This window comes from Hevea brasiliensis, chromosome 11, assembly GCF_030052815.1.
Source record: "Hevea brasiliensis isolate MT/VB/25A 57/8 chromosome 11, ASM3005281v1, whole genome shotgun sequence".
Lineage (NCBI taxonomy): Eukaryota > Viridiplantae > Streptophyta > Magnoliopsida > Malpighiales > Euphorbiaceae > Hevea > Hevea brasiliensis.
In genome coordinates this window covers 12,111,662-12,183,750 of record NC_079503.1, presented here as the reverse complement: position 1 = coordinate 12,183,750, position 72,089 = coordinate 12,111,662, and the positions used below count along the sequence as shown (strand labels likewise).

The window sequence follows — 72,089 nt, the reverse complement described above, 5'->3', positions numbered from 1 at the left end:
AGCATGTTGAATTAAGTTAAAAATTTCATGAAATTAAAAAGAATATCATGACTAAGTAGAACTCTAATTTCGGCAGCCATGGGGATAGTGACAAATTGATGGTTTTAATTGTGTTAAATTTGTTAGTGATAGTATGTGATGAGTTTGCATGTGGTAGAAATTAAATTGCATGGAGTTTGTATGGGTTGAGAATTTGGAAGTTAGGGCTTTGACCTAATTTAGGGATTTTGTGTTGTGGCTTGAAATTGATGTTGTTGAGGTTGATTGTTGACTATTTGAAGTGCAATGAATATGATTGAAGTTTGGGAGTTGGTTGGAATTAATATTGAGAGTGTTGAATTTTTTTGCAGGATTCTGGACCTATGAGTCTAGCAAGGTTATGTGGCCATAAGTAGAGCCATATTGCTCCAATTAGTATGAGGCCAATTGGAGATGAAAATTAGGATATAAGGCTACATTTTTTATGAAGATACCCTGCCCAAAAATTGAACTTAAAATGACCTAAAGTTAGCTTGAATCTGGGTAACCATATGCTAGACCTAGAAAAATGACCATATAAATAGTAAATGTTCAAATGACCATAACTTGCTCTAGGAAGGTTAAAATGACCTGATTCTTGAACCATTGAAAATGTTAGACATAGGAGCACATTTTTTATGAAGAAAATAGAACCTAGTTCTGACTCTAACCCAACCAAATTGCTAGAATAATTTAGGTCAATAATTCTGACCAGAACCAAAACTGCCCTAAAATTCTGGACTTTAACCTATCGTACCAGTTTTGGTAAAAATATCATAACTTGGTCCACAAAACTGCAAATATAGTGAAACCAAAGCCAAAAATTTTATAAGACCTAGAACTACAAATTTGGTGTTTTGACCAAAACCCAGAACCTAATGAAACTTGGCCAAATTGTTAGAACAATTCAGTATCCCAAATCCTAAATTTGAACTAAATAACCATTTGACTCTAGAATAGTATTTAGATCATATCTCCCACTAGGAAACTCCAAATAGGATGAGCCAAACTGTTCTGGAAACCTAAGAAATAGAACTTCAACTTTGATTTAGGAACTTTCTTCAGATTTTGAGTGTAAGAACCCTAAAAAGAGAATCAAAGACACTGATCTAAACCTGAAATCCTGAAGGCACAGGGTTCATGAGTCTAGGTCAGCTAATTGGCTATAACTCACCGTACATAACCTAAAAAATTATGATTCTTGAACTTGAGTGACCTAAGACATAGGAGAACAACTCATATGAAGGTCATTAGGCATAAATATGACTGTAACATGTCCAAATGACTAGAAAAAATTTGACTTCAGAATCTGCCTAGTTCTGGAACCATAAAGGGTTAATGAGCCAGTTTTGGTAATTTGACCATAACTTGAGTTTTAAAACTTTAAATGATATGATTCAAAAAGGAAAACAAAGATAAGACATAGATGAACAACTTCCATGAAGAAAGTGTAGCCAAATAGTGGCTATATCTTAACCAAATTGCTAGGTGAAGTTAAGATACCAAATCTAGACCTTGAGAAAGGTTCATAAAATGACTTGTCATATGATATGGAATTAACTAAAATGATTTGCTAAATATAAAAGTGACATGAATATGCATGTGGGACTTATGTTTCCCATCACAAGTAACATGAAAATGCTATGAAACATAAATAGTACATAACATGAAATAATGAAACTATAAGTACTTAATAATACTACTTTGCCCAAAGTATACCTAGACTAATGTATATAGCATGAATCGATTGGTATACCAATTAGGGACTAGAGATAGTAATACTGCCCATAGGAATAATCATTGATAAACAATATATGTCTGATATGGTTGTTCTACAGGCTTTATGCCTGCCCGTTGGCCATTGTGCCTATTATGATTTCTGGCTTTATGCTTGCCCGTTAGCCTTGTCCCTGCCATGACCGATGTATACATGATAGATATATGGATGTCTAACTAGTATACTTCGGTGTATCTAGCCTTTATAGTCTGTCATAGGTTACTTGAACATAGATATTAGTAATAAACTTTAAAATTAAATAATTACATGAAGAGATCACTGATATGAATTTAGATAAATGACAAAAAAAGATCCTGATAAATTTATTTGCTCCCAAAGTCAATAAACATGTAAATGACTAAAAATTTACAGAATTTACTTTTTCTTATGAAATTATACATAGAATAATTATCTTTAATTATTTAGTTTATTTTCTTTTATTTTATGCACTACTAAGCGTTATGCTTAACGCGTTGGTTTTTCCATCACGTAGATACTGGTGAGCAGGACCAGTCCAGACAGTGAGTTGAAGCAGATCTTGTAGTAGTGTGACGTGTCACCTCAACAGTCTATTTTTTTGGTAGGGCCCATGTGTATCTAGATTTTATATTTTATTCATTGTACATAAGTAAATGATGTAATTCATTTTGTGATTGTAAATGAATTGTAAATTATTGTATGAATTTAATATGAATGAAATGAAAAATATTTACTAGAAATTTATATGAGCCATGATGATATGATATGATATGGAAAAGAATGAGATGGATAGTATGACATATGATATGAGATTTTTAACAGGTAAGTAATAGAATCCATCAAACGCTAATAAAAAAGAGGAGACTCTGTTTTGGTCTCCACAAAAATAAATTGTGATAAAAGAAAAAATTTCACTCATAGACAAATACAAATAAATGGAATTTAAATTAATATGGTATAAGACAAGACAAGATAGGGTGCTCTAGCACCGAATGTGGCATGCCTTGCTCGGCTACACTGTCGACGGGTAAGGGGTGTCACACATTCCTTGCTACAGCAGCAATGCTACCCAAATTCTTTCTTCGATTCACAGCGGCATCAAAATTAATTTTGATGGTGTGAGAAACTGGGGAGTTTAAACAACATGCCTGTGAGGGTGAGCAACCAAACTAGGGTAGCCATCCAAAGGGATAGAAGCAAATTCTTCAGCTGCTTTAATGGCCTTGGCAATCATCTCTTGGAAAAACCATTGCTCAATATCAAAAGTAAAAGGCATTCCTACCTTTTCAGATATAACAGAGCAGAAAAACTAGTAATTGAGATAAAGACTTATAATCATCATGTTGGGATAAAGCAACTAGTAGTTTTGCTAGATAATCAGCCAAATTAGAACTAGTGAGAAGTAGGGATCTCACTCTGAATGGTGAATAAGCCAAATTTCCACAGCTTTAGGACAATGAAAGAAGAGATGTTGAAGAGATTCAACTGCTCCACAAAACTTACATTCCAGAAGAATAGAAGGAACTCTGTGATTAAGAAGTTCACCACAAGGCAAATGCTCTTTAGCCAACTTCCATAGAAAGATAAATAATTTACTAGGCACATCAATATTCCATAATGATTTTCAAAACTTGGAATTCATTATCAAAGAAGTAGGCTCTGGACCTACAGGAACAATGGAAGAAGATAGAGAATGACTGTCTCTTGCCACTTGATAACCCGATTTGACCGAATATGCACTAGATTTGGTATAATGCCAAATAAGTTGATCTTCCTTTTTAAATAAGTAAAGAGGAATAGATAGAATATTAGCTACTTCCTCATCATGGAAATTTTCATGTAAGACTTGAATGTTCCATTCACCACTAAAAAGATGCATAAGTTGTGAAACCCAATGAATAGAAGGATTGTGAGAAGTTTTCACCTTAGACAAGGAATGAAAAGATTTTGGAATCCATTTGTCCACTTTACAAAGAATTGAAGTCCCATCACTTATGTTCTAACGAGTGCCTTTTTCCAAAATAGGTTACCCCCCCATAATACTTTGCCAACCAACCGAGGCATTAGATGTAAGAGTAGCATTCATACTAGAAGAATGATGAAAGTACTTGCTTTTGATGACCCTTGTAAATGATGAATTGGGATGGGAAATAAGTTGCCACCCTTGCTTAGCCAGAAGAGCTTGATTGAAATCCTGCAAGTCTTTGAATCCCATACCACCCTTAGCTTTAGGTTCACACATAGTTTTCTAAGAAATCCAAATGCAAATTTTTTGCCTCTTATTTTTAACCCCACCAAAATCTAGCCACCATTCGATTCATTTCCTAACAAAGTGTAGTAGGGAGACGAAAACAACTCATAGCATATGTCACAAGGACTTTGCGATCGTCGGACAATTCTCACCGAAGTGAAAAAAGTGAGAAGTCACCACTTTAATTTTGAGGAAAATTAAAGAAAACCACTTGTAAGAGCAAATTAAAGACCACTTCGAAAATAGAGATTCTAGGTTCGGGGTCCATATACGGGTGGGGAAGGTGTTAAGCACCCCACCTCGTCCCTCAATGAGGGTGAGCAAATTTAACGTTGTATATTTCTTATACATTGAGATTGATAATTTAGGGGTTAGAATGATGATGTTAATCCTTTATAATGGACAAAAGGAATGCTTAATATCTCACTATTTCGGATTACCCAAGAACACGAGTACATGAGATAACCCTTCAGTGAATGGGTGTTTTGAGGATTAATATGAATACTGAAATTGTGATATTTTCGGGAGGAATTTTAGCTTACAAATATGAGTGCCTTGAGGAGGGCCCCTCATCGGGCCTTGACATAATATTTGGGTACTTTCGAAGAACTCTCCCGCAAACCCGTTGTTTAGGATTTGATGAGTTTTTATTAAAGCGTTGGGGTTAGAAGGGAAAGGAATCTCTCCCGATCTAAAATGATCCATTGGGATTTTGACCAAGAGAATTCAGGAAAGGGCTCTCTCCCGATCTCTTAATATATTTTGTTAAAGTTCGAGTTGAGAAGTCGAGTAAGAACTCTCCCTCGATCTCTTAACGTATTTTGCTAAAATTTTAAGCTGAGAACTCGGGTAAGAACTCTCCCCCGATCTTTTAATATATCTTATGAAAATTTGAGCTGAGAACTCGAGTAAGAATTCTCCTTCGATCTCTTAATATGTCTTGTGAAAATTTAAGATGAGAACTCGGGTAAGAACTCTCCCCCGATCTCTTAATATATCTTATGAAAATTTAGGCTAAGAGAATCTGGGTAAGAACTCTCTCTCGATCTCTTAACATGTTTTATTAAAGCTCACTGAGAACTCAGGTCAGATCTCTCTCCTGATCTCCCGTATTTATAAAAATGGTGTTTTATTAGAATTTTAAACTAGGGATTTGGGTAAGAGTTCTATCCCGATCCCTTTCATATTGGAAAGAATTACCGAAGGCACAGAAACCTCTGTGAAAGGCTTTTCCTGGACTATGGAATCTTACAACTAGATGGCGAACGTTGAGCCAAACTCCTTGCTGATCTTTCGCGTGATTACTTTATCCAAACTTTTTTTAGACTCATTCCCTTTTTAGGTCGCCTACCCGAGGTTCGAACTTTGTCTCGATTCTCGATCCACCGTCTCATTGTCCGGGCTCGCTCTAGGACCTGATCTCGTAACTTATTTTCTCATTTTACCCCCTTCAGCCTATTCTGACTTTTCTATAATTACTTAACTCACGCTCATTTTCCTATCATTTTCATTTTCATTAGGAGGAGATGGAAGGTCTAGATTCAAAAGGACATAATCTGATGTCTGGAAATTAAAGAGAATCAAAATTGAGGGTCGGGATTTCATCCAGAATTTCTGTCCTTTCGCCCCTTGATCCAACGTTCAAGGGGCTTGCCTTATAAAATGGATCCAAAGGTTGAGAACAAAAAGTGTTGAATCTGCCGTCTGCTTTTGATCCGAAGGCTTCAAATCCATCCTTACAATTATAATCAACGGTGTAGATCGAGATGTACTGGGCTACTTTAACCGTTTGGAATCTGGCGGTTAGGTGTGCATCCTTACAAACGAGATGTGTGGCGAGGATCAGATCATGCTTGCAATACTTTAACTAACTCGGATCTGACTGTAAAGGGAGCTAATTAAAGGTCATGATTAAAAGTTATTTAATTCCCTGAGTTTTCCGATGTATAGTTGTCCCTCACTTTTCCGATCTTTTAGGGTTATTATTCCAATCTCAATCTTTTGCATCTGGTCCCTTCTTATTTCTGGATCTCTCTTATTTTCTAACTTCTCCCCTCAATCCGACCTGTATCGGTCAAAGTAATAAATTTTTCATTTACCAATGAGTCCACTTCGAGTTCTGCATACAATAAATGCCAAGACTCTATATATATGCTGATGAATTCTTCTTTGCATACCCACAACTTTTCTCCAGTAAATCTTCAACATTTTACTTCTTAGTTCTTGGCTTTCCCAGTAAGAATTCTTCTCACGACAACCACTTTAATCTTTTTCTGAATGCTTTCTTTGTTCATCTCCTGAAAATGAGCAATTCAGGTGATCAGAGGTTCATGAGGGCTTCACCTGATGACGGTGAGGGAACTTGACTAATTGATCAATCAAGGTCGAAACTGGCTACCGCGCCGATCTAGGATCAGCCCATTGGTATGGCTTGCAGACCGATTTCTGATAAGAGGACCGCTAATGTCATTCTTAATATCGGTGATCACCTCTTGAAGTTCATTTGGCTTCTCATCATCTCAAACGTCCCGATTGCAGCTCGGTTCTGATCGATGACATTGACAATGACACCGCTTAATATTATGAGAGTCATAGTCACCCCATATGAGCTGTACATCTTTTGATTCAGCCACAAGACTAGGCTTTGACATAGGCCATCATTCTAGGCTTAGGAGTAGTCTAAGTTAGGTAGAATAGAGTGCTGATTTTAAGAGATCGCCCAAATAATATAATCTGATCTTTGAGAGATTGCCCAAATGATGTAATCTGATCATGAGAGATCGCCCAAATGATGTAATCTGATATTGAGAGATCGATCAAATGATGTAATCTGATCTTTTGGAAATGAAATAAAATTTTTCTTGAATGTTTTTGTTTCATTATTGCCTTGGTTATTATTCTGATCTCTGACAAATGTGCCCGATCTAATCTCCAGATGAATCGTCATTTGCCGATTCGTTGGTTAGGAGCCTTGTTCGATCTAATGACCTTCGTTAACCGATCTCATTTGTCCGACCTTTACTATGTTTCTGGAATCTTCTCCTAATGTGTCATTGAAGCGGCTCAGTTTAGCTAATTGATGCGTTACTTGGGACTTCGTGAGCATTTAATGCTCGGACAGATATAAATAAGGTGAAGATTAGCCATTTGTTCCCTTATGTCATTTTTAAAACTTCCCCTAGCGACTTCGATATTTCCCCTCGTTTTCTAGAGTTTTCTGGCGTCGATTTATACTCCGGTAAGGGTTTTGATCTTTTCCTGATTCGTTTCACTTTCGTTCTCTAAAAATGAGCGGTACCGATGGTCAGAGAGCTGCTAGTCCTCCCTCCGTTCATATCTCATGGACACCGGACGAAGGTGAGATGGTCATACCGAGCGAGCAACCTGAACCATCTACAACCTCTGTCTCAGCCCATGGTCGGGTGACTAAATCAAAACAAGTATCTTCTTCAAGAAAAGAGAACTTACCCGTAGATGAGTTGCTGTCGATTCTTAAGGAGACCATCTATTAGCCAAGAGTATAACCTTCAAACTGACTCCTTCGAACTTATCAGATGTCATGGCAATCTCCGAGCTGATCATTTCTTTGAAGAAACTGACTTGATCATAGTTTATGAGGAACAATTGAAAGCGGGGCTTCGGTTTCCCCTGAATAGATTTTACCGAGTCATCTTAAAGTTCTATCAGGTTAGTGCAGCCCAAGTGCATCCGAACTCCTGGCGAACTTTGGTGGCTTTCAAGGATTTATGTTAGGCCAAAAAGCTCGAGCCTACAACAAAGGTTTTTGCTGAGTTGCATAAGCTTGTTCGGTAGAAGGACAATAAATATTGGTTTTTCCAAGCCAAGCTGAACTTTAGACTTTTCACCGATCTCCCCTCTTCGTTGAAGAATTGGAAAAATCGATTATTCATATTGAGGAGTAAGAACCCAAATGGCTTTGAGGGTATCCTGCACAATTGGCAGTATCTAGTTCCTCTAATTCCAAAGAAGATTGCCCTAAATAAGGATGAGGACGCCATGGTAAAGGAATTGAAGGATCAGGCGGCCACTCACAAGTATTCGTGTTTGGATGCGGTTATGGTAGAATTGAAGTGGTGGCTAATGCAAGTGATCGCTAATGCAAGTGATCGCCCATGAGGATTATGAACTACAGCTCTCTGACCTCAGACCCGGGATCGGTATAACCTAAATCTCCAGTCTCCTAACTTTAGTGATCTCACTAACTTTTTTTCTGTGCAGGTATGGTGGGAGGCGAGAGTGCGAAGGAGAGCCACAAGGGAAAAAGGGAGGTCACCCAAATCGTAAGGACCCTCTCTCGTGGTGCTCAGGTCCTCATCCACTCCCCGGAAAAGAATCACTCGGTTTGGGGGAATCCTGGCTTAGCCAAGGTCCTGGGTGCCCCCATCTACTTGAAGGAAGACCGGAATAGACTGGTTCCGGATGCATTGACGATCTCCTGGCTCAGATGATGAGCTTGAGTTTAGAGAGCCTTGTGAATCAACATATAATTAGATAAAAGGCCTATCTCTTTAGACACGAAATTCTGAAAGCGGTCCAGGATGTAGCTTCCGCCAAAACCCAACTTTCATCTACTCAGTACTACATCGCCGAGATAAAAGGTCGGACGAAATCTTATGAGGATAGGATAGCTGAACTGGACTGGGAACTCAAAGATGCTTGGGCCTGCTGATCGGCCGATGTCACTCGCTTTACCGAGGAGATCAAGGTGAAAGAAGAAGAGGCTGTAGCGAGAGAAGCTGGTGCTTATGTGAATGCTCATGGCGATCTTCTGGCTGAGCTTATGAGGCACTATCTCGAGAAAGACTTCTCCTGGATGGTGGATCTCATCCCTAGAGGTGAAGAGGAGAGCGAGGAGGAGCCCGAGAGAGAGAAAGAGGATGATAGAACTGATAATGTACTCGGAAAGCAGGTTAGGGGAGACCCTCTTGCCTAATGACTTGTATATTTTATTTTGAAATGAATCCAAGTCTTTTCATGTTCAATTTCTTGATAAGATCGGAAAACATCCAAACCAAATTACCTGAGTACTTAACCAATTGAATGCAGTTGAACATTGAACTCGAGATCGGTTATTAATCATAAAACATTAAGCTACTCAATGAGATCGGAAAAATATTATATGTGAACATGAGATCAGACAGAGCCATGATCAAATATCGAATAAAACTTTAAAACATTTGAAGAGTGATTTGATAGAATTGTAAAGATTCGAAATGACTTGAGCTTATTAAGGTCGGAATCATTATTTAGAGATCAGATAAAACCTTAACTTTGTTTGAGGAATATTTGGGCAACTCAATCGAGATACCTGATCACAACACTATACAGATGGAATTTTGAGGTATTTGTATATAGAGTGATTGAAAAATAACAGCATGCAAGATTGGATGGTCCAGAGACCCGATATTGATTCAAACACATCGGATAAAGGCCAAGGGATCAGAAAGCAATCTAACTTGAACGCGAGATTGACTTACTCCGAAGACCGGCCATTGGTGAGTTCAGAGAAGCTACCTGCGATTGGGTCATCGGTCGAGAACGGATAGCATGACAAAGTTTCAATTTTAAAAGAACCTTATATTTGAGGGTCGAACAAAATATGGTATCTACAGCATATATTGGTATGGCCTGAGTAACTGCTTTAATGAGAATTTCTTTACCTCCTTGAGATAGCAATTTTTCCTTCCATTTTATTGTCTTATTTTATATTCTGTCTTTGATTAAAGAGAAAGTTTGTTTCTTAGAGCAAGGGATATGTGAAGGAAGACTAGGAAGACCAAGAAACTGATCATAACTTGAAGTGTTTTATATGTGAAGAATATATTTTATTTCCTGAATAACATGTGAAAGGGTATTAGGGCTGAAAGCAAGAGCAGATTTCTGAAAGTTGATAGATTGGCCACTAAGATTAATATATTGATGCAATACACTAGCAATAAGATAAGCTTCATTAGGGGAAGCTTAAAAAAAAAATATAGAATTATCAGCCAAGAGTAGATGACTGATGGGCCCCTTCTGGAGATAGAATGGCCTTGAATCCCTACTTCTTTTATCATATGAGAAAGCCCTTCAGCATAAAAAAGAAATAAATAAGGAGATAATGGATCACCCTGTTGAATACCACGTTTAATTAGAAAGATTAAGATACAGAAGTTACACACTCCATGATCTAAGAAATCCAATGAGTATGAAAACCAAATTTACAAAGCATGTGGTAGGGGTATTACCATTCAATACACTTATAAGTTTTGCTAATATTAAGCTTCATAGCAATGCCCCAATTGAAATCCTTTTTTCCTTTTAGAGAAAGTGCTTATAATTTCACGATAAATGAGTATATTATCAAAAATCAACCTTCCCCTCGTGAAAGCACTCTGTTCTTCCCTAATAAGCAAATCCACAAAAGGTTGGAGTTTATGGACAAGAATCTTGAAAATGATCTTATAGAAGACCGAACATAAACCAATGTGATGAAGATCTTTCATGGATTGAGCATCTTTGACCTTAGGGATTAGAGATAAAATAGTGTGATTGAAAGCTTGAAGAATAGAACCGGATTGGAAGAATTCTAACACAGCTGTCTGCAGATCTGTTTGAATAATTAGCCAGTAAGATTGAAAAAAAAAAAGAGCAGTAAAGTCATCTGCTCTAAGAGCCTTGGTAGGATTAATAGAGAAGACTGCTTGTTTAATCTCTTCCATGGATATTGGTCAAACTAACTGAAAATTCATTGCTTTTGAAACTCTAGGTTGAAAATTAGGCAAAACATTGTCAGTGATAAAAGGATAACAAGAAGCATAAATATGGCCAAAATAATTCAAGGCAGTGTCCTTGACTTCCGGAGCCAATGTTTCCAAATTCCACGTTCATCCTTAATTGCATGGATATGGTTCCTTCGACGTCTTTGAATTACTTAAGCATGGAAAAAGGAAGTATTTTTATCTCCAAGTTTTAGCCATTTCTGCCTAGCCTTTTGTGCCTAATAGGCTTCCTCATTTTTAATTTCAGTAGCTAATTCTTATTGCAACTGGCGAATGTCAGTTACATTGCCATATGAACTATTTTTAATGTAAGCAATATGATCTTTCAAGTGCATAATATGAGATTGTGCATTGTGTTGATGATTCTTGTGCCATTGGGAAAGCACAAACTTGCACTTCTTCAATTTAGGAAAAACTTGAAATAAGTTAGCACCTTCATGCTGAAAATTTCAAGCATTTGCTACAATCTGTTCAACTTCTTGATTTTCCACCATTCTACTATCAAAGCAAAAAGGTCTCATCGCTTTCAATTGAGGAGGGGAAGAAGTGATTAATAATGGCCTATGATCAGAGCCTTGATCATCCAAATGTGTCACAAAAACGGAATGATAAAAAAGCCATAAGGGAGAGACTAAACATCTATCAATTTGCTCTTAAATACATCCCTTCTATTATTCCAAGTAGTTTGATTACCTTTAAAAGCAATGTCTATTAAACCCTATTTGTCTATAAAATCCCCAAAGATAGACATTTTAGATTGAGAAGCACTATTAACTCCTATTTTTTCTTGATCAAATAGAATTGAATTAAATTCCCCAACAACAATGCATTCATTATGGACATGAGCCTTATAGGTGAGAAGGTATTGGAATTGAGTAGTTCTTATCTCCTCCTCACTACTAACATGGATAAAAATAGCATCCTAGATCTTATATAATGAGTTATCAGCAATGGGTAATGAATAAAAAAATTATCCATTGTAATAGTGTCTACTTGAATAAGATCATAAACCATCAAACTTAAACCACAAGCAATGCCTTATGGTTCAACTGTATGCAGACTATAAGGACCCATTCTGCTAAGTTTCTTAGAAACAAATTGAAATTTGTTCTTAGTTTCCATAATAAAAACTAATTCAGGTGCATGCTCTTGGATCATAGACTTAAGATGATTAATGGTCAATGGATTTCATAATCCTTGATAGTTCTAACATAACACTTGCATGATTAATACCAAGAACACCAAAGACAAGAACAACAACAAGAAAAAGTCATATGAAGAAACCCTAAGTGAGTGGAGCACTTCATTAAACATAAAAAGTGTATTCCAAAAATTGAGAGGAATAACACATGCCCATCATAGAACTATCACACACTAGCATAAAGCAATTAGCCATAAACCAATGAAGAAACTTCAAACCCCAATCAGTGTAAAGCCAACTCAAGTATTCAAACTGCAACTGGCAGACAAAGCCACATAAGACCCAATTGATGAAATAAGTGTTGTCCTGTTGATGAGAGGAGCTCAAAATCTAGTTGAAGAGAAAAATCAAGATCCAGTCTTCAAAGTAGTCTAGATCAAAAATACTGAAGCAATTAAAGCTCCCTCGTTGGTGAGAGAAGACCTGTCCTATTGACAAGAGGAGAAGCACACTTTAGGCTTGTTTTTAGAAGTTTATTAGAGCTAAGATTCAAGAGAGTTTGCTAGGACAAACTGCATCAATTGGCACAGTTTGTGAAAAAAGTTGTTATCATTTCCTCTATTTACATAAGTAAAAATGCTTATCATGACCACCATCTCCTCCTTTGCCACATGAGACCTTCAAATAGGAGGCAGGGTTGGAGCCAGAAATTTGATTAAGTGGGATTAAAAAATTTTGTTTAACTAATATGTACAATAATAAAATATTCATTAAGAGAAAATTCAAAATTTTCAATATGTAATAATAATTGAATAGAAAAAAAAAATTATAAATAGCTATAATATTAAATTTATAATTGTCTTTGATGAGTTTTTTTTTTATTTCTTGTTTTGTATGATTACTTCATTATCAATGTTATCAAAAACATTTTTCTCAATATATTTAATCATAGAATCCTATATAATTGATCTCTCATGCAATTTTTCAATTGAATCTTCATAATTTTCATTATATAAATTGCCTTATAGCAATTGCAGTTACAATAAGTAATATCAATGTCAATTTCACACACAAATAAATCAATGGATATACTAGATTTTCATTTGAATCAGAGGTCACCAATTCCCTTAATTTACTATGAAATTGAGTTTGTCCACTAGTTTTATCTTGACACAAAAATGAAAAGGAAAAAAGAAAAACAAAAAATCATAAAGAATGACAAAGAATAATAATAATAATAATAATATGAGGAAAAAAATTGATTTGGTGAATATGAGAAGGAATAGATATAAAAGTTAGAAAATGAAAAATTAGAGACAAAAAGAGCTGCATTTTTAGTGTTTAGTAGAAAGATTTTGACTTTTTTTTTTTTAGGTTTTATTATTTACTTTAAAAGATTAAAATAGTAAATATTCAGGGTAAACAGTCTAATAAATCTAAATTTATTAAATATAATAATATTTTTAAAAATTTTAATGGGGTTAAAAAATTATTTGTGATGTCATGTGATTTAACATATAGTATATATATACATAATTTAAAAAAAGAAAAATTGACGCAACTCACTTAAAGCTAAATCTGCCCTTGATTCAAACTATCTATTTTATGAAAAGTTCATTTTTCATAAATAACTTATCCTCGCGTGGGAAGTAAAGTACTTCCCTAAAAGAGAAGAGAGTAACTTTCTTAATTTCCCGTAAAGTTGAGATAAAATACTAACAAAATAATATAAATTTGCTAACTTTAGAAATAAACTTACCCTTAATCAAACAAAGCTTAAAATTGACAAAAAAAATGCTATAATAAAAAAATACCAACGTGCTTTTTGTCTTTTTAGCAATTTAGCCCTTAACGAAATACCGAGTAATTATGGATGAAATTCTAAATATAAAAATATGTAAATTTTATTATATATGTATATATTAAATTCATAATAAATCAAATTTAAATAAAATTTTTATAATACATAATTTAGTGATGAATAAGACTGGATGGAATGTTATATAATAAGAGATGAATACTTTTAATTTTCAAATATTGGATGCCTCACCCTCTCCTCCCCTTAATTATCTTAATTTTATGGTGCCTGTATCTTATTGGGGTAAATTGTACCAAATATCCCTCAATTAAGTTAGTTATTTTACTTAAGTCACTTAAATTTAATTTATTAAAATAAATTCATCAATTTTAATTTTATTTTAGAAAAAGTCTCTTTAACCTTCAATAGTAGGTTTTCAATTTTTTTAATAAAATCTAAATTAATATTTAATTAAAATAAATTTATAAATTATTAATTTTTATTTTTTTATAAAAACTAAAATATTTATAAAATATTATTTTAAAATTTAGTAGTTTTTTTTTGCAATATATGTTGCACGTTATTGTCTTAAATATTATATTTAATTATTTGAATAAAAATATTAATTTTATTATTATTTTAATTAACTATATAAATAAAATATTTATTAATTTAGGAATTATTATTTTTTTATTGGATCATATTTTTATGAAAATTATGCATTGTTTTATTAACATATAATATTAACTTAATTATAAACTTAAATGTAATATAATGCAAAAATATAATAATAAGTTTTAAAAATATAAATGGGTGAAGATATTTAAAAATTAAAAAAAAATAATAAATGCAAGTTAGCTTATTGAATTAAATTTGTTCAATCTTTATTATTTTACTTTTTTTTAAAAAAAAAAAAAAAACTTAATGTGCCTATATTTTTCTTCATAATCTAAAATATTAACTTGCATAATGAGGTTTTATGGTTAGATTAATGTGAAAACAAAAATTATTTATAAAATTAAAAAAAATAATTTTTAAAATATATTTTGTAGTTTAGTGTATTATCATTATAAAATTTTCATTTTCATTATATTAATATCTTAAAATTTTATACCATCAAATTGTTTAATGCAAATAATTTTGTAACCTATTTAATATATTATTTTATTATATTTAATAATTATATTTTTTTAATTATAAATTATATTATATATATTGCGAATACAGTATATATTAAAATATAAATATAAATCTTATCATGCATTTTTACTTATCTTATAATGATTATATAATTAATAATCTCAAGTAATAATTTTTTTTTCTTTTTTTTTATCTTCCTCTTGTTTTTATTATTTTAAAAATTTAAATCACGATAACTTAAAATTAATACTGAGAAGAGTATAACTTCTCACATAAATATATACTAAAAATAATTAGGTTTCTTATAACCTTATGATCAAAATTATAGACAGATAAATAGATAAATAGATTAAAAATTATATATAGATTGATAATAATTTTTATTTTTCATTTATTAATGTCTTATGTTAATTAATTATTTTTTATAAAATTTTATATTTAATTAAAGTTAAGTTTAAATGGAACTAATAATTTTAAACTTATATGAACTTTAAAATTAAAAAATTTAAATCTATAGAAATTTTAAAATTAATTTAAAATAATAAAAATATAATTATAATTAATTTCAATAATAAAAGATAATTTAGACAAAACTAATATTCTTCATCTCCCTTCATACATTTATATATAATATAGATTATTATTTATAAGAAAGAGAAAAAGAAAGAAAAGAGGAAAAGGGTAATTTAATCATATATATATATGAATTTTTTTAAAATAAAATTAAAATTAAGTGATTTTATTTTAATAAATTAAATTTAAATTATTAAAATAAAATAATCATACAAGTTGAAAGATAATTGATGCAATTTACCCCTCTTTTAGAGATTGGATGTTAGACTATTTAATGCATAAAAAAAAATTACAGTACCTAACCAAATAAGTTTAAGCTTAATTCATACAATCAAAAGAAAACTTTAGGGAATAATAAAAAACCCATAAAGAATTTGATGAAATGAATCAATTGAATGAGAGTGGCAATTTATAAAGAATCAGAATAACAATTTATAAAGAATTTTTTCCACATCTATGTGTCTATCTTTGTACGAGTGCTTGAAACCTTTGTTGGAAGCTAGTACAAGCACATCTTGCTTTTGAGTCCCCACAGCGACAAGGATAAAAATTACTCCACTTAACTCTATTATTATTCTCATTCCTGAATTAGTTTTGAATTTAATTAAAATTTATCTTAAATTATTTATATCCTTCTTAACTTCGATTACTAATACTAAACTTATTTAATTTTATATATTTTAATTAATAATATACATAATATATAAAAATATTAATAATTTATATCTTAAATCTTAATAATTTTATAAAATATTTAAATTATATTATTTAATATATGTATTTGTATTTAATTATTTATATAAATAAATACAAATAATAAATATTCAATATATAAAATTTTAATTTGATATGAATATATATTTTTTTAAATAAAATTTATTCTAAATTTAAATTTAAATCCGTCTCCAGTGGGAGGGGCAGTTGCCATCCCTGCATGGCCAGGGAAATGTTTCTGCGTGTATTCCTCACCCATTGGGGCATTGAAAATGAAAACTTGCACAGCGCAAATCCTATAAATAGAACTTTAAATAGTAAGTGGCAACTTATTCTACTTTAGGCCTTAAGCCCACCAGCCTTGAAAAATTGGAGCTTTCATTTTGGGCTTGTATCTCTTGACTTGCGCTCTGATTTTAATGATACATGTTCAATGACCACCATTTTTGGAACTCAGCTGGAATGAGTTATCGTCATATGTTAGGCATGAGAGCCTACTTTCAATTTTTAAAATTTTAATCATTAATTTTAACTGTTCAATAAATATAATTTCTAGATTATTTTCTTTAAAAGCAAATAATATTTCAAAATATTAAAATTATAATTTTTTTTTTATCATTCAATCTTTGATTATTGATTGCCTGCAATTGATAGTCTTAAAATCTCATAAGCTGTTAGATAAGTGCCACGTGGTTAGAACACAAGAATGGCTTGAATGATTTCTAGGTGATGCTAGATGACCACTATTTGATTTGAAGGGACTTTTGTGGTGAATGTAGAGTGATCTGCCGGATAAAAGATGATCAAAGAGTCAAATAAGGTTTACTTGGCGTTTCGATACCTAAGTTAGTGATTGTGCATTAGAGTGAATAAATGAGAATGAAAGAAAGTAAATGCAAGAGAGTAAATGTTGTGAATAAATGAATTTAGAATGAATCCCTAACTTTAATACCTATAAGGGGTTATATGGCATTACCTATTCGATAATGGGTTGCTAAGTGGCCTAACAATATGAGTGGACAAGTCAGAAGCATTAATGGTTGGTGCAAGTTTTGAGAAAAACTCTTGTTTACCACATCTATATTTGACTAGCTATTACTTTTATACCTTGGGAGTGTCAATGGTGGTTACTTATAAAAGGATCAGTTTCTTGCTATAGATTAGTCCATGTCAAAGACTTATCTGAGCAAGAGTTTCTCAAGCTCCTTGCTAATTAATTCACTAAGTGGGCTATCAAATGTTTCCAATTAGCTTAAGGTGACTTAATGAGTACGTAACTTTTGGTTAAGGGTTCTAGGATATTTCTGGAAGAGTTCAGAGCACCCATAAGAAGCCATGTTCACATTGATGGTCCTGATTGTGGTGTGTGTAATATTGGGCCTGAACTAAATCGAATGAATAAAACTTTAAGGTCTTATTTGGTTAGGAGTAAGTAAACTAAGAAAGTGCAATTTATTGGGAAGTGCAAAAACTCTCATTTAACTTGTATTATCAAACCAACTTCTCTAAGAAGTATGCCATTTTACTTCCTTTATGTAAGGGAATTAACTTATTTAGGAGGGTCATAGTAAATCACACTTTGTGCAATATAATTTACCAACTTATCGTTTAATTTATTACATTTTAGACATTATTGTCTTTTATTATTTATATTATGGACGTTATTGTCTTTTACTACTTTAGGCTTTAAGCCCACTAGCCTTGAACATTGGAGATTTCGTTTTGGGGCTAATATCTCTTGGCTAACGCTCTGCATGTAACGATACTACAATATAAGACATTTATAGATAGAATATATGAGATGGGTTTTATTGTATAATGAGATCCTGTTAAACAGAGTATGAGAAGGGTTGAATTGCTGCAACTTTAGTAGAGCTACTTATTTTTAGCTAGCAGATTTAGTTAGCTAACTTTGATCAGTTGAGTTTATTGTAGTAGTCCATTTTTTATTGGCTCCAGCAGGCAAAGCAATAATTTTCCGCTTATTCTATTTTTCCTTCTCTCTCTGATGTATATAAGACATGCATCTGTTGTAGCTTGATGTGATAGAATGAGAACACACTGTAACTTTCTCTTACTTTGTTACATGGTATCAGAGCTTCAGATCTAAGACAATTACCATTTTTTCTACTCAACGTTTTTCTCATTACCCAAAGTTTTCTCTGTTTATCAATGGCACCTTCTTCAACAACAAATGCAGAATCAAATCCATCAGAAAATAAACTCAAACCTTTGGAAAATACTTCATCACCATTCATTCTACACCATTTTGAGAATCATAGTTTTGTTATTGTGACTCCAGAGCCAACCTCTATAAATTTCCTTCTTGGAGAAGATCTTTTCTACTTATAGAGTCAATAAGGAATAAGCAGAGTTTCTTAGATGGTACGATATCCAAACCCTCACTAGAAGATCCACTCTATTTGCCATGGATTCGATGTAATAATTTAATAGTAGCTTGGCTTTTGAGGTCAATCTCTCTCCTATTGCTTCAACTGTTTTCTATCTAGAAGATGCAAAGCAGATTTGGGACAAATTGCACCAGAGGTTTTCTCAAGCAGATGACTCTCGTATTTGTCATCTTCAACATCTTTTGTGTACCATTACTTAAGGTACTAAATTTGTTGATGCTTATTTTACCTAATTGAATGGGATCTAGGAAGAGTTAAGGAATTTTAGGCCTTTTATTCACTGTTCATGTGGAAGTTGTAATCAAGAATGTTTTCAGAAGTTGGTTGAAATCTTACAGAAGGATTATATGTTTAAGTTTTTGAATGGCTTGAATGAGACATATCAAGGTCTCATATCACAAATTATCTTGATGAAACCATTTCCTTCATTGGATCAAGTGTATAATATGGTCCTGCGAGAAGAAACACAAAGATCTCTGATGTTGCAAACTCAACCTTTTTCTGAAGATTCTACTATGGCTGTTAAGAAAGGGAAAAATGATATTACTTGTTTTCACTGTAGTAAGCCTGGTCATATTAAAGCATAGTGCTACAGGCTTATAGGTTTTCCTGCTGACTTTTAAGTTCACAAAGTCAAAAGGAAATACTAGTAATATTCCAAAACAAGCATCTGCATTTGCCTCTGCTCAGCAAGTTACTGGTGTGCCTTCATCTTTTTCTAATGATGCAACTAAGAATGTTCCATAATTGAATCTTTTTAAGGAGCAAGTTCAAAAGCTGATGTCTCTTCTTAATGATCAGGCTATTCCTCCAACTCCTGTTTCCTTTAATCCTCAAACTTCACAAGTGAATGTTGCACGCATATTGCCTTCTATTTTTTCTTCAACCTCATTTCCTTTGTTGCATAATAATTTTCATAGTACTTCTGATCCTTTACCTTGGATAGTAGACTGTAATGCCCTCACTTATGCCTTAGTTGTAAATGGATTAATGTTTATGAAATTGAATTAATTTGAATAATTTTACTCAATTGCATTAGGAATTAATTTAATTATTCCATAATTGGTGTAAATTGCTTAATTGAAGAGTTAATTAATGTAATTGGACCAATTTTCCTTTAGTAAAGGGTGAGTGGGTTGAGCCTATTAAACTATTTTGGCCCTAGTTACATTTTCCCTTATTCTATTGTCAATAAAACCTAAATAAACTAAACGCTTCAGTCATAAACTCTATTCTTTCTACTCTAGCTGATACCTGCACTCTCAATTCCATCAAATTTCTCTTCAATCAAACAAGGGAAGAACACGCAAAACCCTTACTCTCTCCATAGTCGAATTCCTCACTTCCCCAATCATTGATTTAATCGATTCTTGGCATTGGAAACTAGAAGAAAACGTATTGAAGAGAGTAAATCTTGAAGTGCCAAACTGATTTGAGGTAAGAGGCTAATGATTTTCCTCTCTTCTTAACTCCTCTTTCAATTTCATGTTGAGAATTGAATTGGGGACTTATTTTTTTAAAGATTGGTGCAAGGGAAGCCCTAAACCCTTTTGGCCGAATTTAATTGGGATAAATTAAGAGAAGATTCAATTGATTTTCTGGTAAGTGAAACCCTCCCTTGATGAATTTAACTATGGTTGAATAGAAGTATGTGTTGATTGCACGTGATTATGCAAATAGGTTAACAAATTGGGGGGTTTTTGGTGTTGGCCGATTGACTTAAATCTTTGGAGGCAAAATTGTGGTTTTAATTTGCTGGATATCAAGTTCAATAGGTTAGTGTATTACCCTTGGGCTTTGGCCTTCGATTTGATGCATATTGTATAGGTGTTGTTATGAAAATTGATTGCTTATATGCTGTTTGATTTGAATTTGATTACAGTACTGCTAAAACAACCCATTTTAAGAGGGCATAACTCAGCCAATTTAAATGGTTCTTGTGCAAATCTTGTGCCTAAAAAGAAAAAACTTTCATGTTTTGTGGAAAAGCTAATTCTATCAAATTGAATTACATATTACTTGTGCAAAATTGCTGCTCTATTTTGTACTACTGCTGGAATTTACACTTTGTTTTGTTATAACAATTTAAACTGATCATAATTTAGGCTATAAGAATGATTTTTTATCAAATCTTATGTCTAAATTCAAGTTCTAAGAGAGCCCTACAACTTTGTAGTTTGGGTCAAAGGCTAATTCGGACTGTAGCATATTGAAAGAGAGCAAAATATTTTAGTGCTCTATATAGGTCTTGTGCAGTGCATAATAGCTTTAAAAAAATTCATAACTAGAGTTCTGTAACTCAGATTGAGGTGAAACAAGTTGGAGAATTAATTAGACTCATAATGCTATGTTTCTGTAAAGTTTAATGATAATTAGACTGCTGTAGAATTAATGGCATATTTTACACTATGACTGTTATGTTACCATTTTCTAGAAATTATGCTGCATGTTGATTATTGCATTTCATGGGCCATTATTATGTTAAATGAGTTGTAAATGATATGAACAGCCACATATGTGATATTTATTACTGGAAACACCAAATTAAGCCCATGTTAAAGATAATCAATGGTGACATGATGTGTTTAATACCCCCTTGTATGAATAGTCATTTATTTATATATGAACATACGTGGTTTAAATTACCATGACATGGATTTACTTGGCCTAGGGCCATGATGTGAATATAACTTGGCATGTAGCCATGACATGTACTTGGAAAGGAGCCATAATGGGAATCAAGGGGAGAAAATTCTTGGCCAAAAGCCATGACGTGTTACTTGTTACAACCATTATAAAAGATATGGGCATTATGGTAATAAATTATATGGAAATCAATGTGGCATGATGCTTGAGATGTTGATTTGTGTGCATGGTTGTGTTACATGATAATATCATATGTGTGTGGGAATAATATGGAGATTGGTGTGTCTAAATGTTATAAATGAGCATGAAGGTGCATACAAATGACATTGGGAATCATACACATAAATTCTTACTATAATGGTGTTCATGTATGTGACTTGCAATTACTATGTGAATTATGATTAGTATGATTCATAATATGTATATATATTATAATGATTATATCTTAATGAATGATAAATGCCTTTATGTTGGTATTTGCTCATCTTACATTCATACATTATAGCATGCCATATTATATACATTCTATGCATATTACCACACACAACACAAAGGTAAATACACCACTAAGAATTATTGCTTAGCAGGTTGTTCTTGTGAACGTCTGTAGGTCCAGATAAGGGCAAGGTAGTGCATGAGGCGTAGGCAGCATTTGGCAGGCGACTAGAAGGTGGAAGACTTAATTAAATAAATTGACTGTATAGGATTGGTTTCATACAGTATGGATGTTCTTGTATAGGACAATGCTATCATATGTAATTGATTGGAAGTTTTGAGGTTGTAAACAACTTTAATATTTTGGATTGAGTATGGTTATTGAGTATGCAGTTCATACAATGAGTTTTTGAGATCTTTAAACCGTTAACTATTTGTGAAATATCTTTGGGCATGTGTGTGGCTGCTTTGTGTTGGAAACCCCTTAGGTTTCTTTGGGTTATTGTTCTTCACAGGTCCTAGAGGGGTTATCTTTGGGGTAACCCAAGTATTTTGTCTATTTTACAGAGGAAACTCTGTCAGATTTTACTTTTGTATGTTCACTAATTTGAGCTGGATTTTTACTATCTATCATATGTTTTAATAACCTTAATGGATTTATGATAACATGAAATGTTTTAATTTAAATTCTCATAAGTTTTACTTTATACTAAGGTACACTTACCTAAATAATGATAAAGGAGTTCCAAAGTGGTCAATCCCTTGGGATATACCCTTGGGTGTGTCTCAAGAGCATGTAACTCCGGTTCTAGCTGCAGATAGGATTTGGGTGTTGCATAAACATTGGTGCTATTGATCATATAGTTTGTGATTCTTCTTTATTCACTGAGTTTGTTAATATTCATAATTCTTTTGTGTTATTGCCTAATGGCCGTAAAGTTCATGTTACAGCAGTCGGAACAGTAAAACTCAATTCTTTGCTTACTTTACATAAAGTTCTTCTTGTTCCAAGTCCTTTCACCATGGATAACGATTGATTGGCTAAGCAGAAAGATGGTTTGTTTTTCCTAGTGTAGCAATTTTTTGTTTCTCCCAGTTCTTGTTCTTTTTTTTTTTTTTTGCAATACTTTCCTTTGACACTTGGCATCATAGGTTAGGTCATCCTTCAAATAACAGACTAGAAGTGTTAGAGTCTAAACTTTTGTTTCTTACAAAAAAAGTCAGCATCCTTGTTACACTTGTCCTAAAGCCAAACAAAAAAGAATGGCTTTTCCTTAACATATATCTGATACAATTTTTCCTTTTGATCTTGCTCATATGGATGTATAGGGGCCTTATTCCCAGCTAGATATAAATAAAAACCATTATTTTCTTATAGTTGTTAATGATTTCACCAAGTGTATGTGGACCTTTCTTATGAAATCAAAGTCTGAAGTGTCATTTCCTATTCCTCAATTTTATAAATTTGTGCAAAATCACTTTTAATCTTCTATTAAGCAAATTAGAACTGATAATGGCACTAAATTCTTTTAGAGTCTTTCTTTGCTTCCAATGGTATTTTGCATCAAACAAGCAGTGTTTACACTCCTCACCAAAATGTAACACCCCTACATGCATAGTCCTGTGCATTTCACTGTTCCAGTGATCGGTGTCAGTTCGGATAATTAAGAGAATTATAATCCATATTTGAGTCACCTAGAAAAGCCATGAACAAAAACTATTAGTGATTACCAGAAGGTAAAATATAAATAAGAAAAACAGAACATAAAAAGGTTAAATGAGCTGGGTCACAGCGATGGGTGACCGTATCGGGAAGTGACTGCGAAGTCAATTGTAACCCTAATTTCGTACGGGATATTATGACACCGCAGTCTTAGGAATTATTGTGAAGCTAGTAGAAATGAGAAAATCACAGAAAAGAGTTGAGAAATAGGTCAAATAATTAGATCAGGGTTCCAGAAGAAATACATAATTATTGGTAAACCGGATCAAACCGGCGAGGGGCAAATTGGTCAATTCACCCTTAGAGGTGACTCATGGCCTAACTATTCAATAAAATGTGAGTATAGATTTAAATTAAAGAAGTATGAAGAAAAGAAAGGAAAATAAAAAAATAGAATAATGACATCACCCTAATAACCTAAGCATGACATCATAAATAATTTCCATTTAATTAAAATTTTGACTAAGTCAAATTAGGGGATAAAAACAAAATTAAAAATCAATTTTTTTCATTTATTCTTCTACAACAAGCCGGCACCTCTCTCCCCTAATTCTCTCTCACTAAAAACCTCCATGAAAGCTTGATTTAAGCTTTTCAAAACCCTCAATTTGGCCATAATTTCCCTAATCACTAAATTAAACCTTGTTCTAAAACCTTAGTTCAACTATTGATCAAGAAAAGGGAAGAGGAAAATAGAGATTTGTAGATTTGAAAATTCAAAGAAAGAGGTTAGTCATCAATCACTTAATCTTTCTTTAAAATTCATGCACATATGCTTTAATGAACTTAGAAATTGTGTAAAATCAAACAAAATCAAGCATGCTAGAACCCTTGGGAATTTCAGCCAACATGAGCTCAACTAGGGTTTGATTGATTTTGATGCAATTAAAAGTGTAATTAAGTTTAATTAAGTGTGTAGATAATGTTATTGCACTTTAGTTGCATCAATTGAACTAAGTAGAAAAATTAGGGTTCTTGAACCATTGAAATTAGGGGAAAATTTTGGTGAAAATTGGTAATTGATGCAATTGGACCTAATTGAGACTTAAAATGGTCAATTGGAGTCATTTGGAATGTCTTTAAATGGTTGGAATGGAATTGAAATGGTGAATGTGATGCCGCCTCAATTGAGCAGTTTGACCTTAGTCAACTCAAGAGGGCATAACTGAAAATTGATTGCTCCAATTAGTGTGAGACCAATTGGAGATGAAAATTAAGACCCAAAGCTACAATTTTGGTGAAGAAACTTTTCCCTAAAACCAAACACAAATTGGTGAAAAGTTAGGTTAAATTTGGACTTAGGCACACTGCCCTGCACATAACTGATCATATGAACAGTACTTATTCAAATAGCCATAACTTGGTATAGAAAGGTCTAAATGATCTGAATTTTATACCGATGGAAAGCTGAGACATAGCACTAAAACTTTTATGGAGAATAAAAATCCAAATTCTGATCATAACCCATCCGAAAAGTGAGCTGCAATCAGTACACTAAAACTATCAGAACATAATTGGTACTCAGAATTCTTGGTTAAAACTAATCCAGCCACCTACCTTGAAATTAACATAACTTGAGCTATAAAACTCAAAATGGAGTGATTCAAAAAGAAAATTAAAGCTAAGATAATAAGGAACAACTTTGATGAAGAAAAGTTGGCCAAATTTCCACTGTAACTAGACCAATAGAATAGTAGAAAACAGTGACCCAAAACTGAAAATTTATAATTTCTCTTAGGGAGCTTAGAAATTGTAATAGCAACCAATACCAACAAATTTGACACCCAAAATGTGGGATGTGAGTGTATTTAGGATTAACATACCTATTAAGCATGAAAAAGTCAATATTTTGACTTGAATAGTGTAATGAATAGTAACCCCAAAATATAAAATTCAAAAAATTCTATTTTAAGCAAATTTAAGAGTACAATTAAATAGGTATGACATTAATTGTTGGATTAATTGTGAGATATGATACTAAAAAACTATAAATTGTGTGTTTCAATTGAAAAATAGACTAGGAAGGACGATAAGAAAAAGTGAGTTAAGGCCTGGAGGCGACTCATACAAGGTTTGTGCACAATAACTAAATTCTTGTTGAATTTTGATTGATATTTTAATTTGATTTAATGTTGAGAAATTTATTTATATGCAAAATTGATGAATGCTTTGATACTTGGAAATTGCAAAATAGTTTGAAACCACAACAATCATGATTATGTAATTGAATTCCTCACTAGCTTGCCTACTGGGATGAATTGGCCTTGAATTCTCTCTCTAACTGAAGTGTTGAAGTATGTACCAGTTGAGGACGAATAGAATGAGTACTCATATATTTTGCTAGCTAGCTATGTTATTCCTCATTAGCCTTAGGCTATTGGGATGAATTGAACATTGATGTCATGATAAAGCTATGTGATTTGTTAAAATCATTAATTGGTGAATTATGAAATGAAATTGGATTTCTTTAAGAAATTTTCTGCCTTTTGAAATTGAGCATGATTTTATGAATCAACACCTCAATTGATTTAATTGTGATTTATTTATTGTTTAAATTATCATTTTTCTTTATGTTGTGCACCATTAAGTCTTTGGCTTAGTGATAGCTGTTTATTGCTGTCGCAGGTAAAGAGGTAGATAAAGTAGCAGAGTAGGCTGCTTGTGAGTTGAAGTGATCAGTATTTTGGATCTTCAACAGGTATATAGATTATACCCTTGTAAATTTATTTTTGATGTGTATGTAATTGTATGAATATACTTTTGACATGAGCAGTTGTATAAATAATTTTAGAAATTTATTTTTGATCTGTATAAATCTTTGTACTGTAAAAATATTATTCTTATTTAATGAATTATGTAAGTTTCTTTTTGCAATTGTCAAATAATGAGTTGATTGAGATTATAAAATGAATTTGAGTTGTATTGAACTATATTGGAGTTGGGGTTGAGATTAAAAATTTATTAAAAGTGTTTTCACAGGTTTTGAAGAACTGATTTTTCCCAATTATAAATGACACTCTGCTGAAATTTTTATAAAATTTGCAGAAACTTTAAATTGGTTAAATATTTAATATTTGTTTTATCTTTTATTAAAGGGTTTTAATACCTGTCAAAATTGCTCACCACTGTAAAAAGGGAATAAAAATTTATTTAAAATCTCTTGTAATGTATTTAATGGGTTATCGGTAGGCGAAGTTCGGTAATTAATTAAGTATACTACGGGATCATGTTATGCCTTACGAAGGGGTAAGATATCACAGAAAACATCAACACATCTTAAATGTTGCTAGAGCTTTGTTATTTCATTCCAAACTTCCTCTTCATTTTTGGGGTTCCGCAATTCTCATTGCTACATATATTATTAACAGAACTCCAATGGCCAAATATGACAATAAATCTCACTTTGAATTACTATATCATAAATCTCCTTCCTATAATCATCTAAGGTCTTTTGGTTATTTGTCTTTTGCCTCAAATGTTATTGCTTATAAAACAAAATTTGGCTCTAGATGTCGAAGGTGTGTGTTTATTGAATATCCTATTGGCATTAAGGGCTATAAGCTTTTTGATTTGGATGCTAAGACTTGTTTTATCTATCGAGATGTCATATTTCATGAAAGTATTTTTCCTTTTCACAATCACGGTCCACCTTTATCTTCTATTGCTCCAATTGACATTCGTGATCTAGTATTGCCTGTTGTTTCTGATTCCACTTTATCTTCAACATTCACTGATGTGTCTACTATTCAAAATAAGTTGCCTACATCTTCTTATCATATTCCTTGCATGCCTTTATTTCTTGATTCTAATTATGTTCATTCTCAGTCTACACCTTTAGTTACTTCTCTCAGAAGAAGTACTAGACAGCCCAAGTTGCTTTTGTATTTTCATGATTACCATTTACAACTTCAAACTAAACCATCTCATTTTCCTTCTTGCATTACTTCATATCCCATTAAGAATTACAATTGTTATGACAAATTATCTCCCTCATAGAAATCATTTATTTTGAATGTTTCTTCTGTATATGAACCAAGTACTTTTTACCAAGCTGTCAAGTTTGATCATTAGAAAGAGGCTATGGAAAGTGAGCTTGATGCCTTAGAGTGTAATCACACATGGGTCATTACTCAGTTGCCTGCAGGAGTTAAACTAGTGGGTTGTAAATGAGTTTATAGGGTGAAGTTTAAAGTAGATGGTACTGTTGATAGATATAAGGCCAGGTTGGTGGCCAAGGGTTATACTCAAAGAGCTTGTTATGATTATCAAGAAACTTTTAGTCTTGTGGTAAAGCATACTACTGTTAGGACTTTTTTGGCTTTTTGCTACTATTCATGGGTGGTGTCTCTCTCAATCAGATGTTAGTAATGCTTTTTTAAATGGTGATCTGGAGGAAAAGATTTATATGGATGTGCTTTTGGGTTATGAAGTTAAGGGGGAGTATGGGGATAAGTCAAAGCTGGTTTGCAAACTTCAGAAGTCCTTATATGGACTGAAACACGCATCAAGACAGTGGAATATCAAGTTTACTGAGAGCTTATTAAAGGAAGGTTTCTCTCAGTCCAAGTCAAATTATTCCTTGTTTACTAAACAGTCAGAACATGGCTTCATTGCTCTTCTAGTATATGTAGATGATATAATAATTGGTAGTAGCATCAAGGTCTTAATTGATGAGCTAAAAACTTGTTTGAGTTCATATTTCAAACTAAAAGATTTGGGTAGTTTATAGTATTTCCTGGGGCTTGAAATTGCAAGATCTGTTAAAGGAATTGTTGTTACACAAAGGAAGTTTGTGTTAGAGATGTTAGAAGAATATGGACTTCTTGGGGCTAAGCCAAGTTCAATGCCAGTTGAAGTAAATTCAAAACTAATACATTCAGATGAAGACTTACTTGCAAATCCTACAAACTACAGACAGTTGATTGTCAAATTAATGTACATTACTTTGACAAGGCCAGATATAGCCTATGGTGTACATATATTGTCTCAGTTTATGGACAAGCCGACTCAAATGCATATGGGAGTAGCATATAAAGTCCTTAAGTATTTGAAGAATGCTCCAGGTCAAGGCTTTTTTTTGTCTGCACAATCAGAGCTTGAGTTGGTAGCATTCTCTGATAGTGAATGGGCTAGTTGTAGTGAGACAAGAAAATCCTTAACTGGATTCTGTGTGTTCATTGGCCAATCTTTGATTAGTTGGAAGTCAAAGAGGCAGTTTATAGTGTCTAGAAGTTTTGCTGAGGCAGAATATAGATCTATGGCAACAATAGTATTAGAAGTTCTTTGGCTAATTTCTGCCCTAGCAGATTTTAAAGTTAAAGTTCCTCAACCTGTGAAGTTGTTTTGTGACAGTATGTCAGCCATTCACATTTCAAAGAATCTAGTTTTCCATGAAAGAACCAAGCATATAGAGATAGATTGCCATTTTATTAGAGAGAAAGTGATGATTGGAAGTATAAAACCAGAACACCTTAATACAAGGGAGCAGGTGGCTAATTTGTTTACTAAAGCTCTACATCCTGCTCAATTCAAATATCTTTTGAGCAAGTTGAACATTAGTAATATATATGTTCAACTTGAGGAGGAGTATCAAATAGACCAGGAGAAAGGTTGAATTACTGCAACTTTAGTAGAGCTATTTATTTTTAGCTAGCAGATTTGGTTAGCAAATTTTGATCAGTTGAGTTTGTTTGTAGTAGTCCATTTTTTGTTGGCTCCAACTGGCAGAGCAATAACTTCCCGCTTATTCTATTTTTCCTTCTCTCCCTGATGCATATAAGACATATATCTGCTGTAACTTGATATGATGGAATGAAAACACACTGCAACTTTCTCTCCTTTTGTTACAGATCCATCTCATGTGAATGGCAATTTATATATTTTCAGTGAAAAAAAATCCACTATCGGACATGAGCTAAGGATATGACTAATAGACGCTAATGGAAACATGATTTTTGTAGTAAAAGGGGATTGACTAATAGAAACTTTAAAATCAGATAATGGGTTTTCAGTTGTTGATTTATGAGATGAGAAAAGAAATAAAAATATTTAGAAAGATCTATAGGGCAAAGAAAGCCACAAAACGTGCTTTGGTGATTTGATAAAATAGCAGGATAATTAAGCTTCACTTCAAAAGTGACTAAAAGCTGGCAAATCATCAATGGGGCTTGATAGATACTCATATCAATAAATGTAGGTAGGGACGCAGCTACCATCTGTTGCTTTCCCTCTGCAATTGAATTATTAGGTCATTTTCTCCCGTCGCTTTTCTATCTCAAATATTAGTCCATGGTTGGCTTGTTGTTATCAAAACCGTTGTTAATTAAATAGTATGTTAATTAATTTAATATATTTTAAATATAAAAATTTTAAAATAATTAAATTATTTTTTAAACATTTAAAATATTTTTTAAGGGTAAACTATAATTTGGTCTTTAAAATTTAGCACAACCTAAAACTTAATTCCTAATTCCTATATTTTTAAAATCAAGTAATTACTCTCTAAGATTTAGTAAAACCTATAATTAAGTCCATTTATTAAACTTTTTTATCCAATTTACTTTTAATTATAGTAAAATATGATTAAAATGCCCTTAATTTTATGTATTTTTTTAACTTAAATAATTTAGACCCTGAAATTTTGTATTATAAACAAAACAATTTAAATGAAGAAATTATTTTGTTTATAAAATTTAAATCAAGATATTATTTTGTTTATAATATAAAACTTTATAGACTAAATTATTTAAGTTAGAAAAAGTATATGGAGCTAGGGGTATTTTAGCCATTCTGTTATAATTAACGATTAATTGCATAAAAATTGAATGGAGGGATTAAATTATAAATTTTTTCAAATCTCAAAAACTAAATTACTTAATTTTAAATATATATATATATATATATATTAAGTTGTAAATTTTTTCAAATTTTAAGACTAAATTATAATTTATTCTTTTTAAATAATACTTTTTTTTTTTTAATATATTCTACTACAATTTCAAAGGAAGCGTAAGTGCTCCACTCACTTTAAAATGTTTATTGCGGCTTAATTAGGCTCACACGCCAAATCACTCTGATGCTGATCGCTTCAAGTCCATTTGCTATATGTCCCCACTACAATTATCGAGTTATACTCTTCTTCTTCTTCTTAACGTGTATGGTGAAGTACCCTAAAACTTTACTAACCTTCAATAATTAATCTCTCTTAAGTAATAAGTAAGCAAATAATCATTTTGAGCTCATATAATAGATTTACAACTACATGATATAATTACAAGACATCAAGGGAGGCGAAGGATTTGGACATTTCATTTAATACCCTTTTGTTAACATGTCAAGCATAATTAAATGATTTCCAACGAAATTGTGTCTTTTGATATATTGGTTGATTGATACAATTGCTGCCTTTTGTCTAATGCTAATGATTTTTTGTAGAACCATTATCAGACTTCTTTCCGATGACAGAACGAATTTTTTTTTTTCTCTCTTCTTACCTTATTATTATATAAAAAAATATCTTGTGATAAAGTAAGGTCTTGTAATTTGATGATAAAGGGGCTATTACTGGATTTTTTTACACAACCCTACGTTGTCTCATCTTCTTATCATCTCCTTTACGTGGAATACATACAGAGAAAAGGGTATAAGAAACCATAATCAAACAAAAACAGACAATTGATACCACCAAGACGGAAGCTTCACATCAAGTAAGCTGCTCAACGTGCCGCCATCCGCTTCTGTAGCCTCAACTCTTCGTAAAACCTGTCGATAAATTTCTCAGCTTCCTTGTCCACTAGACATCCTTCATCACCAGCCTCCCTCAGAGAGAATGGCGAGTGTTATCCTCACCTGTCTCACCAGCGGGTTCCATCCAAATCCCCCACCCATCAAATTATTTGATCCCTCAGAGAAATCACCACCCTCTGACGACTTCGCATCATTCCATATATACGCTGGCGCGTGGTTGTGTTTGTGGTGATGAGAATGGGTTCTGCGCCTGTTGGCGTGGAAACGGTTGTAGGGTCGATAGCTTGGACTATTGCTGCAGCTGAACTCATATTCTCGAGGGGATACAAATGACATATGCACATCATGTGGCCTACAGCCCGCAGCGGTTGCAGGGGATACGAATGATATATGCATGTCATGTGACCGACAGCTAAGTCTGAGAGCAGTTTGATGCTCGAGCATGAGGTCGTTTAAGGCCTTCCCTATGATCTTTCCACGTTTCATCAAGAGGTGGAGATCAAGCACGAACTTACTCTTGGAAACACCCTTTTGAATCATGAAGAAAGCTACACGTATGATGTTAGATATTTTCTTGGCCATGAGTGTTGGACTTGGTTCCATGACTGTAACCTTGCTCGCTCTAGCTACAGAGAGAAAGAGAGAAGCAAAAAATTATAGTGTTTGATTCTCTGTAGTGAAGGGAGGTTACAGTTATTTAAAGGGCTCTGACAGTGGAGCTAAGAAAATATATTTTGTATTACTGATAATAACAAGAATTCTTATTTCAAGAAAAAAAGAAGAAGAAAGAATTCTCTTTAATCATAAGATAACTAAATTCTTGTGATATAATATACTAAAAATTATTGCACTAAGAGTATCTTATAATTTTCATATATACAGTTTTTTGTGATATGTATTTTTCTGTTAATAGTAAAAAAAAGCGTTTTAAACATAAATTTTTAATTGATTAAATGTACATCGATTATTTTATATATGTAAGATAGTTTATATAATAAAATAATTTTTTTCAAATTATTTTTTTTTTCAATATGGATATTTTTTTTAAGTAATTTTGGCTTTCTAATTAATTAAAGCTTAAGTTGATAGAAAGTGATTGGCCAACTTGATAAAGTTGGCTTGCCGGGAATGAAACGATTAACGTGGTTGCCTGTCGGCTCGGGAAATAAATCTGTGACCGTACGTTTGAAACTCAGTAATCACAGCCGTTCAAGATTCCGTGAAGTTTTGTTTGCGGACTTTAAGAAAAAGTTATAGATGGTATACTCAACCAATCAAAATAAAAAGATATATATATATATAATTTATAAAGAGATCTATTTTATTTATTGGTGACTTTTATTATTATATTAATATATCAATTATTAATTAAATGAATATAGACATCTTAGTGCATGTAAGAAGTTTTATTGAATTTTAGACTTTATAAGATTAGAATAATTATTTCTTACTCAATTAAGGAAAGAAAATTAGTCAAATACTTTTAAATATTTGATTTAATCAAATCATATTAAAATAAATTTTGATAATATATAATTGAATTTATGATTGGTTTAAATTTAAAAAGTAATAGTCATATCGGATTCAAATTGGATTTAAATTTTATACTTTAATTATTCATTACTTGAACTCGCTTATATAAATAATTAATTACATATAAATATTAAAATTTTATAATAATATTTATAAATTTTTATAATATTATATTTTAAATAATTAGATTTTAAATATTTTTATAAAATTATCAAAAATTTTTATATAAATTATTAATTAAAATATATAAAATTAAATAAATTTAAGTAATATTTGAATAATAATAATAATAATAATAATAATAATAATAATAATAATAATAATAATAATAATAGGATTTGAAATGAATACAGATAGTTTAGAATAAATTTTAATAAGATTTGAGATAAATTTAGGTATTAAAATCATTAATAAAATTTGGATTCACTAAAATAATTTTCATAGATATTTTATTCGCTGTCATCTTTAGCTGTATTTCCCATACACCCTTTCTCATAATTTTATAGATTTCGTTATCTATGTTTTAAGAAAGATTTGTATTTTTATGAGAGAAAATATATACATTATTTTATAATTTTTCCTATTAAATTACTTGGACTTAAATTAGAAAAATTGAATTTGGATAACATGATTTTTAATATTTGTATAGTTTTAGTTTTTAAATTAAAATAAATGATTAAATTTGTTGTAATAATCAAATTTTAATTCTAAGAAGTGAATAATTATATATGAAAAAAAAAACTATTCATTTTGAATAAAAGAAAGGAAATTATATAAATATGATAAGTTATTTTTGGTCAAATACAATATTTTTTTTTTCAAATTTCTTAAGATTTTTGATAATTTTTGTATGTTAGCTTTTTATAAAAATATATATTTAATTATAGAATTTTTAATTTAATAACAAAATTATTTGTTTCTATTTCAAAATTATTAATTTGAATTTTTTGTTTTATTAATGACTTAAATTATAATTTTTTTGTAATATTTAAATTTAAAATGAATATTAAACTTTAAAAATTAGTCTTTAAGTACACTGAAAACTTTTTGAAAAATAGGATAATTTAAATTTTATTGATTTTAGTACAGAAAAGTAGAAAAAAAAGTAGAACATTTTAATTTCTTAAAATATTGTATTTTTCATTAATTAAATGACTATATATATATATATATATAGTTTAAAAAATGACTATATATAAATTAAAATTGATGATTTTAAGATAAACAACAAGAGATTATCTTTTCCTAATTAAACCAATTACTTTGAAGTCAAAAAACAGAGGAAGGAATTTTGCTTTGTGTTAAAGAATTATATAATAGTTGAAGATTAAGAATAAAGGAAAAGATATAGATGATGGGAGTTATTGTGGAGCCTCTAAAAAAGAAATGAAAAGAAATTACAAAGAATTTTTGGTTTTTTTTTTTTTAAAGAGATTGGATAATAATAGTATCGTGTAGGCACCCACAAAAATTACTTTATCTGAACTCGATTAATATTTTTAAAATTTAAATTCGTCTAAAGTCATATTATTATTGCTCAAAAAATATTTTAACTCATTTAATTTTATATATTTTAATTAATAATTTATATAAAAAATATTTTTTATTAATAATTTATATTTAAAAGTTTAATATTTTCATAAATATTTAAATTCATTTTATTTAAAATATAAAATTCATAAATATTATTATAAAAAACATGTTTTATTTTTAATTAAATATTTATATAAACAGTGCAAATAATGGATGTTTAACATGTAAAATTTCAACTCGACTCTAATTGATCATGGATATTATTATTTAAATTTAAATTTGTCTCAAATTTAATTATATACTATTTAAATTCGTTATATTAAAATTTGATCGTATCAAATACTCGTAAAAATTTGACCCAGAGAATGAAAATTCAAACCCGAGGCTTCTTAAGTAAGTGGCTATTGTTTGATCACAGAATTTTTCGATTATTAAGTCTTCAGCCTACGCTTTCAAAATTAAAATATAAACACGCGCGAAAAAATAAATTGTAATTATATGTAGGTAGTGGGTTTAATTTCTCATCGCGAGGGAATCTGGAATCCAAAGTCATTTTAGGCAATGATTACTGATCCCAACTCCGATTAGTGGAGCAATTAATTATATAATACATTATGATTAATAATAAGTAGATCATTATGGTTAATCAGACATATTAATTAATAATGAAATGAATTGTATCCATAACTATTTCTTGATTGAAGCATTTTCCCTGACGGTGAAGTGTCAGGCTCAGTGCTGTTTGGTGTTAAGCCAAAGTCACTGTTATATTATACTAATAAAAGCTAAGATTTCTCCTCTTCTCCCCCATTTCCTTCTTTTATTATTATTATTTTTTTGAGCAGCCAGAATATTTTCGCTGTTGGCAATCTCTTTTCTCCATTTTTTTACTGATAGAGATCCTTATTTTTCCACTGATAGAGGAAGAATTTATAGCTCAATTAAGATATATGGAACGAGGAGGTATTGAGTTCGAGTTTTTTCATCTATTTATTCTTAGATTATCACCTTTATGATGAGAAAGAGATAGTTACCTACACTTATATAGTCTATTAGTTATTACTTAATCAATTGTGACTCCATTAATTAAAAAAATTTTCTCGACTAGACTAGACTTAGTGAGCCACAAGGAGACATGATTCTTACGTGTCCAAAGTATTGTGAGTGTAATAGCCTCTTTTTACCGACTTCTTCAACCTCTGCAAATGGCTGCCTACCCTCGCCACCTCTTATGGAATTTTTGGCACTAACGGTGATCCGGCTGCATATGCTACTGCTTTGTCTTCTCAATCCCATCCTCCTATATCACAACAACCTCAATGTTAGATTGGAACCCATTGCTCATGTTGAATGCAGTCTAAGATATTAGATAGTGGAGGACAACATCAGACTCTAAGTCATACCTAATAAGTTTCGACTGTCAGCATTATTTCAGTTAATGGTAGTGGATATGTAATTGAGTGGCTGTACACTCCGTTTAAAGTAGGGAAAGTGAAGTAAGGTTTTATAAAGGAAAGTTTTTAAAAGTAAGATCTTTCATAGTTATTAGACTTCCATAATTTTTTAGTGTTTGAGAAGAAGAAAAGATTTTTCTAAAATATTCATTAACCCACTAATTTGATAGCTTATAAAATGGAAGTTATTGGAGTTTTTCAAAATCCTCAAAAAAAATTTATATTTTTTCTAAATACAAGTTTAATGTTTTTAAACATTTAAAGCCGCCCATTATTTTAAAAAATTTTCTCTCAAACAAAGGGTTAAGGTGGATCTGTGGAAGGGTGGGTGCTGGAGGATTTGGTGGACACAACAGCGAAGTTGCATTCAAGAGAAGGGGCACAATTTTCTCCTTATTGTTCTGAAGATAAAAGAATTAGTAATGAAAATTACATTGAAAATTAGATATGCCTCCCTTAACTTCCTTGTTTTTTAGTTACATATGGATGCAAAATTAATAAAAAATATATATATACATTTTATACCATTTGAAATAAATAATATTAAAAGTATTATAAAGGAACCGAGTTTTGAAGAGTTTAAGCTTGGCTCATCAAAATTATTTAAAGCTCAAGCTTCAGTCATTTACAAAACATGCCAAATATCAATAATTTCTAACTTGGCTTGTTTAGAAAATAACATAATTCAAGCAAAGCTTTATCAAGCCAATTTTCGAACAGTTTGACTCATTTACAATCCTAGTAAATTTTAGATTTAGGTATAACTCTATATAATTTTGATTAAGTTTAATATAATAAGTTTAAAACTAAATAATTTTAGTTAAATCAGCCAACTCACGAATGTATCAAATAAGCCTGTTCGTTAGTCTTAATAAGCTAATATCAATAAGCTCGAGTCTCGAGTAACGCATGAGCAACTTAATTCATTTATAGCTCCAAGTTATTTTTAGGTTTAGGATTATATATAAAGTTCAAAACTATGCATTTTTTTTATTAAATCTAAGATAATAAGTTAAAAACTAAATAATTTTAGTTAAAAGAGCTAGTTTATAAATGTATTAAAACAAGCTAACTCGCAAGCTTTAATGAGCCAAATATAATAAGTTTGAGTTCGACTAATTTATTAAACAAACTTAAAAATTAGGCTTGAACTTGACTTATTTAAAAAGTGAGCTTAATCAAATTGAGTTTTTATTGAGTTGAGCCTCAAATATCTCGCAAGCAGCTCGGTTCATTTACGGCCTAAAATATGAAAGGAGTACAAATAGTAGATGAAATATAATCGTCTTATATAACAATTTCTTTTTTTTCCAAATACTTATCAAACCGTATATAATTTTTTATTTTACAATAAAATAAAATTTTTTTATTATAAAAAAAGAGTTTGATATATATTCGGTGAATTGAGTTTGATTAGGATTAATTGACCTTAACTTACATATTCATATATTAAATCAGTTAAAAAATAATAATAATTTTAAGACAAATTAGACCTCCCTAACATGGTTAAGGAGTAAAATTAAACTTCAATCTACATTTTAATATGCCATTATAAATTTTATAATTATATTAAAAATAAATGATTAAGGTATCTAACTATGCATATATTAAAGTATTTTTATTACAATAAGTAAATTTTTTATAAAGCAAAAACTTTAAAGGAGAAATGTCATGAATTAAAGAGAAATGTCCTCGCGTGCAAAGGACTTTTTTCTCAGTTATCCAAGAGGTTCCTTCAACTACGACAAAGGTTGCTCTGATGCTTTCATGGATAAGCTGGAAATGCCCCTCTGCTGATTTCATTAAAGTAAATGTCCATGGTTCTCTCAGAGGACCTGATGGTCTAACTGTTGGAGGGGGTTTGTTAAAGAGATTTTCGTGGCAATTGGATAAGAGCTTCATATGGGAAGAATTCGGTGCTAGGAGCAGAGTTGTGCTCTATATTTGAGGGGCTTAATTTAGCGTGGCGGTAAATTTTGCTCGAAAGTGATAGTTTGACTTCTCAATTATATTCAATTAGGTTGAAAAATGAGCCCTTCTATTCAATTAATTTATGTATTTTTATTTCTGATCAAATAGATCTTCAATCTGACAATGAATTTGTGCTTACAGGAGACGCGCGCAAATAGACCAAAGTTGAAGATCCGATACACCCTTAAATGTATAAGCTTGGTTGGTTCAGTAGCTGAAATTATATTATATATTTAATTTATTCTTTAAATTTAAGTGAAAAAAAAAATTACCACCATCACAAAATTCTTCGAGGGACAAAATTGGTATTTGTCCTCGCAGAAACACCTATCTAAGACCATTTTTTTTTTTAAATCGTCATGTTTGTTGACAAAAATGTCTAATTATTTCAATTGTAAGCTAAGCAGCAATATAGTTTGGCTTTTAATAATCTTATACATGCATTTTCATATATCATATTCCTCAATCTCTCTCTCTCTCTCTCTCTCTGATGTGGCAGAGGAAACAGAGTCCGAATGGGAAGGCGAAGGCCTTGGTGGAGCTGAAACGCGAAAGCAGACCAAGTACAGCCATTTGTGGAGAACTGGCGTAGTACACACAAGGGGCTTCCAGATGTTGAAGGGTCTTGCCATGTCCAGGGTGAGATAGGCAACCTGGCCTGATCCAGTACTGCGCTTCCAAACCACGACATCTTCTGGGTCAAAGTGAAGCCCATAGTGATCAATCCAATTGATCGGCGCCCATACTAACAGGTCATCGAAATTAACATGGGATTCAAGTCATGTACAGTTACACGCAAAGCATTGCCAGTGACACTATAACATTTTGTTTGCTAAGCCTGAGGCACGTTTTGTGCAAGCTTGTCATCCAGTGCAATAGGAGATTCATTAATGACAAGATTTTATATGTATAACGCTGTTCTATACAAATTCCAAATATACTAAGAAAAGTTAAAAGAGAAGAAGAAACATACACGTTAAATGAACAACTATATGTGAAGACTTATTTCATAATTACAGGTTCCACAAACGCAAATGCACAAACGTGAATGAATAATGTAACCCGTACCCATTCCCTATCGTGCAAGATAACCTACCACTGACTATAAACATTTTCAGAATTGGTACCCTAATCTCTTCTCCATCCAACTGATAATGTCCTGCCCAATCTCTTCACGTTCTGGCTCAAATAGAAGGTCATGCAAGAAGCCATCATAGAGCTTCATGTCTTTGAACATAGAGGCTGCCTCATTGTACAAATCCTGGGATGCTAGTGGATCTGTCACTTTGTCAGCGGTTCCATGGAGAACAAAGAATGGGACAGTCACGAACTTGAAGTTACGCATCAAGTATGAGGATATACGCAATATCTCATGGCCTGTTCGGACCCTTATGGGCCCCGTATATACCAATGGATCAGAATACTTGGCCAGAAGTGCAGCAGGATCCCTGGAAACTGGAATGCCCCTTTTGTTTGCTCCTTTAAATTGGAACCGTGGGACAATCAGAGAAAAAATAGGAGCCACAGCCTTCATAAAGACATTAAGATAACAGTTCAATAGAAAGTAAGAGGCTACAATAACTAATGCAAATATAAAGAAGAAATCAAAAATATCATTACAAGATTTTTGTAAAAAAATTTTTTTCATCTACTTAAATATAATAATTCTCTGTTCTCCATTTAGGATCAAAAGGGGTACGTTAACCAAAAGCATTTGACATAAAATGCCTTCAGATAGTGTACTGATAAACTGGTCCGATGTTCAGGTTTAAGGCTGTTCTTAAGTTCATCATATCCAAAAAAAAAAAAAAAAGAAACACGCGCGCGCGGGCCCACACACACACACACACACACACACACACACACACACACACAATGGAGCATAATCTAGCATAGTCTAACATCTTTTAGTCAGTTGTCATGCATTATGTATGGTAGAGAAAACATACCCCGACAATAGGATGGGCTGGCTTAACACGCAAAGCTGGCGAGGTCAGGACGATCCCCTCCAACATCTCTTCAATGCGAGGACATGTGGCTGTCTGCACAAAGATGCTACTTATCCTTTAAAATCTTTGTATGTATAAAATAACAAAACACAAAAACACACTACTATTTCCATCTTTCAATGTCTTGCCTTTAAAACCACAGCCCCTCCGGTTGAGTGACCAAAAAGGAAGCATCGTACCCCAGGGTGCTCTGACTTGATCTTTTCCAAGAAAGCCCCCTGTTGAAACAGCAGGGGTTACAAAGTTTATCCTACCAGCTTTACTGGCAAAAGGCTAAAAGATTAAACACCAACATGATGGGGTTTCACTAGCAAAGGAAGCCTATGAGAAATTTACACTCCGTCTTTTAATAGTTTTACAGCAAAATAATAATAATAATAATAATAATAATAATAATAATAATAATAATAATAATAAACAGTGCAGTACAAGGCAGCAATGCAAGTCAGCTTAAACATGGTCCTAGGACAAGAAATTCCAAAACGAAAAAGTGCAGGTTAAGATACTAATGAGGCAGCTTGTCCATAAGCTTACAGTGTGTTTAGGCCATGACAATGTATCCGAGAACAACTCTGATGACATTGGGTATGAGTCATGAATCTTGTGATGCAGAAAAATTATTTCATGATTAACTTTGTTACAACTGATGGTTAGGAATAATCGTAGTTGTTTTGTATATAATTTAAAGTATATTTGAAATGCTTTCGTTTACAGTTTTATTTATTGTAGAGATATTACTGAATATATATCTACTTTGAAAAATCAATGAATTTAAATAACAGTATCATTTCAAACAATAATTCATAGATAAAGCAAGAAGGAAAAAAATGTATAACTGAAACTTACAGTGTCTGCTACGACATGGTCTAGCGAAGGAACATATCCATGCAATCCATCACTCCCACCGTGACCTAAACCACCACAAAGAAAAAGGTTTGGGGAGGAGAAAGAGGAACAGTGGTTTGGGGGGGGCGGCGGGCGTGGGAGGAACTTATTACCATAACCAATGCCAAAATGAGAAGGCCTAAACTTTCAACACAGTAGGCGTCAAAGCTCAATACAAATACATTGAGCCTTGGAAAAGAAAACATATGACAATACATGTTCACGAAAAGTAATTACCTATCCAATCCATTGCATAGACTCCAAAGTTGCATGAGGTAAGCTGCTTAGCAAATTGACCATACCTTCCACTGAAAATGAAAAGCAGAAAAATAAATGTTAAAAATGTTTAAAAAATAGAGTTAACCATGGATAGGCTTCAGAAGATACATTTCTGATAATCAAGTAATTCTGAGAACTGACAGCTACTACTTAACCCGTTAAATATGATGGTCAAATTCAATCTGCAAAAGAAATCTCCAGTACGTATGAAAATGAAATATTAATATTACCTGTGCTCATTAAGCCCATGAATAATGATCAAAATGCCCCTGAAATCATAAAGCAGTTGCCCTGAGGCCTCAGTACTGAATTGAGAGAAGCAATAACAACATAGCACAACTCAGAAAGTAAAACTATACATGATAAAGATGTGAGGAAGGAAAAACACAAAAATCAAAGCGAAGCAGCACCATCCCTTTATCCTTTCATTTCATTACTCTATCCTTTCATTTCATGTAATGCCTGGCGTGCCAGTAAATCATTAGAGAACAAAAATATTTTCCATTACTAAGTAACAACATACATTATTTGCAGGAAGAAAAGTAACATGTGTTGTACAGTGTACATACACGTAGGGGAAAAAAAAATAGAGAAGTATCATCTCGAGTTAATTTCAAAACGAACGCTCAGACGATATCATTTTTTGGTAAAATTGGCAAGAGGAAAAATCATAACACCAAAAATGTGTCCAAGGCATGACTGAGACAAGGTTGTTAGAAATGAATAAAGAAATTCGACCCTTTTAGTTTATACATCTATCAAAGCAAACCCAATTCGGAATTTAAACACCAAGAATCTCAACGTAGTCGGAAAATTAGAGAATTTGTTTTATTTCATTTAATAGCTAGCTGTATCCTATAAGCAGTAATAATTACCTGAAAATCAAAGCATAAAAAAAGACAATCAAAAGGCAACTTTTGAGAACTAAAAAAATGAGATTAATTTTTCTGCACTATAATCCAAATCCGCAAGCTAACTGCGGACGCCATCTTGAATTCAAATGGTTACGTAATTTGCGTTAGTTCAACGAGCTAGGCCACAAAAAAATCTAATCAAATTCAATTGAGTGGAAGCTAGCTCTCTCAAGACCTGAACATAATCGAGTATAATACGAAAAAGGATAAAATCGAAGGGCCATTTCCTGGTCAAGCCACCCAAAAAATCCACCACCACCACCACCACACGAAACCATCTAAACACAAGCACGTTTTTCTCAACAAAAGCAATAAATAAATAATAAACAACTTACTTCAATTCACCGGTGACCGGTAACCACGAGCGGCAAAAGAGAGCGTTTCGTCTAACACCGAAGAATAAAAAAGTGTTCCATCGGCACTGGGAGCCCCCATCGCCGGTCATATCTATTCCCTCGGCAAGTGCTCTCCTTCTTAAGGTATCCTCCTCTTCTAAACGCCACAATGATCGCCGCTTCGAAGACTTAGCCGGAGACTGCGGCGAGGAGTCCGGCGACATAGACGGGGAGGAGCGACGGCGAGGGAAGAGAAGCAGGAGGAGAGAGAGAAGGATTGTTTGGACAAAAACGAGGGAATTTCTTAGGGTTTTCAGAATCGGAATGATGCGATTGCTCGCTCCTGAGGTCAGCGGCTCCATCTCCGCCGTTGACATGGCCGAGATGGGAAATTGGAACAGGGAAAGAGAAAACAGCGACGAGCCAAACAGCTATAGAGAGAGGGAAAGACGAAAGAATCCGTCAAATGGTGTAGAAGAAAAGTAAAAACTCGGTTTGCTAGGCGCGAATATTTATAGTATGGTTATGGTGGAGATAACGGACAAGAGGAGAAATGTTAGCTGCAATGCAAGTAAGGGAACTTATAGTAGTTGATGACGTAACATGATCTTATTGGTGGCATTTTTATCGTGGCTGAAACGGACGTTAGCGATTGTGGTTTTGTGGGGCCCCGTGATGGTACTGTGTAGTTTTAGTACCATGGGATTAATATTTCAGTGTGTGATGATATGGATGAAATTTTATTTTAATGGAGGTTAGAAATAAAATTTAAAACCAGAAACAGGTTTATTCTAAGAATAGCGTTGAATGGACCCCCACATAAATTCATAGACATAGGGGCGGTGGGAAGTAATCAGGTAAACGCGCGCCTAGCATCCTTTGTTTGGACCGCCAAGCCGTGAAGCGAACGGAGGGATAAAAGAACCGTTATATTCGATTCAATCGTCAGTAAGAAAAGCGCGTCGAAATCAAAGCATTTAAAACATAATGATTATCGTCACTGAGATTCGTCCACGTATTCAATATACATATATTCATCTCTTACAATGAGCGGATTTTGCGGTACAAGTAAATTTCACTTTATTTTTATGCACCGTCACGTCCCTTTCAGTCCTCGCCTACCCTCCCCGTTCTAAACGGCATGGCCGATGATGTTGTGGATCGCTTGAGCGATCACCTAATCTTAGGGTTCCCCAAATCGATTGGTTTTGTATTAAATCGAATTAAAATAATTAAAAAAAAAAAGCAAATCGAGCCAAATTAAAATATTCAAAATGAAAATTTGATTTGATTTCTAAGAATGTTTCAAATTATTTATGGTGGACGAAAGCAAAATCAGCTTTACGTTTGAGAATAATACAATTTTATTATGTATTTAGAGATTTATTTTTATTAAGTCATTGAAAATAAATGATTTACATCAAAACTGCATAATATATTGTTTACATTAAAATAATCATTTTATTTATTAATTATTTTTAAATTTAAGAATTAATTAAATTAATTTTTTTTATAAAATTAATTTAATTAAATTTATTTTATTAATTTAATTAATTTGTATCTTAAAATAATTAATAATTATATTAATAGTGGTTATTGAATGGTTATCTAAAAGAAAGGAGTTGACAGCAATTTCAAGTGGCTCTAAGCAATTTCAAAATAGTGGATAGGTGGTTACAAATAATTACAGAGCGTGATAAAGTGTATTCTAGAGTCTTTCAACTACCTACAAGTAGAGCTATAAAAGCTAAATGAGCAGCAACGTGAAAGCCCTCCTAATAACATCAAACAACTCAACAACTCAATCAAATAGCCAGTCCAATCATTCAACAAATCAATAACAATCAAATGACTTTAATAGTTCAATCAATCTAAGACTCTAGTAGTCGATTTGTCTTTTACATTTATCGTTAATTTCAATTCCAATTCCAAGCAATCTTTAATTTTCAAATTGTTACATTTTACTTTTCAAAAGGCTTGTAATTTCCTTTAACAACCAATACAGTCTTGCTTTTCAATTTTAGCTATCTTTCACACTCGCATTACATTTAAAGGTGAAGCTACATTTAGTATAATCGGTTCTCACAATCGTTTGATTTAGAAGTTAGAAAGTGCAAATCTCATAGTTGATACACTCAGTATCTGTCACGCTTGCATTCAAGCTATTTCTCAGCCAAATTGTTTTAACAGTAAATAATTTTTGGCACCTTCAGTGGGACACAAGTCTCATTTCAACACACATTACCACTGTTCTTCGCAAAAAATTAGAAAATAATTTTTGGCAAGCCCAATGAGATAATCTCCTACAGTGTTAAAATAATTTTTCAATGTTCTCAATAAATAATTTTAGCATGCCTGGTGGGACAGAAGATCTCATATGTCACTACCATGCACATTCTTGATGAAGTGTCACAAAATACCTTATATTGATGAAGAAAAACTTGCATCAACTTTCGCCAATATCTTGGAGAAAGACATAGGAAGGCAAATGGATATAGCCTTTGATAGAATTAATGTAGGTATGGAGAAAATGATTTTTTAAATACAATTGTTATTTGTTTACTAGTTTCAATACTTTCTAATGGCCAAGCTTCCAAGCCAGAGAAATTTGGTTTGGCACCCAAGAGGGCTAGGGAACTCGGGGGGAAGACTTTGCCATAGACTTCTCAGGCTAGTTATGATGAAAGTCGAATTCTAAGCAAAAGAAAATACCAGCCACCTCACATGAGAGAGAAACAGGTGGTTAGCAACTAAAATACTAGTTCAACTTAGTCACCCCAGAGGTAAAATTGTTGTTCCCACCCAAGTTTTCAGTAACACTAACCTGATCACTTACTCTAATATTTATGATGTAAAGTAGTTGCAGTTCCTTAGGTGGTACTAGCCCCTCAGCAGGTACAAACTCTCCATGTGACCTTGGGCTCCTTTAGCTCAGGGGGCAATGGTCACATCATCATCATGGAAATCGATGCTCCTATAGTTCAGGTTCTTAATATCACAACTCCAATTGACAAGTCTCTAGACAAGCCAAATTCAATCATGTAAGTGGTAGAGGGAAAATTTGGACTCCAAGTTCTTGCAGCTTCTATCAATTCCTTAGGCTAGAGGAGCTAAACTTAGCTTCCAAGAGTATTAGAGAACTCGGCGTGCACTAGCCTAAAATTCCCCCAGGGGGCAGCATTAGAGAAATTGATGCTCTTATGGTCCAAGTTCCCCCTATGACAATTCATGTTGCTCCGATCCTTAGGGTAGCGGTTTTAATGATGCGATTCTGCAAACCTAAAGTTGTAGCACCTTATAGAAAACTAATGAGATAACACCAAGCATAAAACATTCAAGGCTGACCCACGGCCTCAAATAACCTACTTTACAGCTTTTCCTAAGGACCCTGCAGAAAATGGAATAGACAAAGCCAACATAACGTCTAAAGTATAATTGAATAGGCATTGCTACCACTTATGCAAAATAAATAGAGGAATAATGTGATAAGTAGGCTTCATAGCCACTTTCATTAATAAATAAAAAGACAAAATACGGCTTATTGTTCAACAAATATTCAAATATGTACATGTATGTTAATTTTATTACATCAAGATATAAAGATTATAGCATGCGAAAAAATTTTTTGGAGGAAGTTTGGAGTTCGTAAGTAGCTATGGAACAAGGCTGATAGACAACTCTCAAGTATTTGATATCGACACTTAACGAGGAAGCGCCGGAGACCTACACTTACATTCTTTGCAAAAATAAAAATAAATAAATGAAGTTAGGCACCTATGAAAGCACCTAAGGAAATTAGCTCTTTAAGTGTATAACGGTCTTTGGAGACCGCAAGTACTTACAGGAGCCTTAACAAGAGCGGATGAAGGCTAAGCACCTGCAGAAGTACCTGTAGAGGTATCAGGTTCTAGGTACTTGTAGAGACACCTGCGGGTCGGCAAAGGTACCTGGTCAGGAAAGATTTGATAGAGTCTCCTCTACAATACAAACATCTAGAAAATTGGCTTTCCAATATTTAGCCAACTTTCAACATAACAATCAAGACAACCTGCAGGGGAAGAACATAATATAAAGTAGAGCAAGATTCATCCGATAGGCACAGAAGTGATAGAAGTACTTACACTAAATGCTGGTACTTAAATGTAGATGTTGAGGTATTATAGTAGGGGAGCTGGTACTTATGGAGCTACAGATACATGCGAGGTAGTAGGTACTTGGGTACCAGTTGGTACTTGTGAACTAGAAGGTGGGTCTGATGTCATCTCTACAAATATAAGGGACATAATCAAATGAGAATTCCCAAGCAACAATAGTCAAGAAAAAAGCACAGATATCGACATGCAAGTTCTATATACAATACTTATGTTTAATAGTTACAGACAATTTGCAAGTACCGATCAATATACTATAGGTACTTGAGCAGGTACCTACAAAATTCCCAAATCCAGAAATAATCAACATGACCCATTCACATTCATAGCAAGATTCAAATCTTACCTAAATCGGGATGAACAAGAATAAAAGGAATGATATGGGGCTAGTTGGCCGATGAATGGACAATTATGCGATGGGGATATTCGTTGGATAAGGAGGAATTAGTAATGCCAAAATCACATCATGAAATGGCGGCCGATGATTACTCCGAATCGCAAACCAATGGCAAGGTTGGGGGTTGGCATCGTCGATGGAATGAATAGTAGATGCTGGCGTGGATTGATCGATGAAGGTGGGACGATGGCAAGAATGGGATGATGCCAGTAGCTTGTCAGCGGTGAATAGAGTAACGTACCGATGGGAAGGAAAGGAATAAGAAAGAAAAAGAAAGAGAAAAAAAGAAGGAAAGGGAAAGAAAGGAAAAGTAATTTGTTGGTTTCTCTTGGTTGGATGGTGGTAATTGAGAGAATGGAAAAAAAATAAATCAGCTTTAAGTGCCCATTAGAAAGAAAAATCTACAGTAATAAGAGGTTTGTGGTAATTAATTATATGAGAATGATGATTTGCAGTGATTAGAGTTTTATAGAAAATTGAATTCTTATTAGATAGAGTTAGCTTAAATTTCAAATTCGTAGGAAGATCATAAGGGATATTGGATTATTTTTTGAATTTTGAATAGTAAAGAGTGCGCTAAAATCAATTCTTATTCACCTAGAATGGCTTAATTAGCCAATCCAGGTGTGAGAGGCAATTGTTTACACAAAAAAAATAATCATTTTATTTATTAGTTATTTTTAGGCTTAAGAATTAATTAAATTATTTTTTTATGAAATTAATTTAATTAATTTTATTTTATTAATTTAATTAATTTGTGGCCTGAGATAATTAATAATTAAATTAATAGTGGATATTGAATGGTTATCTAAAATAAAAGAGTTGACAGTAGTTTCAAGTGATTCCAAGTAGTTCTAAGAAGTAAGTGACAACAAGTAACTGTAGAACATGACAAAGTGTATTACAGAGTCTTACAAAAATCTTCCAAGTACCTACAAGTAAAGCTATAAAAGCCAGATGAGCAGCAACGTGAAAGCCTACCAACAACATCAAACAACAATAACTTAACCAGACTCTAGCAATCTTTTATCTTTATTTTATTAGTTTTTTTCCAAAGTTTTTGCATTTAGTTTAAACCCTTGTATTTTCCTTTTAAGCAATCAAAGCATTCAATTTCAATTCACTTATATTTAATTATTTGTTATTCGTGAGATTAAGGAAAGTGGGTACAGTAGAGTTAATTCCCACAATCATTTGATTTGAGAAGTCAGAGCACAATTTCAGGTGATATACTCATAATTTGGCACGTCTGCAATCATAAGTTGTGAGATTGCTAAATTACTTCTCAAAAAGGAAACAAATATTTCTTTTACAGTTCTTTTCCATAACCATTTAATAAGATCTTAAGCTTAAAAAAACAAGAAATGAAAACCCTAATAATGAAAAGGAAAACCTTAATCTAGAGATAAGGAGAGAAAAAGCTATGGAAAATAAGAGACTTCATATAAAAAGCAAGATAGAAGTAAAGAAATGGATGGATGTAAATATAAATAGACTATCCTGCTATTTCATATAGGATAATCTACATGAAAAAAAAAAAAGTAAATAGAGTTTGTACACATATAAAAAAAAATTGTTCCATAAAGCAATGACTATTTAGTAGTAAGTCTCAAATTAAATAACTAATATGTAAATTTTAAAAAAATAAACATATAACTACAATTATATATGTAACAATTAATAATTGACTTGTCATTTTATGTCAAATGCTGATATAGTATTACGGTGCTATTAGTGAAGTATGAATTTTTATTATTGAAGGGTCAAAACTTTTTTTTTTAAAAGACACTATTTTAAATACTTTTAAAAAAGTAATTTGAAAAAAGTTTTCTTTTATTTTAGTATTATTTTGATTAAAATTTATTAAATTTATTTTTAAATTATTTTTAATACTCTCTTATTAATAAATTTAAAGAAGTGTTTTCTTAATAGTAGCTCTAATAGCAAATAAACTGTAAGGAAGTATTTGGTATAAGATTAATAAAGGGTAATTATTGTTCGAATACTTAAACAGGTTAAGTTAACTTTTTATCCTATTAATATTCATATTTTTTTGAAGTTAAATATTAACTTTAAGACTTAGATTATTATTCTCATTTATAATTAAAACTTATAAAAAGTTATATTTAATTTTTAATTTTTTAATCTTCTGTTAAACAAAGAAACGGATAGATGTAGATAGGAATGGAAGGGAGTGAAGCGTCAAAAAGTTTAAGTGGCGCGTTAATTTCGGATTCTTTCATTTGAAATAGAAGGGGTTGGATTATTCAACTAGTTGTTGGCTAACCAAGTATTTGAATATGTGTTTATATTTTTGGGTAAAATGGACCCAAAATTCTGTGTTGTTTTTCAATGGTCATAAATTGGACCACGTCCATATGTGTGAAAATTGACTATACAACAAACAATTCATCACAAATACATTTCCTTTGATGTCATTAGGACTCGTAGATTGATTTGAAAAAACTTGTCCATATTTCAAATTGGTAGACCCAAAATGCTAATATCAATTATTACTGCTTAAAAAAAATGTTGAGTATTGAATATTGTCAGTGTCCACTTATTCATTTTAAAATTGACAAAAATTGTTAAATATAAATATTTATTTTTTATTATATAGTATATTAATTTTTAAACTCCATTTAAGTAGTTTGCGCTTAGTCGGTTTCAAGTTTGGATAAAGGAGGAGGGTTGGTCATGTGAGTGTTGGGCACTGAAAGAATCGTATGCGTCTAAGATAAGAGTTGCAGATGTGAGAATGTTAAGGTGGATGAGTGGCCATACTAGACTAAATAAAGTTCGTAATGAGAGTATTAGAGAAAAGGTAGGAGTTGTGCCAATTAAAAATAAATTGAGATAATTAAAATTGATAAAAATTGTTAAATATAAATAATTATTTGTATTGTACAGTACATTAATTTTTACTTGATTTAGTAAATTTTTATTAAAACAATAATAATTTTTATGGATAATTTTTTTAAAATAATGATTAATCGATATAACAAAAAAAAGGTATATGAATAATAATTTTTGTGTTTTACAGTAATGTTTATTGGCTGACCCCTTAATAAGATGATTGGTTTTGAAAACATTTTCATCAGCTGCCTTGAAATATTCTTCGTGCAAGGCCCAATATTCTGGAGGTAGAATGACTGGATTTAGTGGCTTAGCATTTCTGATGGGTAGAGATTAATATTTATTTCAATACTCATGAATTGCCTGTAGAGTGGTTCATAGTGAATAATTCTTGTTCCAGAAAATTGAATGCTAAAGTTTTTTTTTTTTTTTTTTAAATAATAAATTGAAATGCTAAAGCTAAGAGTAATACAAGGGAGGGATCATATTTTAGAAAAACTTTAGGAAAGATGTTGGCAAAAGAAGCAACACATTAATTAAAGAAGGATGAAATGACAATTGCCTTGATAACGATATTACCCTGCTTAATTAATTATAATATTTAGTATTATATTAATTTTTTAGGGTTAATTTCATTTATAGTACTCAATTTAGATGGTTGTATTAACATCGTTCATGAACTTTAATTTATATAATAAAAATTCATAAACTTCAATTTAAATATCACTAAAATCCCTATAATCTGCTATCATAAATTTTCATATTAACTTATGCACAAGTTTCATTCATCATCGTTGATTTAAATAGATTTGTTCAATTTTATAAGTAGTTTAAAATTTTAAATTTTTATTTACTTTTTTATTTATTTAAAATAAAATCTTACTTGGACATAATTTAATGTTTTATAAATATTTATAATTAATTATTTAGTTTATCATATAAAAATATTATTTTATATATTATTTTTTTAATTAGATTTTAAATTAATATCTAAAAGATTATGTTTAATTTATCTCTATTTCTTTGATTTAATTTTAATGTAAGAAAAAAAAAATAATAATATATAATTAGTTTACATTATTTTGAAAATATTTAAACCCTAATTAAATATGAATGACTTTTTTTATAAAGGTTGATATTGTATACAATTTTTGTCTTTATTTTTTAAATTAGTAAAATAATATATCCAATCTTAATTATTATTTAGTATATTTTGTTTAAAATTATTTATACATTAAATTAAGGTTTAAATATTTTTATGAGATAAATTAAAATTGAGGGATATTTATGGTATATCTATCGAAGATATGAATGATAAGTAAAATTTACTTATAAGTTAACTTGAAAATTTATTACAATAGGTCACAGAATTTTAATAATATTTAAATTAAAATTTAAAGATTTTTATAATGCAAATTGAAGCTCAGAGACGTTACTGATACAATTCACTAAGTTGAGAAATTATGAATGTGGAACTTTTTACATATATATTTTATAATTTTAAATTTATTTTAATAATAATAATAATAATAATAATAATAATAATAATAATAATTTTCATATTATAACTTTTCCTTAAAAATTTCTTTCAATAATAATTATACATCCATCAACATATTATTATTGTTAATTTGTTATAAATAATAAAATTTAAAATAAGAAAATTATAATTAAATCATATACCAAAATACCATGTATTTCATTATATATGCGTAGAAAAATTAAAGAAATGATAATATGTTATCACAAAATAAATTACTAAGATTTTTTTTTTATAACTGAAATTTTGATTAATAATTGAAGCAAAGTCATATATTCCTCAATGGGATTAAAAAAAAAAAATAAAACTTAAACTTAATTACAAGTTTATAATTCAAAGTGCACGAATTTTTATAATTTCAAAAAATACTTTTATCCAATTGAATTTTTAAATTATATTAAATTAATGAGGCATTTGATATTAACAAGATTTATTATTACATTTGTAAATTTTAATTTCTTATTAATGTTATTTAAATGTTATAAGAGAATATGTTAAATTTTAACCTCTTAACATTTAATTCCTAAAAAAAAAAATTAAATGTTACCAAAATTAGACAAACTTAATAAATGGTGTAACATCATATTATATTTTATTTTATTTTATTAACGTTCTATCAAATATTATTAATTATTATATTATTAATTATTTTTTACCCCTTAATAATTATTTCTTTAATATTTATCAGAGTAATCATAGGCTAGAGTCACTTTTGACTTTGTAATTTTTTGTTTTAATTATTTCAATTTCATTCATTTTGATGTAAAGATTATTTCCTTCACGAGCACGTTCGTCCACTTTGCCAAATACTGATACACTTGGCTGAATATGCCTCTCTACCATATTTATACAAATAGAATAAGGCATTTATATAGAATGGTAAAGGGCGGCTCTATGATCAATGATACCAAACACTTACTAAGAGTTATTTATTTTATATACATTTAAAATCTTATTATAATTAATAAAATAAAAATAATCAATAATGGCATTGTCGTGAATGAAATTTGTAATTAAAAAAATTATTCTATAGTTAATATGATTAGTTATTATTATTATTAATTAATTTTTGTTCAAATATAATTTAATAATATATTATAATTATATAAAGATATTTATGTGTTTATAGATTTACCTATATTTTGATATACTATATTTATATACTATATTAGATAGAAAATGTCAAATGTTATGACTAATTGGTAAATACATCCAAATGTTCTAATTTAGAACCACATATTATAACTTTTAAGTTTGGGAATAATTATGTCAAAATTTCAAAATCTTATGCTTCACTTTGTTATCCACAATAAAATATCTTTACTATAAACTATTTTTTAACTTCTTTTTATTATCGATCATTATTCTAGGTATTTAAAATTTAAAATCCTTCAAATTGATTTAATTATAATTATTTTTTTTATTATAGTGAAATTTTTTTTCTTATTTTATCCGTAAACGTAGACTTTACAGTCAAATCACTTAAATTCTGTATTATTTTCTTCTCTTTTCTTATACTGTGTGATTGTACAATCATGTATTCTTTAGATTTGCGTACCTATTATAACAATATATTTATTATAAATTATTTTTTAACTTCTTTTTATTGTTAATTATTATTCTAAATAATCTAAATTTAAAATCTTCCAAATTAATTTTGAAATTTTGATTACTATTACTCTTAATCTTAAAAAACTATAATATGTGATGTAAAAATTAAAATATTTAGATATAATTACCAATTAGTAAAAATATTTAGTTTTTCTATCTAAAAGACCTAAATAGTAAAATGGGATTTTGTTTGGTCGGAGCATAGAGGTGCAGATTTGAGTGAAGAAATTAAGATGTTGGCATAGCATGCAGAATTCAGACGTAATTTAATAGAAATGATTAAAAACAACAGAATGTCCATTTCAATATGATGTGTAACAAAGCCGACTTTTTTCGCATGCGCAATGGAACTTTGCTGATTTTTGATGTTTCCTTGTCTCCTTATTATATATATATATATATATATATATATATATATATATATATGATCATTAACGCATATGAAAATAAGATTATCATTCAACTAATTAATTCAATTGGTTATATATTTATTTTTAAAACAGGTGGAGAAGTTTAATATAAAATTAATAAGAGGTAATTATTTATGTTCATTAATATTATTTGAATACTTAAAATTTAATTTTTAATTTAATTAATATTTATATTCTCTATAGAGGTAATAATTTTCGTGATTGTTATTTCAATGCAATTAGGATTATATTTTATGATATTGAAACTTTTATTTTTTTTTAATTTTTATTTTATTTAAATTGAAACTATGATATTTAATAAGTTATCTATTTAGCAGAAAAACAAGGTTTGTTTGATTATTGAATGTTGAAATAAAATAATGAATTAACAAATTATAAAAGAAATTAAAATAAAGAACAACAAATATTTAAAACAAAAATTTCCCATATAATAATTTCAACGGGAGTGAGGTCATGCAAACTGCCCAACTTAAAAATCTCCGAAATAACTCTTTTATTTTTGCATTTTTTTTTTTACCAAAATATTTCTTACTTTGTTCTTCAAGCAAGTTCCACATTAAACAAAATAGAACAACTTTTACCTTATTCCCTCCAATAGCTCTATGAATTCTAACTGAAATAATTCGGGTCCCCATCATCCCTTTGGTTCCGACACAACAAGAGAGGAATCAAATGAGAAAAAAAGTTTTTTTTTTTTTTTTACGTTAATGCAGTCAAACGTCAACAAGAAAATAAAAAAAAAAAAAAGAAAAAACAATTTATTGTTAATTTAGCAACGAAATACTTTTTTAATCAGTTACAAATTTTAAGAAAAAAAAATTTTCAATAAAAAATACATTAATAATAAAAATCAAATTACTATAAAAATAAATTACAACAAAAAATACAAATAAAAATTATCATAAACATATTATAATAAAAAAAACTAAAAAAACTAAAGTGCTAAAAAAACGTAGCACTTAATAAAAATTAATAATTATTAATATATATATATATATTATAAAAAATTAAATTTCACAGCCATTACTGTTTAACTTTTTATACATCTTTTTTGATACATCAGAAAAGCAAGGTCATTACACCTTGGCGCTATCAACAAGTGGATAAATAGTAAACATCATCGACTCCCAAACACACGAAGACCAGTGTTCAATGATAAACACCAAATGAATCAACAGTCTAGATCCATTACCGAATTGAGCCTAGCAATCTAATTTGAATAGTAATTTAATCAAAATTATTAAAGAATTTATCATTCACAATTTCCACCTTACAAACTGCCGAGTTCATCATTAGGCAAGAAGCACAAACAGATAGTAAAAAAATTTCCATCACACAACCAGGCCAGTGCTTTTGCTATGTCACAATAGGATAGGATGCTACAGTTTCAGCGTCAAATATACTGATTAAGTTCATTATCAATTGTTTTCCGAACAACTTCAATCTCACCTACATAACAGTACAAAATTTCCATGGCCCCCTCAAGTTCTAGGCTTCTTTGGTGTGCCGGAGTTCCCAGGCTCAGCCTGGCGTTTTATTCCCAAAAAGTGCTCAACCTGACAAAAAAAGGATGGATTATCTGCATATGAAGAGTGGGAAAAAAACAAGGAGAAAATACAGAATGAAGCCAATAAGACAAAATGAAAAGAAAGTAAAAGAAAATTGTACAAAATAAAAATGGGTGTTCATTTGTGAGAAAAAGAAACTAAAATCTGTATTTGGTGATAAATTGTGAGAATTGCTTTAAACTCTCGCTTAGCATCTGAAACCAACCACAGAAAAGCGAAGCCAATCCAGATCCATCCCAAACTTTGCAACAAAGACTAATCCATCCCCTAACTTGTAGCTATGGTAGTCTCGTTTATTCCCTGGTTTAACCCAAAACACCTCTCCACCCATTCCTCAAGCTTCTAGACAAATCTCCACAGTAACATCTCAACAATTTGCTAGCAAATTATACCCATGGATTTCAGAGTAATGCAATAAGACTGACCTTTTTGTCACCAAGCATGGGTGTTAGGCCCCCTGGAAGATCCTTCTCAACAGTTGCAAAACCACTTCTGGGATCACTTGTTTGCCTGCAAATGAAATATGACTAATAATCAATTGTGTGCTAGCAATTGAACTACATATGAAAAGAAGATGCAAATCAATTATGCAAAAAAATATATTCCACATACTAATTCACCTGCACACGTAGTTCTTTTCTTTTTTAACTACTTTCCCATTTTACTAGTGAAACTCTCGGCACTCATTAGTAATAAACTATATTTGAAATGTCATATGGAAACCTAATCATACCCTGGCTTCACATGACCGCTAAGGACGAGGTAAGGTGTTTTCAACTGAGCCTGGGCTTCCCTCATCCGCTCAACAGACAATGATGGTGTATCTGAATTCTTCATTTGCTTCAACTTCAGTTCTTCCTGATATTGCTTCATGCGCTTTTCTTGCTTCATTTTGCCAGGCCCTTTTCCATGGAATTTATGAGAAATCATCCTAAAGGCCTCTTTGGGAGTTATCTGGTTCAAAAGACGAATAATTCATTAAAAACTATTAGATAGCACAAAATTTTAAAAAATGTACATCATATCGGTAGTGACACAAATTCACACTTGGGCAGTGGGACGCAACCTAAGAGGAATTATCTAACCAAATAACCAATTTAACTTTACTGGTTGGTCTTTCACTTTCTCTGCTTCTTGGGCATCTATTACAAATAAGAAACAGAAAACTTTATATTCATTACATGTGATATTTCAGAAGAACCATGTGATAGTTAATGTTTTCTACAATCTCTAAAGCAATCACTCCCAGCTACCTGTAATAGTTCTTAGAACCACACCTCAAACTAGTGCCCAAATTTAGTACCTGAACACTCCTACTGTCAAGGCCCAAAATGATCCATGTCATATGACCAGCATCTTCTAATCAACTGATTCTATGCAAGGATAATAACTGTTCATTCAAAGAAATCCACCAAAACATTTTACGCTACAGAAATTTCATGTACATTCCCTCATCAGATTTGCTCAATAAATCGACCTATCTCTGTACCTCACCCACAATAGCTAAACAACAAATAGCATAAACTATAGGTCAATGCCAGTAATTAGAAAGCAAGCAGATGATCAACTACTTACAATTCGCCCAAATTCATCGGTCCTCTCAATTCGAATGTCCTTAAATTTGTCATTGTCAACATCATTATCTACTATACCAACAAGTTTACTCTTTTTCTTGTCCATGTTTCTACCACCCCATTCAATACTTTCTTTAAGTGTTCCTCGCTCTTTGAGCAAATTCAATGCACCAGACAGTCCTTTACCAACTGGAACTTCATGAATGGTTGCATCTGGAACTATATCCTCCTGATTCTCATTGACAGGGTTTTCATCATTATCAGTATCTTTAACTTCTGTCCATCCACCAGCTTCATCTTTTCTTTCTTGTTCAGAAGTTCTTGGAGGTGCTTCATCCTCATCCATGAAAACATCATCGCTGTCAGGCTTATGGGCCTCTGAGAGAGAAAAAGCAACTTGTTAATTTCTTTTAAAGTATAAGCAATGCTCATGTTTTATTCAGCACATAGAAGAACATTACAATTGAAAAACTCATAACCAAGGTATGAGAAGTAAGGCGATAGCATATGAACTAACATTTCCGGCTGATCTAAAGCATTATAGTTCAAAGTCACGTCGAATACAACACAATGGATTGGGGAAAACCAAAATTGGAGGTTCAATAAAAAAAAAAAAAAAAAGAATCCTTGGTGACAAAATCTTGAATAGCTAGAGAAGGCCATACAGGTCAAAAAATAGTATGAAAGATATTGCAGTCCAATCATTACACAATAGAAAATCCAAAGTAACATAACTATCACTCTTTTGAAAAAGCCCTATTCAATTTTACACTCACCAAAAACCCTTTATTTCCCCTTTCTATTCGTAATGCAAATAGACTTACTACAAAAATAATACCTTCATCCAGTTGGAGACCCCACACAAACTCTTCCATCTCTGTAAAGACAATCTTGTTTTCTTGTGACTCAGCAGTTGTAAGGTTATCATCTGCAACGTGACTGCTTGTGGTGGCGTTGACAGCTAGGCGAGCAATTGCTTGAGGACCAGATGCTTCCTCTTGCTTTTTGAGAGCTAATTTCCTAGCTCTTTCTAAGGATTTATAAAGATCCTCATCATCATCTGCAAACACTGGATTTTCATCTTCATCGACTTTAGCAGTAAGAGTTTGCTCCAGTCGCAGCGATTTAGAAGCCTCATCTGCTTTAGCATACGCAGACTGATATGCATTACTTCTCATTTCTGCTTCAGATCTCTCTCGTTCCTCCCTAATTGCCTGCCTTCTCCCATCATTTCGAGAACCAAGATCTCCAACACCCAATCCTGCAGAGACAGCTTCTGCTTCAAGGGCATTTATATCCAATTTCTCCTTTTTCCGCAAGGACTTTTTTTTCTTGGGCTTCTTAAATTGAAGCATCTCTTCTTGCGTATAGTAATCTGATGAGATTTTTCCAGAGGCATTTAGATCTTCAAAGCGATTATTTGTGGAAGAACCTTGTAACCTTCTACGGAGCTGGAAATAAGAAAATATTTGGGAACAAAGATTTAAAAAATTAAATAAGAAAAATTAAAAAGGCGTAAAAAGTCAATCAGAAAAATAATGCTAATGAATTACTTCTCATAGCTTTTTAATGACTATACTGATAAAGGACTAATCTACCTCTTCCAATTTTTTCTCAGCTTCACCAGTGAACCGTCCCCTTTCATCAAGAGTTACTCCCTGATAAACATCAGCAATTATAATCATCACATGTTTACAGCAGTTGTTTAGAAGGGCAGGCACAGCCTGGAAAGTGGGGTGAGAAGAAAAAGGAGAAATATTCTAACCTCATCCGTAGTTGAATCATCATATTGTGGAAGGATTTTCTTCTCTGAAGCAGGATTGTCATTGAACCTAAAATGTCAGAATGTGTCCAACTTATTAGCAATTTCTGAACATTTGCATACTAATAATAATTATAAAAAAAAAGCATTATGGCAGTTCTGATATTACTTATCATCATATATCCCTGTCTTTTTCTTTGCAGCCTTATAAGCCTCATCCCGGCGCTTCTGCTCTCCAATTTCCACATTTTCAAGCATGTCAACCTCTGTTGTATCAGACCAAAAAACTCTGTCAAGCAAAAATGTCTTGTCATGTCAGGGAATTTAACATGAAACATGTCGAGGCGATATCCAAATATTTCACCTTCATTAATGCTGCCATCTGCAAGTATGCTCTGGTCTTTGAGTGTCAAGACAACTGCTCCACCTTCCATTACCTTTTCAATGCCATGAAGAACTTTAACTCCAGCTAGATCATCTGTTAACAGGTTTTCATCATGAAAATAAATCAATCTGACAGGATGAACCAATATTTCCAGCTAAATATAACTAGGAAATTCAGCTAGATTAGAAATGTACAAGCTGTAACATTTGAATATGAACATAGATAAAAGAGATTAAAAATATAACATGAAATTGGGTTTCATGAATCACACCCCTATGCTCGACTCCAAATTCCTGAGAAATTATATCGGTGAGCTATGAGTATCTGCACTCATTAAGAACAATAAACACATGCCTGGAAATGTTGTTTGCTCATTGACTTTTTAATAATGAAATTATAATGAGTAAAGCAACAATTATACTCAACTTGCGTGATCTAATAAAACTATGAAGTGAGTGGTTCTAAGTCAAATTTGGCTTTCATAACAACTTGTTGAATGACTAGCAGTTATTAAGAAGAAACCATACGAGTAGCATGCTCAGTTCCCTCCTCATCTTCAGTTTCTCCTTGAACAATATTGTCCTGATATTTATATCACAACATCAACAATCATAATCACATTAAATAAAAGATATCCAGTAACATAATGCAATCAAGAATAAAATAACCTGCTCCTCAAAAATCTTTGAAAGCTGCTTGGCTTTCTCCTTTTCGGCACTCTTTTTCTCCTCAAGCTTACGACTCCTATTAACCCATGCTAAAACCTCATTGCCAACTTCTGAATTTTTCTTTAATCTTTCTTCTTTCATCCTGAACAAACAAGAATATCATTGAGGATAGGCTTTTACCATAAACACTAAAATGTATTTATAGACAAGTTTTTAATCAATTTTGATAACACAAACATACACATGTTCAATTTCATTGAAAAAAGGACCACAAATCCTAGTTGTCTAAAGCAGATTATACGCAACAGATAACCAGCTTGTCAAATGGAAACCCATCAGATGCAACAGCTAGTTTATTAATTTAATTGTTTATTTGGACAAAAAAGTGCAACATCTAGTATAGCTGCCAATTATGGTATTATCATCCAAAATCCTTTACATGGGAGACTTATCTTACATCAAGTTATTTTAATACTATCAAAATACCAAACAAAAACTTTTTTACATAAAAAAGGGGTTAAAATAAAGGAGGAGAATATAAATAGAAATTTACTTCAAAATGCGCCCCTCAAGTTCTAAGGCAGATGCATATCCTCCACCAGATATACCTTCAACCTTTTGCTCGTGATCATCATCAAAAGAAGCATTTGCTTGCTTTAAAACATCTCTGTCCTTGTCATTTTCATAGCTCATTTCAACTACATCATCCTTGCTTCTGTCATAGTCTTCGCCATGGCTTCTTTTGCTCAACTTATCTTTCTCTCTCAACCTTTCCTTATCATGATCCGCTTCTCTTTCCCTCTCCTTAGCCTTGTCTCTTGCTTTTTCCCTATCTCTATCTTTATCAATTTCCCTCTCTTTTTCTCGATCCTTATATTTCTCTCTATCCTTCTCCTTCACTCTTTCTCTTTCTTTCTCTCTCTCCCTATCCCTGCTCTTTTCCTTCCCTCGGTCTTTCCTATCCTTATCACGCTCACGGTCCTTCTCTCTAGCCTTGTCACGATCATGATCTTTATCCTTTGCCTTGCTATCCCTACTCCTATCTTTGCCACGCTCCTTATCTACATAGTCATCTTGCTCTTTTTCCACATCTTTGGCGATATCATCAGTAGTTCTCTTGGTGCGTTCTCTGTCCTTATTTCTATGATCCGTGTCCCTGTCTTCTCCTCGGCTGCTTTTCCTCCTGTCCTTGTCTCTACCAGAATGCTTACTTGATTTTGCTGTGCCATCCTCGTCATCTACACCATCCTTCTCTTTGTGTCGCTTGTATCTGGATTCAGACCAGTCCATGTCCATTGCAGCTATTCGATTCAGCCACAATATTTCCACTATGTCCAAAAAAAAAGATTTGTATGCTCACCTACAGAGGAGAAAATGTAGTCAGAGGACGTTAATTGAACAAACAACTTAGCTTTATATGTTCCATTTTTATGGAATAACCTATATTTTCACGCTTGAATTTTACACTTTTTTTTTTTGGCTAGTGAGCCCTACAACTTACAAGTGAAATCATTTGCTATCAAATCTCTCTAAACTTTTTGATCTGGTACTAACGCAAAATACTCAACATTGAAATATAAATCAACATCATCATCAACCATATCCTCTAAAAACTGACATCTTTTTTTTTTTTTTAAAAAAACATAGCATAGTATCATACTTTTCAAGATTAAAAAATAGGGGAAAAAAAACTCTCAAGATCTTAGTTGGAAATCAACTTTGATGGTAAAATTGGACTCAACAGAACCAAATAAAAAACTTCAAGTATTCTATTATCCCCCCAAAAAAAGGATTCTATATTAAATAATTTCTCATAAAGGATTCGATAGCAAATATTGTAAAGTTGAAGCGTGGAAATAAGGATTATTCCCTTTTTTCTGGAGCATGATAATTAAAATACACATTAGAAATAGAGAAACAAAGAGCACAAAATCCACAAAGGAGCAGATAAAAGATGTACAAAAATAATGGAGAAAAAATCAAACTTAATGCATCCAAGTGAGCTCAAGAACCGGAGGTATTTCAATGCTTAAATTGAGAGAATATATTATATATCACATATGACACTAACAGCTTGGAAAATGATCACCGAAACGGCAAAAGAAACAAGTCATTCGAAATTTCCTACACCTCCTCCCAATCCCCACCCTAAAATTCCGTTGAAATTTTATTAGAACCAGAAGACACCCTAAAATCCAACAACAATCGGATTTGAAATTGTGGGATAAAAACTAATTAAAAAAAAGAAAGAGTTGCTTAGAAATTACCTGGAAAACCTGAACACTGCTATGGAGGCCGTAACGTCCAATCCGCAGTAGCTTGCGACGACGAACAAATTAGGGTTTTGTTTTGGTCGAAAGTCTCTGAACACTGATACTAACGGAGAAGATATGAACGAAACAGCGAGAATACGGAGTTAAAGCAACACATAGGGAACCCAATTTTGGAGATGGGCCACAACTTGCCTAATCTGAAAAAGCCCAAAATCATGGAAGCCTGTTTGGACAAGTTTGGCTCATTTGGGCTCCTGATTTTGTACGCCATGTCTAAGCCCAACTTGCCAAAAGGAACACTGCCTGGGAAGCAAAAATTTTTTCAAAATATGGGTAAATTATAAATTAATTTTTGAAATATATATAAAAAAGTTATTCCCTTTTTTTTATTAATGATAATTTAATCTCTGAGTTTTGATTATTATTCCCTATTGTCCAATTTAATTTAATCGTTAATTTTGTTAATTCTATTAGCCTTTTTTCAATTTAAAATAATATAATCTTTTGAAGTTTTATTTTATTAATAAAATATTTTTAAATCTAAATTTTATATTTAAATACTTACTTATGTATTTTTTATAATTATAATTACTTAAATGTAAAATATTAAAAATAATAATTAATAATAATGTGTTTTTTTAATTAGTAAAAAAAGTTAATAACAAATTTATAGTAATATTTCTCAATAAAAAAAATTAACGTGATATTCAAGGAAAAATTATAAAAAAAAGTTTATTTTTATATGGGATATAATTTAATATAATTTATTTTGAGAATACATAATCATACATAAATCGTTTATTTGAAATTATTATATTATTATTATTTTCCATTTTAAGATTACATGACAGAAAAAAATGGTGAAAGGTCCTACTTATTTTTGAAATTTACTCTAAATAGGAAGAATTATATTAAAATTAGCTCAATGCTATTCACAAATTTGATAGAAATTAACTTTTTTTATATTTAATTTGATCATTAAAATCTATAAAATATAATTATAATACTCTCACTTTAATACTTTGCTTTTAATTTTTATATTTTTAATTTTGATTTTCAATAAAATTACAAATTTTTATCACTTTTTGTAATCCATTTTTTTATGAAAAGCAAATTAATTAACATATATATAATTAAAATATATCATCATTCATAAAAATAAAAAAATGCAAAAGATTCAAAAATATAAAAGTATCATTGTGATAATCAGTAGATAAATAATAAAGACAAATAAAAAATAAAGATAAAAGGAAATATATGCAAAATTAACATTGCATATAAATTTAATTTAATTATTAAACAATTTTTATTTAAAAAAAAATTACACCATTAACTTTAGCATTCAAAGTTTGGCCATTAATGGCTATAAGTTTTAATCAGTGAGCCAAAGCAAGTATCACATGGCAGTTTCTAAGAAAAACTTAGTTTGCTTTTAAAACAATATTATATTATTAATTTATATATTTGTAAAAAAAAATCTTAATTTTTTTTAATAATAAAAAATGAGTGTTAAAATCTCATGAAAAAAAAAGAGAAGGAATATAAAGATAATCTTAAAAGGCAATTTTATTATAGCTATCATCTCATTAAATATTTTAGTCCCCTTTGATGCATTATCGCTGAGATCACTTAGAACGAATTTTGGAGCAGGCTCATCATGAATTTTCCACTAGCTAGGCCTAAAACAATGAAACAGCAAGGGACTTAGCTTTGGTCCCAAGAGAAATTCCTTCAAAACTCCAGTCTGCTGTAGTAAAGGGCAATGTGCTGCCTACCACCACAAGAACACTAAAGAAGGAAAAGATTGCTTTACCTTGTTGGACTGATAGATCAATTCAACGTGACCATCAAAAATTGTCTGATAATTATTAATATCACTTGTGATAAAAGTAAAAGCCTAGGATTTTTATTATTTTTGGTATTAGTCAAGGTAAATTATAAAATATGTTTAGATATTGATATGCCTAAAGGACACCAAGGATGACGAATCATTTTGATAGCGAAGAAACTTATGTCTAATCAGTTTGGACACAAATTGCTACCAAATTCTATGCTCTAATATGCCTTAAAGTAACAATTAATAAAACAAAATAGTTAAAATTTGCATAGTAGGGATGGATGCAATTCGGCCAAGTGAGAAATAAGTCAAACTCGCATAAAACAATTGTAACAATAAGCACTCCCCGCTATCTAATTAAACACAAGCTCAATAACTTCAATAATTCAACAACTTCCAATTAATTTAAAACAATCAGAACAAATAAGATCTAATGATGTTGGAATAAGCACACCAAGTTTCCTATGTAATTGCTATGATAAAGCACATCAGACATACTAAAAAATAATGCATAAAATACTCATAAAAAATATTTAACTTTTAAATTTTTGAGTATTCGAGTGCATTTAATAATTTCTTTAAAATTGATATCTATTTAATTTTAAGGACAATATTTATTAATTACGATAACTAATTGACGTGATAACTAAGTCTATGCTCCTAAATCTATTATTTTGAATTGCATTCTCATGGTTAGAAATCAAGAGATAATTTGATTCCTATGACCTTGTTTGTTTCATGAAAAATATTTTCCTAAAAAATACTTTTCGTATTTTTTAGTGTTTAGAGCACTTAGGTAAATGAGTCAAAGAAAATATTTTTTTTTGTCAAATAGAAAATTAAGTTATTTTTAAAGAAAGTAACGTGCTCTTTTCAAAAAAAGAAGTAATTTTTTTTTTTAGATTTTGATAATCTTATTAAAATGTAAAAATACTTTTATATATATGACATAAACATGTACTATTAATTTAACATTACAATTAAATAACAAAAAATATTTTTATGAAAAATATTTTTTTAGAAAACATTTTCTATGAAAAACATTTTTCATATACAAGTTATTTTTTGTGAAACAAATGTAGCTAAGTATATAGACAAAATATGAGGATGTTTTATTAGTGATGCTGTCTCAGGAATCTCCACGGGAATAGGTCTGCAAAACAAGTAAGAGAACACCGAGTGGTTGGTTTGGACAACCTCTCTAATATTTGAGTCAGCATTCAAAACTAAAGATGAAAGAATGAAATGAATGAGAGAGGATAAGTTAGGTTATGCATACCTATCAACTCCCATACATATAGATATCACTTAAGACTCCCACTTGGGTTAGGAGTTTGAGTTGAGATAGAACTTGATCTCCTAATGTCTCAGGACTTGGTCGCAATCCCTCTTGGACTTAGAGTTTTAACTCTGTCAGGCGAGTATTTCGAAATCCTATCTAGATGTGGAAAATAATCTTTCATATCCACATGAGTCGCTCAAGCGTACGACTCATGTTGGATGAGTTGCCTAGACACATTTGAGTCTCCCAAAATAGTGAATGATCTATCTTTAATGGTTCTTTTAGCGAGCAACATCAATTGGACTTGTTGCAAAAAATTATTATCACTTACTATAGAACAAAAAGAAAAGGGAAAAAGGATAAGACCATTAGAAAACAAGTTTCATGCATGCTTTTTGTATTCAAGGATCAATAATGCAAGCAAATACTTGATGTCCCCCAATTTACTTCAATCAAGACTGGAGGAAAGGGAAAGGCCCAACCATAGGCAAATTAAAGAGAGGCTACTGCATGCTATTGGTTAATTTACATTTGGGCACCATTTTTTGGATTGGACAAATTCAAAAGAATTTATATATATATGTGAATTCTTAATAAAAATTAATCTAGTAATGCTTAAGAAGTTCCAAATCCAATCCAATTTTGCATGTAGTTTTACAACAGTGGAGCTAAGAGTCTATGCAAATTAAATATGGGGTATAATTGAGTGCAATAATTGCCCCAAGGGGTCCCAAATTCCAAATCCCTAAATTCTTGAGAATTATAAATTTATATCAGTCAAATTTAATTAGAATTATTTGGTCCAAAATCTCACATAGCACGTAAGTAGCACACGTGCAATAGACCCTCGTCCACTTTAGGTTATCATCATCAAAAGCATGGATGAAGATGGACCATCTCTTTTAAAAGATGCATGTGAATTTTTAGGCTTGTTGAATTTATCTTCCTTCATATTGAAATTGAGGGTCCATTTTGAAAATTACTTGCACTCTTGCCAAAGTTGGAATTTTTTCTACATCATACTTATCGTCTTGCTCTTGGTTTGTTAGGCTATATTATTTTATAAAAGTGAGGTGTTCATTTTTATGCATTAGAGCTTAAATATGAATATAAATTCATTTTAAATGCAACTCAACTCCAAAAAGCTAACTTAAGGGAGAGAATTGTCCAAGTTTTTATATGTAGTTATATTTTTTTAGCATTAACTGATGTAGGACATTACACCTCTCACGTTTAGGCATAATTAAATGTCTGAAACATGAAGTTTACATGATATAGTGTCTTTAACGGTAGCATAATATTAAGGTAAGGACATGTTTTTAGTACCATGTAGAGAAAATAGATCGAGTCTAATTTAACCCCAAAAACTAAGTAAGAGGGGAATTGCTAAGTTTTTATATATAGTTATATTTTCTTTGCAATAACTGATATGAGGCAATATATTAAAATCAGTAAATTTTAACTCAATATTATTAAAGCTGTCTATAAAATAATAAAATTATAAATTTTAATTTTAATTGAAATTAAATAAATAAAAAGAAAAATTGAGATTCTCAAAATTAGTATATTGGATATTCATACATATTTAAGAATTTAAAAATTGTTTAGAATATATGAGATATGTACGAATTTTAATAAATTTATATACATTTTAAACAAATGACACAAATTAAATTCCCTCATAATTAATTATAAGTTGCATATTGATTTGATAATTTTTTTTCATAGTCTTTAAACAATGAGCATTATAATGGAATTTGAAACTTCTAGAGGGAAATCGCAATCACTTATTTGGATTTGGGTAAATTTTATCAACCGTTCCTCAATTTTGAATATTATTTTACTTATAATTCTCATCTTTAATTTATTACAATAAATTTATTGAATTTTAATTTATTTCACAAAAATTTCTCTAATTTATAATAATAAGTTTTCATATTAAAAATAATAAAATTAATTTTTACCTTTTCTTTTAAAGATAAAATTACCATTTTACCCCTATACTTTCTCTTTCTCTTTCTTACCTTATGATTAAATTATTACTAAATTAATTAATATTTAATCAAAATAAATCCATAAATTATTATTTATTATATCATTTTATTTTTATTTTTTATATGCGAATTATAGATGAAATATCATATATTAGGAAAATAAAATTTAAAAATTATTATTATTATTATTATTATTATTATTATTATTATTATTACAATTATTATTATTTTCATGTTAAAACAAATTTAATTTTAATTAATAATCAATAACATATATATAATTAATAATTTTATTAATAAATTTAATTAAAATAAAATAATTTTATTAATTAATTTAATCATGAAGATAAGAAAGAGGGGAAAAATGAAAAGAGAGAAAAATTGTGATTTTTTTCTTTTGAAGAGAGAGGCTAAATGAATAATTTTATTTTTTTAATTTGAAAACCCGTTATAGAAATTTTTGTGAAATAAAATAAAAAATAAAAAGTTTTATAATAACAAATTAAAAGTAGTAATGAATGTGAAATAATCCTCAAAATTTATGGACTATTGATCAAAATTACCCTTTGAATTAATAAAATTAAGTTTTGTTTCCCTCCCATTCTCAATGGGATTCAAATAGCATATATTTTCTGGCATTTGATCTCCTGCTAGTTTTATTATTATTATTATTATTATTATTATTATTATTATTATTATTATTATTATTTGATTTTTTAACAAATCCTGCTTTTTTTTTTTTAAAGTAGTGACTGCTGTTTGTACCAAGATCACCAAGTCCTTGTTGGTGGGTTTCATGTGCACGTATATAATGAAAGAGAGATCGCCTATGATTCAGCTTTCCAAACAATTTATTACAAGAACTTGTGGCACTAGTTTACACTTTCACTCCATGCATGTGAACCTCAATTAGGGCTCAAAAATCTAATAATATCCGATTAATGTTACTGCAATCTTAGTGGGGACCTTTAGCGCCCGACATTTATAGATCATAGTTAATGGATATTGAAGATCAAAACAAGTCTTTGAAAATAATATAATAATAATAATAATGATAAAAAGGAAATACACGAGAAAGTGCAAAGCAATTAATGTTGTTGCTAATCACTAGTCTTTATCTAATCAAATTAATTAAGAATGAGTTAAAGACTTAATTATAGTTTCTGCTAGGTGATCCCTTTGGACCACTAACTAAATTAAGAACATGAAAACCCTACATATTGCAAAAAAGAGAATGAGACCCTGATTCGAGGGAAATGGGTCGGCTCCACGTCATGTCTATCTCATCTTGATTAGAGAAATTTTTAAGTAGATTCAGTTTATCACGTCATTTATATATTGTAATAATACGATAGACAGAATTTATTTAAAAATTTCTTTTTAATTGAAGAATTAAAAAAAAAGGTATTGCTACAAAAAGGGTTTAGTTACATTATTTAGCATAGTATATAATTAAAGTAGTACAAAAAATGAAAGCACTATAAAAATTAAACTTAGCTAGTTTTGGACGGTAATGCTCTTTACAGAGTATAAATGGCATAAATAAAAGAACTTCTCAATATTTTCTCGCGTGCAACACCAAAGGGGGGAATGAACTGAATTGGTGATCGTGACACATTTATTTAATTATATATATTATTAATTATTACTATATATGTGCCGCAAAACTTGAAAATTAATATAAGATATATTCTATAACAGATGGTGGGTGAATTCTCTCAACTCTCAGTGTGTATATATATAGATTATGATAAGTGGAGGACAGGGTTGCACCACATGCAGATTTTGGACGATAAGGTCGATCATTCTGACCAATTGATGAACATAGTGGCGTACTGATGAGTCAATAAGGTGATCTGCCATTTTCGAAGTTTTCCTGCTTGAATTATTTGAATATTAGATATTTATGAAATAACTTATTTAATTAATTGATTTTTGCATAGCCAACTATGCATCCATTAATAATTTTTCATATTATTTATTGATATTCCTGTAAAAGATCGCAGCATGTTTAGGAATAAACAACTTTGAGCTATTAGGTTGCTAAGAGGATGAAAGTTTGTTTTGATTAAAATGTAGACAAAAATCTACAATTGGATGATAATAATATTGATAAAATTAAAGATTGAATTGTTCTCAAAATTGTGAAGTCTTAAATTTGAGTATTAATAGGAGATAATTATATTTAAAAAAGATATATATATATATATATATATATGTTAGTGAGCTGTTTGGCTGTTAGCATCAAACGAGTATAAGCAAAAACAAAAGGTAGGGTTTTAAAGGGAGAGAAAGAAATAAGTGGGGATGGGAATGAGGCGTGGGTGGTGGGAAGGAAGAGAGAGTGTAAAACCCTAGAAAATGGAGATGAGCACAGCTTGCCGGGTATGACAAAGACCATTCACTGTATATTCCTTCGAGAAAGAGATTGTGGGTCCCTTTCTTCTTCTCCTTCTTCAATGGAAAAGAGAGAGAGAGAAAGAGGTGCGCACGAGTATCAGTGTAACATTATAACGTAAAGACACCCCACTTTTATTTTTCTTTCATTGCTCTGCTCTGCACTCTTTTCTTTCTTGCTTTCTTTCTTGCTACTTGCTTTCTTTTTTAAATTTAGACCACTTTTTACATGATCCAACCCCACTGTTCTTCTCATTCCTCTTTGCCTCATTTTGTAACACACTTTTTTTATGTTTTTACTCTTTTTTCCTTTCTACTGTGGGGGAGAATCCAAGATAATTACATGCACCCCAAGCAAAAAAGTGTTGTGAAGCTTTTCATCACTTTTTCTGCCAAGAAACCCTCATTACTGCACTATATTTACTCTTTTGTACCAACTTAATTCCCTCTCTAGCTATCATGGCTACCATATACATTTGTAATTTATGGTTGACAAAATTGAGGGAGATGAGTAATCTCAAGTCTGAACTAATAATTTGTCATAATTTCGTCTGACAAAGTATTATAACTGTAACCAGCGCACATAATTATTGTATTCTTTATACTCACATGCATGCAAATATATAAATCTTTTTATAAATTGGGAGAGATGAATTTTACATTGTAAGCGTATTTAATAATTTGTCACCAAGTACAAGAGAACGATAGATGCTTTAATGATTAGGGAATTCCAGCGAAGCCTCATCATTTATATTATATAGATATCGTTGAAAGAACATTAACAAGAATCGATGTCTTGGCTGCCGATAAGTGACTAAAGTTGTTGAAATCTGACTGCCCCTTGATTCTACGAAAACATGTTAGAATTTCAAATTAATTTTCAAGTTTGAATTTTTATTTGGGTGAGTTGATGAAATTCTCTAGTTCATTTGTTTGGAAAAATTATTAATTCTCATATGTTTAATATCCAACCATCGCAAGTTTTTTTTTTTTTTTTTTTCATATAAATAGCAATCGAAGAACTAAATCAACAACCTACGAGTAAAAAATTCTTCTAATATTAAAAGAAATTTTCTATTAGTTCGATTTTCATAAACTCAAAAAACATATTAAGAGACATATTTTATATGAAACTTATTAATGTCAAAGTAAATTATTTTTTTCGTCTCTTAATTTTATCAAATTTAATATATATATTCTCTATTTTTAAAATTTAATAATTACTCATTGTAAGAAAACACATGTATCATAGATGAATTTCAAGACAGATCAAAATTCTATTTCAAAAATATTAATTAGCTACAGATTAACAATGAATCCGTTTATACTTCACTAATCCATCATTGATGCTTTAGCAATGAGGATTTCAGCAACGAATTAAAATTCGCTGAAATTCAATTTTTTGAATTAGTTAGAGATCGGCGATGGATTATAGTCTTTATTGAAACTCTTGTTATTAATAAGTTTTAGCAACAAATTTAGTGACAAAATTATCAATCCGATACAATATTTTTTTTTAGTGCCTCCATCCCAGTTTTTGTTAATTTTCCATTAATTGTATGAGAAACTTAAGCTTCTCATGTTGCTGCTAATGGAACTTTAGCCAGTTGCTAACGCTTGGCCTCATTGTGGCCATGCCGACGTATATTTAGTTGCGGCACTAGTCTTGGAAAGCTACCATGACATTGTCAGGACCGCTACCATGACATTGTCAGGAAAGCTACCATGACATTGTCATTGAAAACAAGTAGTCCTGTTAGCGCAGTGCCATTGACTACCTACACATGCAGAAGGTGCACTGCAAGCATCCAACAGCCTTGCTGCTAAAGCTGCAGTACCTTCTGCAACTTAATGACAATTAGTTTGGAAATTTAGTGCTTCTGAATTTAACTTATCAACTTCTCAGTAGAGGATGTTCAATGACCATTTCAAAGTTTTTAGCGGCCAGCCATGGTTGCTCCCAATCTTCTCTCAAAACTTATGGTGTTTAGCTGCTCTTGATGGTCGTTGAAAGGGAAATTGAAAACCATAAATTAATTAGGTCAAAAATATCTTTGGTCCTAAATTTTGCACAAAAAATTAATTTAGTATTTTTACTTATACATCCTATTTAATACCTGAACATTACAAAAGAGTAACTACCCTGAATTTATAAGTATAACTATTAAATGCCTAAATTTTATAAAAATGTAATAAAAGCCCTATTCAGCAATAACTTTTAAGGTCCCGTTTAGTGCAGTAAAAATACTATATTTCTTATTTATATTATTTGGTAGTATAGTATTTGTACCATTATTTAGATATTGAGAGATTGGTTCATAAAAAGTTATTTCTTATAGTTTTAGAGGTTAATGGAGCATTTTAACCAGTATCAACAAAATGATACCATTATTTTTATAATTAACACGAACTATTTTTATCAAACACTTTTATTTTAAATCACTATATAAATAATTAACTACTAATAGCTGACAGCTACCAAAATAGTTAATAGCTATTAAAATGGCTAATATTGTTCAATAGGATCAAAATATCAAACCATATACAAGTTACATCCATGAATTCACCAATCATAGAAATTAAATAGTTACATTTTTATAAATTTCAGGTGTCAAATTGAATGTAACTGAAGATAGATATGACAAGTTACTTTTCAAATAAAATGGGGATCAAAAGATGCTTTCAGTCAAATATTTTAATACTAAGGCGAAGCAATTTGAATCTGAAAGGAGTTTAGCAGTGAAAGGTAAATTTTTTTTTTTTCTATGTAAAAGGAGATGAAGGAGGGAAAAAAAGAAGAGAAAGAAGAAGAGATGAGAAGCGAGAATAGAAGATGGGAGGTAAGGACCAATATCTTGAGTTTTTTTTATATGGGGTTCATCAAGACTTTAAAAATTTTTTACTATTAAAAATGTCACATAAGCAAAAATTTGCCTGTGTTGATAATTTGTTTTTATTTATTAACAATAACAATTAGTACTCTTCTATTAAAAAAAATTATAGTTTAAAAGTTAAAAAACATGCAATTGCATGATAATAAATTATACTTTTATCCAAAAATTATTTTTTTATATTTTTTTTTACATTAACCAAATCTAAATAAGAATGGTTCATTACATTATTTCCAAAACCTTAATTCCTAACCTACTTCTCCCAATCTAATTTCAATAAAAAATTATCTAATATATATATATATATATAAAATAGTTTCATTATAACTATTAATTGTAATAAATCTCATCATATCCATGATTTTAATAAACTATTATATACACATTAATTTTACAAAATGAAAATTTCAATAGCAGACCATGAC

General features: G+C 31.1%; 2 protein-coding genes across 2 annotated transcripts; both read right to left on the bottom strand.

Moving 5' to 3' along the window:
• Positions 1–38,508: 38,508 nt before the first annotated feature.
• Positions 38,509–42,599, bottom strand: LOC110650419 (uncharacterized). The gene is made up of 7 exons (XM_058129885.1): positions 42,048–42,599; positions 41,029–41,067; positions 40,757–40,827; positions 40,481–40,545; positions 39,763–39,852; positions 39,575–39,667; positions 38,509–39,153 (listed from the first exon to the last, which is right to left on the bottom strand). Exons 1-7 carry the CDS (start codon positions 42,422–42,424, stop codon positions 38,740–38,742), a joined length of 1,149 nt encoding a protein of 382 aa, XP_057985868.1. The 5' UTR covers positions 42,425–42,599; the 3' UTR covers positions 38,509–38,739.
• An 11,660-nt stretch (positions 42,600–54,259) lies between these two features.
• LOC110651304 (SART-1 family protein DOT2) lies at positions 54,260–61,391 on the bottom strand. The gene is made up of 13 exons (XM_058129884.1): positions 61,258–61,391; positions 59,544–60,350; positions 58,991–59,132; positions 58,850–58,904; positions 58,302–58,415; positions 58,107–58,203; positions 57,941–58,007; positions 57,774–57,833; positions 57,014–57,626; positions 56,177–56,553; positions 55,335–55,555; positions 55,027–55,111; positions 54,260–54,589 (listed from the first exon to the last, which is right to left on the bottom strand). The coding sequence occupies exons 2-13, from the start codon at positions 60,284–60,286 to the stop codon at positions 54,515–54,517; spliced, it is 2,649 nt and encodes an 882-aa protein (XP_057985867.1). The 5' UTR covers positions 60,287–60,350; positions 61,258–61,391; the 3' UTR covers positions 54,260–54,514.
• Between the last annotated feature and the right edge of the window lie 10,698 nt (positions 61,392–72,089).

What these genes read in the sequence shown, in the direction of transcription:
- LOC110651304 (XM_058129884.1), bottom strand. Translation starts at nt 60,286, where the DNA reads ATGGACATGGACTGGTCTGAATCCAGATACAAGCGACACAAAGAGAAG. An exon ending in AGATGGCAGCATTAATGAAG is followed by an intron (nt 58,204 to 58,301) that starts GTGAAATATTTG and finishes CTGATACAACAG; the next exon opens with AGGTTGACATGCTTGAAAAT. An exon ending in GGGTCTCCAACTGGATGAAG is followed by an intron (nt 56,554 to 57,013) that starts GTATTATTTTTG and finishes TTTCTCTCTCAG; the next exon opens with AGGCCCATAAGCCTGACAGC.
- LOC110650419 (XM_058129885.1), bottom strand. Translation starts at nt 42,424, where the DNA reads ATGTCAACGGCGGAGATGGAGCCGCTGACCTCAGGAGCGAGCAATCGC. An exon ending in CCGGTCACCGGTGAATTGAA is followed by an intron (nt 41,068 to 42,047) that starts GTAAGTTGTTTA and finishes TTATGATTTCAG; the next exon opens with GGGCATTTTGATCATTATTC. An exon ending in CAGCCCATCCTATTGTCGGG is followed by an intron (nt 39,154 to 39,574) that starts GTATGTTTTCTC and finishes GTCTTTATGAAG; the next exon opens with GCTGTGGCTCCTATTTTTTC.